Below are 72,089 nucleotides of genomic sequence, written 5' to 3' on the forward strand. Positions count from 1 at the left end.
TTGGGGGAATAACTCAATCTGGGTTGAAAATGCTTACCTTTGTTTTCTTTCTTTTTTTTTTTAAAGATTTTATTTATTCATGAGAGACACAGAGACATAGGCATAGGGATGCAGAGACATAGGCAGAGGGAGAAGCAGTCTCCATGCAGGGAGCTGGATGTGGGCCTCCATCCCAGGACTCCAGTATCACACCCTGAACTGAAGGCAGACACTCAACCGCTGAGCCATCCAGGTGTCCCTTACTTTTGTTTTCAACAGGATCTATAACACACCAATATTATTATGCTCATTTCTCTGTATTGCAATCATTTGGTTCCCTACTCAATTTGTGCACAGCAGAAAATAAACTCACATTGGATTGGAGCTCATGGAATCAAAGTGAATTAAAGCTGCATCAAATAAGTCTTTCCTCTCTAACAAATTATAATTTTTGAGAAATCTTTCAGTCCTAACTATATTCCCGATAGCTAGGTCCCTTCTATTTCCTCCAAAAATTTCTCCTTTCATTATATTGTCTTGACACGTTAAAGGCTTTATCACTTGTCTTAGCTTGGGTTCTCAGAGAAACAAATGCTGAGCCAAGGATTTATGTGCAAGTGTTTTATTGGTAGGAACAAAGAACATGGAACATGGGTGAGAGAGAAGTGATACATGGAAGAAATACATCTGTCAAGTTTATATTAAGTCAGCTACCACAGAGAATGAGCAGAATTTTCATCCTGTGGGGAAATTCTGGAAAATGGTACAAAATACAAATCTAAGAATTATCCTAGTTAATGGATGAAAGACAATGAATCCCATAGCTCTCCATCAAGGGCTGTCTTTGTGTGGGCATAATTCCTTGGAGGTTCTGCCACCACCTATTGGGCAAAGTTGGTTCTGGATGGGGTTGGCAATTAGCCGTCACGCAGTGGATATGGTGAGAGGATCCCAGGGAATGTGGGAGAAATGTGGACAGCATATACTACTCCAATCTTCACTGAACACTCAATTCTATCAACATTATTCTCAAATGAGCTAAGTTCTGAACACATTCCACATGTGTGTAACTACCAGTTCTGATGGCATCTCCAGAGAGTCCCAGAAAAAAAAAATAAACCATGTAAGAAAAACAACTTTTATTCTATTGTATTCATTATTACATGTTTTAGGATCTTAGAGGGTGTATCTTAAAATTGTATATATGGGAATAAAAGTCAAATAAAAGAAGGAAATGAAGAAAGAAAGAAAGATGGAAGGATCACAAAGAATGAAGCTACATCTCAGAGTTTTCTTAAGCAGTATATTAGTATGAATATAATCAGAAAAATATAGATTCCTATTTTGAAGTTTAAAATCACATCACTGTTCTTACAAAAAGTAGGATAGAAACTCCATGTCAGCTAGCCAGGTAACAATCCCAGTCAACCTCATTCTCTTCTTTTGAAAAGTGGGGTGAATGAATGGAAATATCTCCAAGACATGTTTTCAAGATGACGTAAAGTCATACATGTGAAGGAACAGGCACAGTTCTGATATGGTAAACACTGGTATGACCATGTAAGACTTCATTCCATTTCTTGTGGGGAAAACAAGCACACAAACAAATGAAAGTGAAGAACATCAACATTTTATTTATTTATTTTTTTATAATAAATTTATTTTTTATTGGTGTTCAATTTACCAACATACAGAATAACACCCAGTGCTCATCCTGTCCAATCATGAAATGGGCAAAAGACATGAAGAGAAATCTCACAGAGGAAGACATAGACATGGCCAACATGCACATGAGAAAATGCTCTGCATCACTTGCCATCAGGTAAATACAAATCAAAACCACAATGAGATACCACCTCACACCAGTGAGAATGGGGAAAATTAACAAGGCAGGAAACCACAAATGTTGGAGAGGATGCGGAGAACATCAACATTTTAGAGTATAATTTTGGGGGCAGCCACAGCAGCACTTGATATGATGAGTACTTTAAACCTAAAGTTAGAAATCTTAAGAATGGCTACAAGAAAGCTGATAAAACATGGAACTTTTTGGACAGCATATAGGGAAGAAAAGTCAAAAAGGACTACAGAGGGATTGTTGAGGAGAGACTAATACAAAAACAAAAAGGAAGTCATGGGTACTTTGGGAATTAGATAAATCAAAGATGTCTATTAAAGGAGAAAAATATTTAAATTCACATTTGCCTTTGGGGCCTGCAATGTCCACTTGGTTCTGAGGCCAGTGGCCCATCATGGACATGAGGCTGCTCTGTTGAGGAGCCTTCGCAGGGCGCCCTTCACATCCTTGTTCCTCAGGCTGTAGATAAAGGGGTTCAGCATGGGGGTGACCACAGTGTACATCACTGATGCAACTGAGCTTCTCTGGGAAGAATGGGTCACAGCAGAAGTGAGATAGACCCCCAGGCTTGTACCATAGAACAAGGAGACCACAGAAAGGTGAGACCCACAAGTGGAAAATGCTTTATACTTGCCCTCAGTGGAAGACATCCTCATTAAGGAGGAGACGATCTGAGAGTAAGAGAAAAGAATCCCAGTGAGAGGAAAAACACACAGCAGAGCAGTGGCAACATACAAGCAGATGTTATTGATGAGGGTGTCAGAGCAGGCCACCTTGAGAATCTGAGCCAGTTCACAGAAGAAATGTGGAAGTTCAGTGCCTGTACAGAAGGTCAGCTGCCCTACCATTAGAATATGAATCAGGGAGACCCAGAAAATGGTGAGCCAACAAATCAGAACCAGGAGGACACAGAGTCGTGGGTTCATGATGATGGTATAGTGCAGAGGGTGGCAGATGGCCACAAACCGGTCATAGGCCATCACAGTCAAGAGGAAATCATCCATTCCAGCAAAAATCATAAAGAAATATACCTGAGTGATGCATCCTATATAGGAAATGTCTTTGCTGTGTACCTGGATGTTTAGCAGCATCTTCGGGACAGTGGTGGAGATGAAACAGATGTCAACAAAAGACAGGTTGGAGAGGAAGAAGTACATGGGGGTGTGGAGGTGGGAATCAGAAAGGATAGCCAGGATGATGAGCAGATTTCCCAGTACAGTCACCAGGAACATGGACAGGAACAAGCCAAAGAGGAGAGGCTGCAGTTCTGGATCTTCTGAGAAGCCCAGAAGGAGGAATACTGATACTTCTGTCTGGTTTCCTGCTCCCATGTAGCTGGTCTGTTTGCTGGAAAAGGAGACAAAAGCAACCCTCAATGAACAGTCAGCTGTGGGTGAATTCCTAGTATTCACCTTTGATCCCACTTTGCATGGACATCCTTCACCTTCCACTAGTCCTTCCAATGCCAGTGACTCATTCATTGAAGTGGCAACCCATTTCTATTTTATTTTTTAAAAAGCTTTATTTATTTATTCATGAGCGACAGAAAGAGAGGCAGAGACACAGGCAGAGGGAGAAGCGGGGCTCCCTGCAGGGAGCCTGATACAATACTCTATCCCAGGACCCCGGGATCAGGACCCGAGCCAAAGACAGGAGGTTCAACCAAAGACCCACTCAGGTGCCCTACCCATTTCTATTTTAAATGTGTATAATCATTCAGACTATCTTCAACTTAGCAGAAATCTTTCTCTTTTTATCTGCTACTCACTGGTTCTAGTTCTTCTATTCAATCTATGGATATAAACCAATTTCTTCTTTGGTATGATCTTCCAAAATAATTGAAGACATTCAAAGTCTTTTCTTTGATTACTCCCTTTATTCTAATAACCCTATCATAGTGATTAGGATGGGTTTTCAACTCAAACAACATTTACTCTGTTACCTGATGTCACAGTTGACATGCTGGTGTCACAGTTAACTCTCAGGTATCTTTTTTTCCCTAAAAATGTGGTTACTGCTATTACCTTCTTATTTATTTATTTATTTATTTATTTATTTATTTATTTATTTATTTATGATAGTCACAGAGAGAGAGAGAGAGGCAGAGACATAGGCAGAGGGAGAAGCAGGCTCCATGCACCAGGAGCCCGATGTGGGATTCGATCCCGGGTCTCCAGGATCGCGCCCTAGGCCAAAGGCAGGCGCCAAACCGCTGCGCCACCCAGGGATCCCTATTACCTTCTTTATAATGATTCAAAATGCTGTTGTGCACAGTAAGATGTCAATAAATAATAGCTATTTTATTAATCTATTCCTTTTATGATAATTATTTTTTGACATACAACTGCCCCAAAATACAGTGTTATAGAACTGTGATTTAGAAAAAGGGGTCTTGAGGGTGCCTGGGTAGCTCAGTCAGTTAAGCATTTCTTTTGCCTGAGGTCATGGTCTCTAGGTCCTGGGATCGAACCCCATATTGGGCTCTCTGCTCAGCAGGGAGTCTGCTTATCTCTCTGCTTGCCACTCTGCCTACTTGTGCATGTGGCCTCTCTGTCAAATAAATAAATAAAATCTTAAAAACAAAAAAAGAAGGAAAAGGGATCTTGAGTCAGACTTTCTAGAATAAAAATTTGGTCTACTAATTTACCCACCGTGTGGCCCTGACAAAGTTAATTAATCTCTTGTAGCTGCAGATACCTCACCTCTACAATGGGGGTGGTAAATAATCCATACATTGCAAGCCTGGTGAGTGAATTAAATGAGATCATGTATATAATATTTCTTGTATGGTTCTTGTGATATAAAGAGGACATTTGAAAAGGTGAGTTTCTGTTCTTACCATCACAAAAATTTTATCTTCTATGGCTATCATTTATCAATATTCTACTTAAACTGGGGTAGCCATCAAAGAGGGAACTCTTTTTTTTATTTTTTATTTTTATTTATTTATGATAGTCACACAGAGAGAGAGAGAGAGAGGCAGAGACATAGGCAGAGGGAGAAGCAGGCTCCATGCACCGGGAGCCCGACGTGGGATTTGATCCCGGGTCTCCAGGATCGCGCCCTGGGGCAAAGGCAGGCGCTAAACCACTGCGCCACCCAGGGTTCCCCAAAGGGGGAATTCTAATCATTATAAACACAACAGATCTGTAACCTCTTTTGACCACCACGTAGCACTTCTAGTTAATGAAGACCCTATGCCTCCCTCTTTCAGATACCACTTTCTAGGTAGATTCTTCCAAGAAAGAGGAAAAAGAATATGAACTACATAAATTAGAAGAATGGGGAAAAAATGGCAAAATCATTAAAATAAAATACAAAGCCTGTATGGGAGTGTATGTCCAAGTGTACATGTCTGCAAGTGGGGATGTATTATATTAAAAATCAGAGGAGTTAATTACAAAATATATTGGTTGACTTAATAAAAAATATTTAAAGATTCTATAAATAAAATCATCTTAAAAATGTAAAGGCAAATTTAAGATGTGAAAATAAATGTTTATACCTTCTATAATAGAAAAAGTTTCAGTATTATTAATGTCTGTAGAATGCTAATTAATTAAAAGGAAAACAGAACCACTGGGGATCAACTTAACCTAGGGAGGTGGATAGAAAAGACTTCTCTGAAATCTGAATATCTGAGCTGTGAGAGGAAGGAAGAACAATTAATTAACTGTTAATTAAGGGAAATAAGGAAAAGGCACACATTTTGAGCAGAAAGAACAGAACTTATAGTTTTCTCCATGGTTGGGTGAGCTTGGTAATGGAAAGAAATTGAGAGGCCAGTGAAATGGAGAACAGACAGTGAAGGTCAAAGGGAAAGAGTGTGTGAGCAGCACATGTGGAGCATCCTGTACTATTCCTTAGTGTGCTATCATGTTAGTAATTATATATATATTGTGGGTCCGAAACTGAGACTTTCTTAGCTCACCATTGTCTTTCCAGGGCCTTACATAGGGTCTGCACATAGTAGTTTTTCAACACATGCAAATGTTAGATGTATAATAAAGATTGAGACCAAAAGTGTCAACTATAATGCAAAAAACGAATCTTCAAACTCATCATATACCTGAATGTGAACACAAAATAGAATGATAAAGTTAAATGCAAAGCATTCATAATTGTTTAAAAGAATAATATATCACGAACAAGTCATACCTATTTTAGGAATGGAAAGATGGTTTAATGCTAGGATGTTTGCAAAAAAAAAAAAAAAAAGAAAAGAAAAAGAAAAAGGAAAACAATTCAGGGATCTCTGGGTGGCGCAGCGGTTTGGCGCCTGCCTTAAGCCCGGGGAGCGATCCTGGAGACCCGGGATCGAATCCCACGTCGGGCTCCCTGTGCATGGAGCCTGCTTCTCCCTCTGCCTGTGTCCCTGCCTCTCTCTCTCTCTCTCTGTGACTTTCATAAATAAATAAAAATTTTTTTAAAAAGTAAGAAAAATGCTTTAAAAAAACAATTCATCACAAATACAGGGAAATGAAGAGGAATAATAATCATAATCACAACAGAAAATGGATTTGAGAAAATGTAGCAGCTATTCCTGCGGTTAGCTTCCAGGATAGAGCCTCTCACTAAAGAAGGAAACTAAAAACAATTTCTTAACCTAATAAAGAATAGCTGTTGAAAACTGCAGCAACAGGGTTCTCTACATTAAAACACTAAAATATTTGTATTATCATGAAAAGGCCAAGGCAGTCCATTCCAACTTCAGTCATTCAACACTCTCATGAACATTTAAAGAGATTCATAAGAAAAATAAATCAGCCTGAGTACTCAATGCCAGAAGTAACGACATTATTTGTAGATACATTGTGGACACTAAAGGAAAACAAAATAATACAGAACTATCAAGTGCTATCAGCAAGTCAAATCTGCCAACAAAAATGGAATATAATAGAAAAATCCAATCACATGAGGAATGAAATAGTCAATACCTTGTGCTTCATAGATCTTCAGTTAATGAATAAATGATGGGATGGGTAATGGAACAGGAGCCTAGAATTCAAGGAATAGAATAGAGAAGAGGAGGAGACTCATTGGAAAATAGGAAATTTAGCAAGTGCTGGAAAGCCTGGTTTAAGGAGCGAGTAAAGCACCTTCATACTACAGAGACTTCAGCTTTGTACCTAAATATGGGACTGTTCCAGTTTCATTACTCTTAGAGGTAGACCAGTACCCACTTTCTCGCCCCATTCCCTCATACTCCTCCAGCCCTGACTGGGAAGCAGTGATCCTACCCTCTCTGATGGTTATCACTGAAGCTTTCTCTTCTCTGCAGTCTGTTCTGGAGCAGGCCATTTGGGTTTTCCCCCTAGGCTGGCAACAGAGAATTACAGGAAAGGGCCAACAGAGATATGTTATTATCATCCCAAAGGTTGTGTTCTTAGAGCTCTTCATTAAATAAATTGTTCTACTGACGTTCCTCTCTGAACAATTCAGCTCCCTTGGGATAGGAAGATGAAAGAATGGAAACATTTCAGACAATGCTGTGTCTGTGTAGAAAACAGTGGGCCAAGATGAAGGTATTTTCTTCAAGGAGAAATTCTTCTCTCTTTGGTTGACTTAAATGACAAAGTATCCCCTGAGGAACGTTGAACTCCTACAAGAACCAAAACCAGGAATGAGTATTCTGTGATGTTCACTTGTTCACTCCTTGAAGAGTCTTTGGAGATTGCAATGATCACTTAGTCCACAGTGTCATGGAGGCAAAGAGGTCCTTTCTGATGAAAAGCAGAGTGGTTAATAGTTTTGGTTCTATTGAAAGGACTAACCAAATGAGAACTGAAAATATTCCTTGACATTTGCTGGTGACATGGACGCCTTTGTTGATATTAGGGACGGCTCCATTTGTTACCTCTAAAGTGAGGGGTAGGGGCATAAACAATCCAGGTAGAGTGGGTTGATGAGTGACTATTGAAGAAATAGAGGTGCCGATATAAATCACCTATGACGTTTGTTAGGGAAGGTGAGGATAGAGGTAAATCATTGCATAAGAAATCATGGAGTATGGTTAGTTAACAAAATTTTTGTTTAATGGAAAATAAGGGAATGTGTTTGATTTCAAAGGGTATGACCATATTTATTTACTTCAGGCATTTAAATACAGAATACATTCTGGCCACACAATTCACAGGACACATATACAATCTAAGTAAACGACAATCATAATGTGCTGTATCTCCAATGTATGGGATACATGGGTCCAGAAATCAAAGCTGTTAGTAGAAGCAGCCCTGTCTAATGTCATGCCTGGTGAGCAAATTTGGCAGTATTTGCTTCAGGTCTCCTCCACTCTGGCATCAGCAGGTTTAGAGGTCTTGACATCTGGAAGGTAGCATTTCCAGAGACATAGAAAAAGTCCCATTGGGATGCCTGGCTGGCTCAGCGGTTGAGCATCTGCCGTTGGCTCAGGGCATGATCCCAGGTCCGGGGATCGAGTCCCACATCTTGGCTCCCTGTGAGAAGCCTGCTTCTTCCTCTATGTCTCTGCCTCTCTCTATATATATCTCTCATGAATAAACAAAATCTTTAAAAAAGTCAAGAAAAAGTCTCATTGAACTTCAAGCTATGTAGCTTGAGGTCCCTCATGGCAGAAAGACGAGTCATCATCATTACAGAGTTAATTTTTTTTAAAGATTTTATTTATTTATTTATTTGAGAGAGAGAGAGAGAGAGAGAGCGCACAAGTACAGAGGAGGAGGGAGAAGCAGACTACCTACTGAGCAGAGAGCCCAACATGGGGCTCAACTCTAGGACCCTGAGATCATGACCTGAGCTGAAGGCAGATACTGACTGAGCCACCCAGGTGCTCCTTGGCAGAATTAATTGACCCTGGTCATAAATGTCATTGCATGAGCATGGCAGTGGGCATGAACTGGTATCCAGCTGTGATCAGTCAGTGGATGGGAGCAGCCATCAGTATCCTCAGAGGAAATACAGTGGTGGATACACATGGCTGTCAGGCAGTTATACTCCCCCAGCAGGAGACTTGAGTGGGTAAGTCAGTTTCCTTTAGCTGAGGGCAATTCTCTAAGAGAGCTAAAGGCTGAGGAGTGTCAGATGGCTGCACTCCTTGAACCTGGAAAATAAGCCCATAGTTCTGAAGGGAGAAGTGGTTGACCCAACACAGATTTACTGTCCACCCCATCACCATTTGGATAGTGACCTGCAGCAACATGTAGTGTCCACAAGAGTTTATTTGTGATGCAGGAGAGTCAGAAGTTGGGAAGAATTGTCCTTAGAAAGGGGGAGCCACACTGAGAAATTAAGGATCTTGAGTAGGGCTGAACCAAGCATAATGTCTTTCTGACTGGTTCCTCTGTAACCCAATTCTCTCCCAATAAGGCCATAAGACAGAACATGAGATCAACCTGTGCCACTGCCAAGTGGAAACTATTTGTGGGATGTTTCACAGGCACATCAAACTGAATCTTTCTAACAACAAGTTTAGTGTTTTTCCCTCCCTACCTCCCTCTCTTCTTCCTTCCTTAGTGGGGATGAAACAGTCCCCTAGCTCATCTATCCATCCCATATCTTCTTCATCCATTCATCTATTGTTAGATGCTTGGGCTGCTTCCATATCTTGGCTATTGTAAATAAATTTGCAATAAACATGGGGACACACATGTCTTTTCAAATTAGTGTTTTTGTATTCTTTGGGTAAATAGTCATTAGTGGAATTACTGAATCATATGGCAATTCTATTACTCAGCCATAAAAAATAATGAAATATTGCCACTTACAATAACATGGATGGAACTAGAGGGTATAATGTTAAGTGAAGTAAGTCAATCAGAGAAAGACAAATACCATATAATTTCATTCATATATGGAATTTGAATTTGAGAAACAAAACAAAGAAAAGAAGAGACAAACATAAAAAACAGACTTTTAAATATAGACAACAAACTGGTGGTTGCCAGAGGGGAGATGGGTGGGGGGAGGTGAAATAGGTAAAGAGGATTAAGAGTACATTTATGGTGAGCACTGAAAAATATATAGAATTGTTGAATCATTCTATTGTACACTTGAGATTAATATAAAACAGTATGTTAATTATGCTGGAATCAGAAAACATTTAAAATGTTTTAATTGAAAGAAAAAGATTAATGGCACATTTGTTGCCAGAGAGAACTATAGTATTGTTTAAATTCTATAATGTACTTGCAGAATGATTCGTCTATCTTCCATCAAGCAGTCCTTGGCATCAATGGATCCATTACTGGGAATTCAGTCTTGCTCAAGCAAATCCATCCCCTCATTAAAAACAACAACAACAAAAAAAACCAAAAAAAAAAAAAAACTGATGAAGTGAAATGAAGGACACAATGCTCTTTCCTACCTCCCTGAGTCTATGGCTAAAACCTCTTAGTCCACATTTATTTCAAAAAGGTCTTTCAAATTTGGTTTCATTCATTTAACAAATATTTAAGTGTCTACCATGTGGTACAGACTCACTATGTATACTCAGACCAAAGTTAGCTAAATACAGATCATACAAAGACTGTGTTGTGCAGGAGGTGGGAGATGACTACAAACTAGTCATAGGCCATTATTATCTGGAGGAAAATGTCCAAATACCCAAACACTATGAAAAAATACATCTAGGGCAGCCCAGGTGGCTCAGCAGTTTAGTGCCGCCTTTGGTCTAGAGTGTGATCCTGGAGAACCCAGATGGAGTTCCATGTCAGGCTCCCTGCATGGAGCCTGCTTCTCCCTCTGCCTGTGTCTCTGCCTCTCTCTCTCTCTCTCTCTGTATGTGTGTCTCTATGAATAAATAAATAAAATCTTAAAAAAAATACATCTAGGTGATGCAGCCTGCATAGATGATGGCTTTGTTATCTGTATGTATCTTCACCAGTGTTTTTGGAGCCACAGTGGAACTGAAACAAGTATCAAGAAAAGATAGGTGGAAGAGAATAAAGTACATGGGTGTGTAGAGGTCATAGAGCAGATGGCCAGAATGATAAGATTTCCAAGTATGGTACCAGGTACCTGAACAAGAACAGTCTGAAGAGGGGCACCTGGATGGCTCAGTGGTTGAGTGTCTACCTTTGGCTCAGGTCATGATACTGGGGTCCTGGGATTGAGTCCCGCATCAGGCCCCCTGCAGGAAGTCTGCTTTTTTCTCTGCCTATATCTCTGCCTCTCTTTCTGTGTCTCTCATGAATAAATTTTTAAAAAATCTTAAAAAAAAAGCAGTGAAGAGAAAAGTCCCAAGAAGAGAGTTCCGAGACACCTATTTGGTTTCCTGCATCCATGTAGCTGATAATTCTGCGAGGAAAGAGCCAAAGCAATACTAATGAAAACAAAGAAACAGAAAGGGCACTGGGCTGGCTCAGTTGGTAGAGCATAAAACTCTTGATCTCTGGGTCATGAGTTCAAGCCCAACATTGGTTATGGAGCCTACTTTAAAATAACAACGACAGGGGATCTGGGTGGCTCAGTTGGTTAAGTGTCTGCCTTCAGCTCAGATCTTGATTCCAAGGTACTGGGATCAAGCCCTGCATCAAATCCTGCATCGGGCTCCTGCTCAGTGGGGAGTCTGCTTCTCCCTCTGCCCCTTCCCCTGCTTGTTCTCCCTGTCTTGCTCTCTCTCTCTCAAATAAATAAATTAAATCTCTAAAAACTAAAATAACAATAAAAAACAGGAGTCCCCAATATAAAAATATTTTTATGATATTAATGCCCAAAGAAAAAACAAAATCAAACATTTTCACCAGCAAACTAATCATTCACCAAGAAGGATTACAGATGTCATTATCTTGTATAGGTATCATTATGGGTATAATCTATTCCCTCCTTTAGATCTTTATCACAAATAGCCATTGTCTTTCAGATCTATCCCCATGGACCAGCAGCTTCTGGATGTTCAGCTCAGTATCAGTCCATTTGAGGTAAAACACATCAATGGTTTGAACATTCTTCTTTCTTTTGGGCTGAAATTTGTCTCTTGGAATTTCTGTCTCTGCTGTTTCTTTCTTTCTCTTTCTTTCTTTCTTTCTTTCTTTCTTTCTTTCTTTCTTTCTTTCTTTCTTTCTTTCTTTCTTTCTTTCTTTCTCTTTCTTTCTTTCTTCTTTCTTTCTTTCTTTCTTTCTTTTCTTTCTTTATTTCTTTCTTATTCTTTCTTTTTTCTTTTTTCCTTCTTTCTTTTCTTTCTTTCATTTCTTCTTCTTCTTCTTCTTCTTCTTCTTCTTCTTCTTTTCCTTTTTTCTTTCTTTCTTTCTTCTTTCTTTCTTTCTTTCTTTCTTTCTTTCTTTCTTTCTTTCTTTCTTTTCTTTCTTTAAAAGGTTTTATTTATTTATTCATGAGAGACAGAGACATAAGCAGAGGGAGAAGAATGCTCCCTGGGGGGAACCTGATGCAGAACTCAATTGCAGGACCTGGGATCATGATCTGAGCCAAAGCCAGGTGCTCAACCCCTGAGCCACCCGAGTGTCCCCCATATTTCTTTCATATTGTAGCAGATCCATGCATGTTGATGGTGCTCAGGCCCCACTTTGCTCTGTGGTCCTACTCCCTGACAACAGCTAATTGGATCAGAGAGTGTCTGGTCCAACCTGGCTAAACATTTTCTCCCCTGGAAATTTGGAAATGAAACTTAGATTCTAGTTAAGAATCTGAGGGAGTGGAGTTGATGGGATACATTAACCATTAAAGTTATAAATAAGATAAGCATATCTGCTATCATATCATCATTATTTAATTCAATCTAGAGCCTGAAGTCTCCTTCAAAGTCACAAATCTAAAATCTCTAGAGATTTTTTTTAAAGATTTTATTTATTTATTCATGAGAGACACACACACACACAGAGGCAGAGACCAGGCAGAGGGAGAATCAGAATCAGGCTCCACACAGGGAGCCTGACGCGGGACTCGATCCGGGTTTCCAGGATCAGGCCCTGGGCTGAAGGCGGTGCCAAACCACTGAGCCCCCAGGGCTGCCCTGTTACTTTATTTCTAAACATTTTAGCTGGTTGGGAGAGAAAGAGAACCATAATAAAATGGAAACTGTGCTTGACAATTCTATTCCAATGTGGGAAATTTTAAGGTGATCATGTTTTTCTCCACAGTGGGAGCTTTTCTCTCCTTAAGTGTGATTTCAGAGCTCAGGATTCCTTCTTTTTTTTTTTTTTTTTTTTTTTTTTTTTTTTTTTTTTTTTTTTAAAATTTTTTTATTTATTTATGATAGTCACAGAGAGAGAGAGGGGGGGGGGGCAGAGACACAGGCAGAGGGAGAAGCAGGCTCCATGCACCGAGAGCCCGATGTGGGACTCGATCCCGGGTCTCCAGGATCGCGCCCTGGGCCAAAGGCAGGCGCTAACCCGCTGCGCCACCCAGGGATCCCGCTCAGGATTCCTTCTAAAAAATATCTCACTGAAAGGGAACCCTCTTACACTGTTGGTGGGAATGTGAACTGGTGCAGCCACTCTGGAAAACTGTGTGGAGGTTCCTCAAAGAGTTAAAAATAGACCTGCCCTACGACCCAGCAATTGCACTGTTGGGGATTTACCCCAAAGATACAGATGCAATGAAACGCCGGGACACCTGCACCCCGATGTTTCTAGCAGCAATGTCCACAATAGCCAAACTGTGGAAGGAGCCTCGGTGTCCATCGAAAGATGAATGGATAAAGAAGATGTGGTTTATGTATACAATGGAATATTCCTCAGCCATTAGAAATGACAAATACCCACCATTTGCTTCAACGTGGATGGAACTGGAGGGTATTATGCTGAGTGAAGTAAGTCAATCGGAGAAGGACAAACATTATATGTCCTCATTCATTTGGGGAATATAAATAATAGTGAAAGGGAATATAAGGGAAGGGAGAAGAAATGTGTGGGAAATATCAGAAAGGGAGACAGAACATAAAGACTCCTAACTCTGGGAAACGAACTAGGGGTGATGGAAGGGGAGGAGGGCGGGGGGTGGGGGTGACTGGGTGGCGGGCACTGAGGGGGGCACTTGACGGGATGAGCACTGGGTGTTATTCTGTATGTTGGTAAATTGAACACCAATAAAAATAAATTTATTATAAAAATAAAAAATAAAAAAATATCTCACTGGAATCTGAGCTACATGTTCTGTGCCAATCAATATACTTAAATAACAATTGTAAAGGACCTAAGTCCCTGATGGCACCCTAAGTCAAAGACTTGCCCTTTCAGATATGAATATAAAAACATGTAACAGTGTAAATAAAACCTACTAACAAAATCAATAGAAAACACCATAATCTTTATCATTACTAGTTCATTTAATATGAACAGTACCCCCTGACATATGTTATTGTTTTAATTTTAGTAATGAGTAACAGAAGTAGAGAGAAGCTGACCAACTTGCAAATGGCAGAGCTGGAATTGGACCAGATGCCTGACTTCAGAATAGGTAGAAAATGTGCTTTGAGAATTTAAAAATTAAAAGGTGCCTTTCTAAGTCATTGGGAATGGAAGGACTAGTATAAAGTATGAGAATAAATTGTTTTTTACTTGGAAAGAGTAGATCTCACATCCCACTGAACAGAAATACATCATAGGTAGAGTACATTTCAAAAATGAAAATATAAATTTGAACTATAGGAAATAACTTTTGAAAAAATTTGTTACAATACATAGACAAAGATTTTAACAATACGATGCAAAATCACAAACCATATCAAGTCGTATTAGAGATATCACATATACTGGACAGAGATTGTGAATTATGACAATAAAGGAATGGAATTTTATATGTTAAAAACCCTATTCAAATAACCAATTTGGGAACTAGATTAATATTCCTAACAGGTCCACTTAGACAATGTGATATTTCCTACAGTCCTGCAAGTGAATAGTGCCAGTCTGATTTTAAGTTATACAGGACTCCAAGGCTACTATAGAAAGGATGACTACTTCAGAGGCACTTACCTTCCGTTGAAAAAGCATTTCTTGGGGTGCCTGGGTGGCTCATTCAGTTAAATATCTGACTGTTGATTTCAGCTCAGGTCATGATCTTGAGATTGTGAGATTGAGTCCCACATTAGGCTCTTGTGCTGGGTATGTAACCTGCTTGAGGTTGTCTCTTTCCCTCTCCCTTTGCCCCTCCTCCTACACTCTCTCTAAAAAATGAAAGAGAGCATTTCTAGCACAATAATAAATTAATTCTCCTCTTTCAAAGATGTAGGCCACATATAGATTTATATATGAATGTATATGTGTATATATGTATGTGTATAAGTGTTAATGTGAAATTGAATTAAAGTTCTCCAAAAAAGAGTGGGAGGATCACAAAAGAATGAAAAAGGAGATCTCAGACTTACTTTTAGCATGACAGTAAAAGTCATTAGAGTAGATAAATGCTCTAATTTGGATTTCTAGCCTTGGGACATGTAACAGTAGGAGTAGATTAGCCTATGTTGTTGAAAACAGCAACAGTGTGTATAAAAGCACTAAAATGTTACTGGTTTATTTTTTATTTATTTTTTATTTTATTTTTTTAATGTTACTGGTTTAATGAAACAAAATCTTATTTCTTTCTCTTGAAAAGTATCTACTAACTCGGACAACTATCCAGAGGAGTCCTCCACATATTGACCAGCTTTCTAAACTCTTTGGATCTTGTGATGCCTTCATTCCATATCAAGAGAAGAGTGAACATGAAGAATAATGTACCAACTCTTCAACTGTTTTAGTCTAGGAGGGATACATCACTTCCACTCATATTTTATTAGACACATCAAAACATATTATTACAACCTTTAACTTCAAGGGAGAAAGAAAATGCTATTCTTTTGGGTATCCAATAGGAGAGGATATCCAGAAATATTGTTAACCAAGCAAAAAAAAAAATCCACCATTCGGATGTACACATTGAAATCCATGTGAACAGCTGGGCAGCCTGTTATAAGAATATGGGCTCAGGGTCAGATTACTGAATTTGAATCCTGATTTTGCTACTTGGTTGCTCTGTAACTTTGGGGAATATTTTTAAGCTCTTAGATTCTCAGTTTTCTTACTTCTAAAATGGAGACAGTAATCATTCCCATAGAGGAAGACTACATAAGATAGTAGAGAGCAGTTAGCATAGGCTTACCATATAATAAGTACTAAAACACTGTATTTTAATATGTATTTTTAATCATATTTTATCCAGTAAAAAAAACCCAAAACACTGTTGGTAGTACATGCACACGAACAACAAAAATTCACAACAGAACACATAGAAATAAGTGAAAGTGAACAACCAATACTTTAAGTATTCTCTTCTTTTTTTTTTTTTTAATTTTTTTATTTATTTATGATAGTCACAGAGAGAGAGAGAGAGAGAGAGAGAGAGAGAGAGAGGCAGAGACAAAGGCAGAGGGAGAAGCAGGCTCCATGCCCCGGGAGCCCGACGTGGGATTTGATCCCCGGTCTCCAGGATCGCGCCCTGGGCCAAAGGCAGGCGCCAAACCGCTGCGCCACCCAGGGATCCCTAAGTATTCTCTTCTAACATTTGAGATAACAAAGCTAAAAAGTAAGTGCTCCAAATCCAAGTTACAACTTACCATTGAGGAAGTTAGAAAGAAGATTGAGGACATAGCTTTTTAAAAAGATTTTATTATTTATTTATTCATGAGAGACACACTAAAAGAGGCAGAGACATAGACAGAGGGAGGATTGGGCTCCTCACAGGGAGTCCGATGTGGGACTCGATCCCCAGGCCTGGGATCATGCCCTGAGCCGAAGGCAGGTGCTCAACCTCTGAGTCACCCAGGCATCCTGAGGACATACTTTTTTGGACAACAGATAGGGCAGAAAGATCATCAGATAAATTATGCAGAAATTAGTTGTTTAAAAGTGTGTAAAAACTAGGAGAGAGTAATCATAGATCCTTCAAGACTGGGTGAAACAGAGTTTGCAAGATTCAAGAGTAAACTTTAGAATCAAAGTTTTGCCCTTGGGATCCAGAAAACTCCTTAGTCCTAGGGCCAGTATATCCATCACAGACAAGAGGTCACTCTACTGAGAAGGCTTCCCAGTGCCCCCTTCACATCCTTGTTCCTCAGGCTGTAGATGAAGGGGTTCAGCATGGGGGTGACCACAGTGTACATCACTGAAGCCACTGAGACTTTCTGGGGGGAGTGAGTTACTGCAGAAGTGAAGTATACCCCAACACCTGTCCCATAAAATAAAGAAACAACTGAGAGGTGAGACCCACAGGTGGAAAATGCTTTTTGCTTTCCCCCAGATGAAGACATCTTCCTTATAGATGAAGCAATCTGTGAGTAGGAGAAAAGGATACCAACAAGGGGAAAAACACCCAGCACACCAGTCATAAAGTATATCAACGTGCTGTTCAGAAAGGTATCAGAGCAGGCCAACTTGAGAATCTGTGTCAGTTCACAGAAGAAATGTGGAATTTCAAGGTCTCTGCAGAAGCTCAGGTGCCTCATCAGAGAGATATGAAGAAGGGATGTCATGATACCAACAAACCAGGTAGCAAAAACCAACAGGCCACAGAGGCGTGGGCTCATGATGACTGTGTAGTGCAGGGGGTGGCAGATGGCCACAAACCGGTCATAGGCCATTACAGTAAGGAGTAGAGTGTCTAGGATGGGAAAAAACATGGAAAAATATACCTGCGTGAGGCAGTCCATGTAGGAGATGGCTTTGTTCTCTGTGTGGATGTTCACCAGCATCTTGGGCACTATGGTGGTGCTGAAACAGATGTCAACCAACGACAGATTGGAGAGGAAGAAGTACATGGGGGTATGGAGGTGGGGGTCAGAGCAGATGGCCAGGATGATGAGCAGGTTCCCAAGCACAGTGACCAGGAACATACACAGGAATAGCCCAAATATGAAGGGTTGTAGTTCTGGATCCTCAGAGAACCCAAGGAGGATGAACTCTAAAATTCCTGTTAGATTTCCTGCTTCCATGTACCCGATATATCTATAAAGGAAGAGACAAGAGTAACATGAAGTAGCAGCAAAGTGGCACCCTCCATTTAACAAAAATGTTGGCCTTTTGCTCAAGTTATTTATGAGGTCAGTCATTTTGATAAGTGTTGGGTCTTATAAGTGAGATCAGAAAAAAATGGAGTCTTACGCCAACCACCCATCTTAAGAAAATAAGCCAGTCAGAGAAGGACAAATACCATATGATTTCACTCATCTGTGGAATTTAAGAAACAAAACAAATGATGATAGCAGAAAAAGAAAGGAAAACTGGGGTGTCTGGGTGGCTCCATGGGTTAAGCATTCACCTTTAGATCAGGTCATGGTCCCAGAGTCCTAGGATCAAGCAGGACTCTCTGCTCAGTGGGAAATCTGCTTCTCCTTCTTTCTCTGCCCCTCCCCTTAACATGTTCTCTCTCTCTTGAATAAATCAATAAGATTTTTTAAAAAGAGAGAGGAAAACCAAAAAAACTGATTCTTAACTATATGTCAACTAGCTGGAATTTAAATAGAAACAAACAAACAAAAACAGAATCCATTTTATAACAAGTAAAATGCAATCCTACAGAATGGAATCTAGAATTCTAATCGCCTATCTTTAAAAAATTTTTTTAAATTTAATTTAGTTAACATATACTATATTACTCGTTTAGGAGTAGAATCATCACTTGCATGTAACACCCAGTGCTCATCACATCACATGCTCTCCTTAATGCCCATCACTCAATTACCCCACACCCACACCCACCTCCCCTCCAGCAACCCTCAGTTTGTTTCTTAGAGTTAGGAGTCTCTTATGGTTTCTGTCTCTCTCTGTTTTTTCCCTAATCACCTATCCTAAGCATCCATTTTATAACAGTCCTATTGGATGGTCATGGAGCTTCAAAATGGGACACATAAAAATCACGTACCTCCTAATAGGAGGCACTGGAAAGGACCCAAAGTAACTTCTGTGAGACTCCTGCTAAAGATGCAGGACTTCAATTTAGAGACTAGGGAACATCAGACAAACTCAAATTGAGGGACATTATACACAATTTCTGATCCATGTCCTTCAAAACTGCCAATGTCATCAAATACAAAGAGTCTAGGAACTGTTCCAGATTAAAGGAAGCTTAAGAGACATGTCAACAAGGGGATCCCTGGGTGGCTCATCAGTTTAGCACCTGCCTTTGGCCCAGGGCGTGACCCTGGAGTCCCGGGATTGAATCCCACATCAGGCTTCATGCAGGGAGCCTGATTCTCCCTCTGTCTGTGTCTCTGCCTCTCTGTGTGTCTCTCATGAATAACTAAATAAAAATATTTAAAAAAGAGACATGTCAACATGAAATGCCTAATCCTGGATCTTCTTTTGCTATACATAACATTATTAGGATAATTGTCAAAATATAAATGAGTTCTATAAATTTGATAGTAGCATTATATTAATGTTACTATCTTGATTTTGATCATTATACTGTAGTTATGTGAGGAAAATGTCCTTGGTTTTTTTTTTTTAAGATTTTATTTATTTATTCATGAGAGACACACACAGAGGCAGAGATGTAGGCAGAGGGAAAAGCAGGCTCCCTGCAAGAAGCCCAATTTGGGCCTTGATCCTGGACCCCAGTATCACACCTTGAGCTGAAGGCAGATGCTCAACTGCTGAGCCACCCAGGCATCTCAAAATGTCCTTGTTTTTAGGGAATACCAAAGAGTTAGAGGTAAAGAGGTATCATATTTGCAGTGCAACTTACTTGCAAATGGTTCTGAAAACACACACAAAGAAAAGGAAGAGAGAAAAGTGGATGAAGAAAAAAGTAAAGATGGTAAAGTCTAACATCTGGGGGATCTGAGATATACCTAGGAGCTTTTATATTATTCTTTCAACTTTTCTGTAAATCTGAAGTGAAGTCAAAATTAAAAGTTAAAAAGTAGCATTTTCACACAATACCCAGTGGGAAGAAAAAGAAGAAGAAAATCCATCCATGAGATGTTGTCAGGAAAGAGTCAAACTTCTAAGAACACTGCAGGTGTAGTGACCACTCACAGATTTGGAGCCCACATCCACACTCCCCTAGAAACCTCAGCAAGGGAAATTAGTCTAAAGGGGTCCTGGATGAATTGTATTCTTGGATGAATTGTATTCTAGGTCTCAGTCAGAAGCAAACACAAATCTCTGCAAGGAGCTTTCATCTGAGGATCTCTGCCACAGTATCCATAAGGGAGATTGGTCTGATATCTTTCTTTTCACAGCCTTCTGATGCTTGCCTGCATATGCCAGTTCCTTCTGATTCCCAGTCTTACTAAGCACTGCACTAAACTTTCACTCTAGAAGCACCAACATTTTGCTTTCTGAGGAATTCTAAAAATGCTTTAATCTTCCCCCAGCTATGCCTGTGCAAGTACTGCCCTCCCTGCCCTTCCATGCCTTTGTCTTCCTGAGATCATTTCTGTCCTTATTTCTCAGATGAAACATCATTTCCTCAGAGGAGCCTTTCCTGAACCCTCCCTACCCTGCAAGTGTAGACCCTTGACCCATGCCTTCATAGTCTCCTGAATTTTATGATATATAGCATATCATAGCTATATATTCACATTTACTTATGGAAATATTTAATTAACATGTCCCTCTCAGCACTGAATTATCAGCTACACAAGTTCAGATCACATGTTTAAAGTAAAATTTAGTTTTCCTCATATCCCCAGTGCTTTGTACTGGAATAGCATGGAAAGTGGAAAAAAGACTGAAACCAAAAATGAAAAAAACTGATCACATGTATTACAAAATAAATCTACAGGTTAACCTCACATTGACTACAGAAGCAACAAAGTGAAAAAGGAGTAAAATGAAGCACAATCAGTCAATGCAGAAAATAATACAGCTTCAAAGCAAATAAAAATACATTTAATAAAATCTAACAAGTCCTGATGGGAAGGGAACAGAGTAAAATTTTAGTCATATGGAACCAAAGGATACTGCCAAAAGGTGATAAAGAATAGCTATGTTAAAGTAAGTGTTAATCCAAGATCCATTATCCTAAAAAACAAAACAAGGAAACAAAAAGCAGAAAGGGGAAATGATGCCTGCTGTTATAATGATTTATTTAAAAAACTTTTTAAAAGATTTTTATGTATTTATTCATGAGATACACAGAAAGAGAGAGAAAGAGAGGCAGAGACACAGGCAGAGGGAGAAGCAGGCTCCATGCAGGGAACCTGACGCAGGACTTTATCCCAGGACTCCAGGATCACACCCTGGGCTGAAGGCGGCGCTAAACTGCTGAGCCACCCGGGCTGCCCTGTTATAATTATTTAAGACTGTTTCCAATAAATCAAAAGAAATGCCATAAGACAGAAAAGCGAAATGAGATATAATAGTAAGAAATCAAAAGCAAATCTGGTCGCTCTTAGCTGCTGATGTGATTGCCTGCTAGAACACTAAAGAAAGTCAACTTCAACACAATGAGAATGAATCAGTGTCATTAGCTTCTTATGTATCTGTAAACAATCATTAGGAAAGATAAGAGAGAAAGTTCCATTCACAACTGCAATGACGACATAGAGAACACCCGGCACCGAGTGGGCATGCAGTACATATTTCATGAATCACAGGGTGTATACAACCTGGTAGAAACCAAGTCATGATGGTGGTAGGGTGGAGAAACAGATATCCTGCTGGAGCAGAGATTCTCCAATCGTTGCCTGCATTAGAATCACCTGGAGGACTTGCTGAAACAGATTTCTGGGTCTCCTCAGAGTTTCTGTCTAGGGCAGGGCCTGAGAATATTCATTTCTAACAAGCTCCCAGGAGAACTGCTGCAGCTGCTCAGGAACCCCACTGCGAAAACGACTTCACTAGAGAAGCATAAGGAAGGTGTGGGCAGGTGGGTTAGAAACTCCTAAGAGTCCACTTGAGGGAGTGCCAATGCCAGTGACACTGAGAAAGTCACTAGTCACTAGTTTCTAATGAGGGCTCATTAGAGCTGAGGGTGACAGAAAGCAGTAGCAATGGAATCCAAAAAGACATAAATAACCAGGGAAATACATTCCAGAAGTGAAAAAAAGGGAGGGGGCCAGAAGTCATAATTAGCCCTATTACCTCCTTCCTCTACCCCATTTTTAATCCTGCTTTTCATACCCAGTACTCACTAGGACAGTGGGACTTAGTTGGCTGGCATTGCATAAAGAAACGTTGTGCAACCTCCTTCTCTTCTGTTGGATGCTTAGGACAGACTCTACCAGAGAATGGCAGGGAGACAGAACCCGTCACCAAGTCATGTCTGTGAGAGGCACAGGTGTGGTCTCCTCCTGGTCAGATGTCACTGAACTATAGGTGAGGATGGTAGGGAATTATTTATGGTTTCTCAAGTCCCTGGGGACTTGAGATGAGGGGAGATGAGGGGAGATGATTTCTCATTGCTCCTCATTAAATAAATTGTTCTCCTGATGTTCCATTCTTCAAGTCATTCAGCTCCCTTGGCGTAAAGAGAAAATGGCAGAACGGAACCTTGTGTGCTAATTCTGTTTCCACCAAGGCAGCTTTGGATCCAGATGGATTGTTCCGCCCCCATGGGCCTCTTCCTTCATCACTATGGATTTGGCTTTGATGGAAAGAGGCTTCCCCTCAGGAATGTGTTCCTGCTGCAAAGACCCAGCTCCCTGTAGCCACAGTGTTTAGGGTCTCAAAGTAACCCAGAGGAAAGAAAGATGCATTTGTCTCAGTGAATCCCTTGTGACCATATTGTTACTGCATAGGCTACATGGTGTTGAACATGCTGTGTAGATAAACAAAGACCCGTTTCAAGAAAGGGAGGGTCAACCATGTAAAATGATGATTCTAGGTCAAGTCAGAGAGGCTGAACAATTTCCTTGGGATTTATTGACATGAAAAATAATAAAAAGAGAGATTTGGTGGAGTGGTGGGGAGGAGTCTACTTGTACTGGGATTTAGGGGCGAGAAAAGTGACTTCTTCTCCTTTCAAGAGTGCTATCTTTAGAGGGAGGGTAATACCATAAGTGGCTTTTTTTTTCATTTTGGATGTGAAAAAATACTTAAATGACAAAGGAAACACTCCAATTGATTGTAGAAAATTAAATTGATATTCCATGATTTACCATAAAAACTGAAGTTCTATCATGTTTTGATTTTTTTATTTTTTTAAAAGATTTTATTTATTTATCCATGAGACACACACACACACACACACACACACACACACACAGAGAGAGAGAGAGAGAGAGAGAGAGAGAGAGGCAGAGAGAGGCAGAGGGAGAAGCAGGCTCCAAGCAGGGAGCCCGATGTGGAACTTGATCCTGGGACTTCAGGATCATGCCCTGAGCCGAAGGCAACGCTAATGAGGCTAGTGTGGCTCTGAGCCACCCGGGCTGCCCATACCATATGTTTTTAAATGAATAAACCAAGAGCAAAAAAATAAAAAAATAAAAAAATAAATAAACCAAGGGCACCAGGGTGGCTCAGTCACGTAAGCATCTGATTCTTTTTTTTTTTTTTACATTAAATGTATAGCTTTTTTCTTTTAATGTTATCATACTTCATTCAAGTGGTTTTAAAAAAAGAATCATGCCAAAGAAAATCATGATTTTTGGTTTAATCCTGAGTTAAGAATATTAAGGATTTGCCCACAATGCATATGGTCTTCTATATACAACAGATGATTTTATATACAATTTCAAATCCAATACATGGGGCAGCCCCGGCGGCGCAGCGGTTTAGCGCCACTTGCAGCCCAGGGTGTGATCCTGGAGACCCTGGATTGAGTCCCACGTCAGGCTCTCTGCATGGACCCTGCTTCTCCCTCTGCCTGTGTCTCTGCCTCTCTCTCTCTGCATCTCTATGAATAAATAAATAAAATCTAAAAAAAATAAAACTTAAAAAAAATAAAATCCAATCCAATACATTATGAATTTATGATTCAGAAGTACCCTTAAATATTTTTAAGCAGTAGAAACACACATGATAGTTACAAGTGGAAATAATACCCGCAAAGTGTTCTATATTATTATCCCAGAGACACACCATAGAGGTCTCAGGTTATTAAGAAAACACCAAAAAATGTATTTTAAGAGTATGTTTTTGGGAGTGGGAAAGAATAACAGTTTTCCCTTTGGTTTTTTTTTTTTTTTTTTTTTTTTCCCTTTGGTTTAAAATACTCAACAGCCTAGGGGATCCCTGGGTGGCTCAGCGGTTTGGAGCCTGCCTTTGGCCCAGGGCCCGATCCTGGGTTCCCGGCGTGGAGCCTACTTGTCCCTCTGACTGTGTCTCTGCCTCTCTCTCTCTCTCTCTCTCTCTCATGAATAAATAAATAAATAAATCTTGAAAAAATAAAATAAAATACTCAACAGCCTAAAGTCATGAACCTGAGAAGGTAGCAGTCTCTGGAGGAGTTAGAATTACAGAGAAATCCAGCGTGGAAGCACACCTGTGCTTTCTACTCTACCCCCACCCCCCACCCCCACCCCTCTGCCAGCATAGGCTCAGGTTCCCACTTTATTATTTTTTTTAAGCTAAATGTTAATTTAATTTTTTTTGTTGGAGTTCAATTTGCCAACATATAGCATAACACCCAGTGCTCATCCCGCCAAGTGCCCCCCTCAATGCTCATCACCCACTTTAAAAGAAGTTAAGGTCACTTCAATTTCAGAAGGGTAAACGTTTGGTAGTATGAATCACTTTTTCTTCTTATTAAGCAGAATGAATGGTAATTTCTGAAATGCTCTTACAATTTACAACTTAAGAGCCCCTGCATCTCAACCCAGGAAGCCACAGAGCCCGATGGAGGTTGCAGGGTAACACCTGCAATGCACAAGCTTGTGTCCCTGTAAGAAGGAAGCATGGAGGGTGTGAGCAGCCTGCAGTCTGGTCATCAGTGTCACCACAAGCTGATTGTAGTTCTCTTTGTACCATTAATAGTAATCACAGCTGTGTCCTTTTTACTGCTATTGAAAGGTCATTGGAGGCTTTTCATTAACACCTTATTCCTCCGAACACATTTGAGGCACAGCATATTGTCCCCCTGCTGTGGGGTAGAAAGTTACAAGCGGAGAGCAAGAAGAGGGCACCTACTCTCCCCCCTTTTCAGGCACCCAGGCTTGTCCTGCATGAAATTGCAGGTGAACCCAACCTTGGGTGTCTGCAGACATACTTCTCCCATGGACCATGCACCACTTGACACCTTGGGCCTCCTGTGGCCATGCCACTGTCTTCATCTTCCCAGCCCTGGCTGCAATTCTATACCAGGGGGCAAACACCAATGGCATCTGGGGCTGAAGTTGTCACAACAACAGTATTGACCCCCTCCAGGAGAGCATCAGACCGCTCAGGGGGGCAGCTACTTCAGGAGGGTAGGTTCCACCAGAAGGTATCTTTGTTCCAGGACTTTCCAGAGACATTTCCCCCTTGTCCATTATCAATTTTCTTTGTGTCTGTGTGAGAATCTTGGTCTCCTCTGTGGTGACAAGAATGTTCTTCTTTTGACCTGGGTAAGCATATTCGCAGATTCGCTTATATACATCTAATTTCTGGCCTTTGGTGTTCAGCTTGAATTCTTGGCACCAGGTCCGCAGGATGTCTCGGTGAAGCAAGTTGGCTGGTGGTAGTTTAGAAGGTAATGGAGGAATTGGGATTTTCTTCCGAATTCTTACTCTTGTACTCTTGCCTTGGGCCATCTTTCTGAACAGGAAGCCTCATCTTCTTTCATAGATCTTTTCTGTTTGGTCCCACTTGCTGAGGTTCCTGGTAACTTTGGTTCACCAGAAGCCTGCTGTTTCTCTTTAGCTTCTTCTGATAAAGGTTGGGATTGGCCAGCCAGATAGTCTTGCCCTGACTTCATGGATGGAGTTCTTTTTGCCTTTTGCCTTCTCCATATCCAAAGAGAAGTCAAGGCTGACAAAAAGAAAAGTCTTACCTAAGCATCTGGTTCTTGATCTCAGCTCAGGTCTTGATCTCAGGGTCATGAGTGCAAGCCCTGCATTGGGCATGGAACCTACTTAAAATTCTTTTAAATGAATAAATCATTTATTTTATAAACTATTTACTCTTAATTGTAAGTGAAATGTCTAATTTTTTAATTGGTTAAGTAAACTAAAAGTGGAGTGGTGAAGTCAAAGTTGGATGTGTTACTAACACAACTTTAGTAAGTAAAAGCAATTTCCTGTCTATAAGTATAGATAATTTTCTACCACATATAAATCACTTAACAAGCATTTGTAATCTCAGTGGTATAATCTAACAGCCATTGGAACCATAACTACAAGACTTCAAATATTATATAGGGAATTTCTTCATTCCTTTTAGTAAATAGTCTTAGCAAAAACTCTGCTATGGCAAGATTCGAAAAACCTATGACTGTGAATTAATATTTTTAGGCTATGAATGGAACACATTTCTTAATAAGTTTAGAAATTCTTTGAGACAAAATGTATCAAAACATTAATTGGACAGGCTCTCTCATACCACAACTTATTATATTCAGTTACAGAAAAGTATTTGCATTTTTTCAAATTTTGAATCACTTGCTCTCTGATACTCTTTAGACTGTGGACAATTATTCAGTGGCTTAGTTGCAACTTTGATGTTAAAAATATCCTTTTTAGTCTTTTCCTGATAATTTCCTAACAAAATTTTGATAATTGAAAAAATATGCTTTATCATCCATTTAAAAATCTTTCTCTTGTGTGTAAGATTTCGAGCCATACATGTAGCTGACCAAAGTTACAGGATCAGATCTGGGGGGAAAAAAGGCTTTAAAACTTCTGTGGCTATATACCCATTTCATAGCAGTTTATTCACATATTCAAAAGATGGAAGTAATCCAAGTATCCCTGGACAGATGAATGGATAAGCAAAATATGGTGTATACATACAAGGAATAATATTCAGCATAAAAAGGGAAGGAGGGATCCTTGGGTGGCGCAGCGGTTTGGCGCCTGCCTTTGGCCCAGGGCGTGATCCTGGAGACCCGGGATCGAATCCCACAACGGGCTCCCAGTGCATGGAGCCTGCTTCTCCCTCTGCCTGTGTCTCTGCCCCTCTCTCTCTCTCTCTCTCTCTGTGACTATCATAAATAAAAATAAATAAAAAAAATTTAAAAAATTAAAAAAAAAAAAGGGAAGGAAATTCTTTTTTTAAAAAAGATTTTATTTATTTGTTCATGAGAGACACAGAAAGAGAAGCAGAGACTTAGGCAGAGGCGGAAGCAGGATTCCTGTAGGGAGCCCAATGTGGGACTCCAACCCAGGACCCCGGGATCACAACCTGAGTGGAAGGCAAAGGCTCAACCACTGAGCCACCTAGGGAAAGAAATTCTGACATATACTACAACATGAATGAACGTCTAAGATAGTGTGCTAAGTGAAACAGGGTACTCTTGAAAGGACAGATATTGTATCATTCCATTTGCAGGAAGTTCCTAGGGTAGGAAATTCACAGAGACAAAGAGGGGAGGGTTGGAGCCAGCCGTGAGGAAGGGGGTGGGGAGTCTGTGCTTCCTGGGGACAGAGGTTCAGTTTGGGAATTGAGAAAGTTCTGGAGATGGATGATGTGGGTGGATGCACTACAATGTGAATGTACTTAATGCCAGTAAGCTGTGTGCTAAAAATGGTTAAAATGATAACTTTAATGTTATATTATTACATATATATTATATTTTATCACAATACCAACAAAACAAGTTAAAAAAAGAACTTCTGCTAGACATTGGTCACCTGATTTCAGGTGACAAAATTAATAATTTTTTAAAAAGATTTATTTATTTATTTATTTTAGAGAGAGAGAGAGCACACACGAGTGAGAAAAGGGGCAGAGGAATCTTCAGGCAGACTCCCCACTGAGCAGGGAACCCAATGGGGCCTGGATCTCACAACCCTGAGATCATGACCTGAGCCAAAACCAAGAGTCCAATGCTTAACTGAGTTACCCAGGTGCCCCAAGTTAACCAATTTTTGACCACTGACAGGAAAATTATCAGATTCATTAATTATTTGTTAAAAATATCTGTTAATTTTGTCCACTTCATTGTTTCTGAAAAATTTTTACAAAAAAACCTGTTTCATTTTGCTCTGTTGCAGCTCATTGTAATTGCCCTCCACAATGACATATCTTGTGTCTGTTTCTTTACATTGTGGTCACAGTTATTGCTTCCTGCATCGCTGCTCAGTTCTGCATCACTAGTTTGCCTTCATTTGGAATTCAAAAATGTGTCCATACTTATTTAGAAAACAAATTGTTCTGGAATTGAACTAGAAAAAGAACTGTTCTGTAATTGAAACTAGAAAAAAAATTTCTGTAATTGAAATAAATATTTCAATTTAACTGTCAATCCAATGTATATAGTATCACTATAACGTGTGCTTAATTCATATAAAGATATTATGATAATGTTCCACTGGTGCATTAAAAAAATTATTCAAACTGAATGAATCTGTTGTACTAACTAGATGACCTGCAAGGTACACACACTACAATGTACCCAACTATGAAAGTGAAATGTAATTTCAACAACAAAATAATGTTTTGTGTATAAATACTGGATTTTTTAAGTTGTGATAAAAATACCTAAATTTTGCTATTTTAACCTTTTTTTTAAAGATTGTATTTATTTATTCATGAGAGACAGAGAGAGAGAGAGAGAGACAGGTAGGAGACACAAGCAGAGGGAGAAGCAGGCTCCATGCAGGGAGCCCGAGGTGGGACTCTATCCCGGGTCTCCAGGATCATGCCCTGGGCTGAAGGTGGCGATAAACTGCTGAGCCACCTGGGCTGCCCTATTTTAACCATTTTTAAGTGTGCAGTTCTTGGGCATTAAGAACATTCACGACATTCACAATTGTTGTACAACCATCGCCACCATCAACCATGTTAAACCCCAGTCCAATTAAATCTGAGTCCCTAGTGGTGGGATCCAGGTATGAGGATTTTTCAAATATATATATATATATATATATATATTGGAGTTTGATTTGCCAACATATAGCATGTCACCCAGTGCTAATCCTGTCAGTGCCCCCCTCAGTGCCCATCACCCAGTCACCCCAACCCCATCCACTACCCCTTGTTCAGTTCCCAGAGTTAGGAGTCTCTCATGTGCTGTCACCCTCTCTGATATTTCCCACTCATTGTCTCTCCTTTCCCCTTTATTCCCTTTCACTATTTTTTATATTCCTCAAATGAATGAAACCATATAATGTTTGTCCTTCTCCAATTGACTTACTTCACTCAGCATAATACCCTCCAGTTCCATCCATGTCAAAGCAAATGGTGGGTATTCATCGTTTCTAATGGCTGAGGAATATGATTTTTGAAGTTCACCAAAGACTTCCAATATGAAGCCAAGATTGAGAACCAGTAACATATATTCTCTCACATAACCTCTTTCAACAGATTTGATCAATGCCAAAGTTTTTGGATAATAGCATGAACTGTGAAAAGAGTTGAGACTTATATGTATATTTTAAAAAGAGAGTTGTGCATTTCACCAGGATGCCTGGGTCATAAGTAACAAATTCAGAAGATCCCATAGGTTATGGGATTCAAACTCAAAATAGTTTTGATACATGTAGGACTTCAGAATATTCCTCAAACCCCACTAAAGGTGTTCTCAAAGAAGCAATATTCAGATATGAAATATCAAATATGAATCTCAATATTCAGATATGAAATATCAAGAGAAATGAAAACCATGAAGACTATAAAAATTATATGTCCAGAGACGCATGCTTACCAATCACAAATGTTTAGTTTTGCATAATTTCTTTAAAAATTTTTACTTATTTACTTGAGAGAGATCAGGAGAGAGAGAGAGCAGGAGAGTGTGAGGTGGGGGAGGAGAAGAGGGAGGAGAGAGAGAGAATCTCCAGCAGAGTCCCTGTTGAGCATGGAGCTCAACTCGGGACTTGATCCCACAACCCTGAGATCATGATCTGAGCCAAAATCAAGAGTGGGACACTTAACCAACTGAGCCACCCAGGTACCCCTAGTTTTGCAATAGTTTCTAATCCACGGACCACCCCCCCCCCCAAAAAAAAACCAAAAAACAAAACAAAACAAAAAACCTCAGGTATTGCAATTAGGCTGTTCCGGTGAGGAATCTCCACAGCAGATGATCCTGTTCCTTTTGATGATCCTGTTCCTCTAACAGTAGATAAAAGGTTCAGCACAAGGGTGACCATTATGTACACTATTGATGCCACTGCATCTTTTTGGGGGAAGTTGGAATCATAAAGTATGTAGCCTTTTCACACTGGCTTTTTCCACTTAGTAACATGTTTTAAAGTTCCTCCATGTCTTTTTGTGGCTTGATAACTCATTTCTTTTTAGTGTTGAATAATATTCCATTGTCTATATGTCCCACAGTCTATCCATCCTCACCCATTGAAGAACAGCTTCATTGTTTCCAAGTTTTGGCAACTATTAATAAAGATACCATAAACATTTGTGTGTAGGTTTTTCTGTGCAGGTAAGTTTTCCAGTCCTTAGGATAAATACCAAGGAGTGTAATTGCTGGATCAATGTAAGAATATGTTTAGTTTCATAAGAAACCACCAAACTCTCTTCCAAAGTAGCAGTACAATTTTGCATCCCCACCAGCAATGAATAAGAGTTCTTCTGCTCCACATCCTTGTCAGCATTTGATGTTGTCAGGTAGTCTTAGTGTTCTGGATTTTGATCATTCTAATAGGGATGTAGGGATATCACATTGTCGTTTTAATTTGCTTTTCCTTGATCACCTATCACGTGGAGCATCTTTTCATATGCTTGTATCTTTGATGAGATGTCTGTTCAGGTCTTTGGCCTGTTTTTAAATTAGGTTTTTTTCTTATTGCCGAGTTTTAAGAGTTCTTTGGAGGGGTCTCTAGTTGGTTGAATCAGCTGAGCAACCCACTCTTGATTTCAGCTCAGGTCATGTTCTCAGGGTCATGAAATCAAGCCCTGTGTGGAGTCCCACATTGGGCTCCACGCTCAGCTGGGAGTCGGCTTGATTTTCTCTCCTTCTGCCCCTCCCCCTGCTTGTGTGCTCTCTCTCTCTCTAAAATAAATAAATAAATCTTTTAAAAAAAGGAAATGTCAGATGCAGAAGGACACATAAAGACAAATACCATACGACGTCACTTATACCTGAAAATGAACACACAAGCAAACAACAAAAACAAAAAACCCAAGATTATTAAGTACAAAGAACAAACAGGTAGTTGCCAGAGGGGTGGTGGCTGGGAGGGGGGGGATGTGTGAAACAGATGAGGGATTATGAGGCTCAAACTTCCAGTTATAAAATAAGTAAGTCCCAGAGGTGAAAAGTATGGCATAGGGAATATCGTCAATAATATTATAATAATGTTCTAAGGCAATAGATGGTCACTACACTTATCATGGTGAGCACTGAGTAACATGGAATTTTGAATGACTATGTTGTATATTTGAAATGAATAGTAATGTTGTATATTAATACTTCAATTAAAAATAAGAAAGAAAGAAAGAAAGAATAAGAAAGAAAAAGGAAAGAAAGAATAAGAAAGAAAGAAAGAAAGAAAGAAAGAAAGAAAGAAAGAAAAACAAAATACATAGGAGCTTATCATGAAGGAAGGAAAGGGGAAAAGAAAGAAACAAGAGAAGAGAAGAGAAGAGAAGAGAAGAGAAGAGAAGAGAAGAGAAGGAAAGAAAAAAGAAATTGCATAGATCAGGAGCCACTTGCAGGCACTTATTATGATGAGCATAGGGTGTTATATGGAATTGTTGAATCACTATATTGTATATCTGAAACCAATATTGCACTGTATGTTAACTGGAATTTAAAATTTTGAAAAAAAATCAGCAGTCCTCATTCCTAGTTGACCATTATTTTACCTGTGGATATTTTAAAATATACTGCCACTAGCTTCAGTTTAGAATCAGTTTATTTATTTTTTTTAAAGATTTTATTTATTTACTCATGAGAGACACAGAGAAAGAGAGGCAGAGACACAGGGAGAGGGAGAAGTAGGCTCCCTGCAAGGATCTGATGTAGGACTCAATCCTGGATCCCTGGATCACGTTGAGCTGAAGGTAGAGGCTCAACCACTGAGCCACTCAGGCATCCCTAGAACCAGTTTAATCAAAATTTCTATGTACAAAGTTCTTGATGGTCCTAACATCCAGAGTTAAGAAACCCTGCCTTAGAATATTGCTCGGTGCTTTTTTTAAAAAAAGGATTTTATTTATTTACTTCAGAGAGAGAGAGAGAGAGAGAGCGAGCATGAATGAGAAGAGGGGCAGGGGAGAGAATCACAAGCAGATTCCCCACTGAGTGCAAAGCCAGGACGCAAGGTTTGATCTCAGGACTGTGAGATCACAACCTGAGCCAAAATCCAGAGTCGGACGCTTAACTGAGCCACCTAGATGCCCCTCTGCATGTTCATTTTTACTATTAATTGCCTGCATGTATTGCCCCATTACAAAAATCAGTTGCTATCAACTGTATCTTGTTATTATTAAAGAATGCAATCAAAATTATCCTTGAAATCGGGGCAGCCCTGGTTGCTCAGCAGTTTAGCGCCGCCTTCAGCCCAGGGCCTGATCCTGGAGACCTGGGATCGAGTCCCACGTCGGGCTCCCTGCATGGAGCCTGCTTCTCCCTCTGCCTGTGTTTCTGCCTCTCTCTCTCTCTCTCTCATGAATAAATAAATAAAATCCTTTAAAAAAATTATCCTTGAAATATATTTAGGAATAATGATTCTGTTGCTTAAGAGGAGATGTTTGAACTAAGGATTTAATTCAAACCACCTGGAAATTTTTCAAGTGAATGTTTTAATTAAAATATGATAAACAGAGAGGGTAAACAAATCAGATGTATATACAGCTTTATGCAATGTTATGAAGTGGACATACTTGTGTAACTGCCAACCAGAACAGCTATAACATTACCAGCACCCCAGAAATAGCATACAGTACTCCCCAAAGATCATTGCTATTCTGACTTCCAACACCAGAGCTTTGATTTGTCCATTTGGGGCCTTTACATAAATGAGATCATACTGGAAAAAACATTTAAAAGAATGATTCCATAATACTTCCACAGGAAATTTTCCATATCTCAGAATCCAAATTGGGCCATAAAATGCATTTTAAGAGGCATCTCTGGGAATCTTGGAGAACCTTTCTCTGGACACTGAGCAAGAATTAACCAAAAATGTTTCTTGGGATGCCTGGATGGCCCAGCGGTTGGGCATCTGCTTTCAGCCCAGGGCATGATCCTGGAGTCCCAGGATTGAGTCCACATCGGGCTTCTGCATGGAGCCTTCTTCTCCCTCTGCCTGTGTCTCTGCCTCTCTCTCTCTCTCTCTCTCTCTGTCTCTCATGAATAAATAAATAAAATCTTTAAAAAAAGATGTTTCTTGATCCTTAGATTTATTTAAAAAAAAAAACTGGAGATGGAATAAGATGTTCCCTAAGGGAAGCTGTGTACCCTGGAGGCTACACCCAAGAGGAGAGGAATATTTTAGGAAGAAAAAGTCCCAGGGACGCCTGGGTGGCTCAGTGGTTGAGTGTCTGCCTTTGGCTCAGGGCATGATCCCGGGGTCCTGGAATCAAGTCCTGCATTGGGCTCCCTCCCAGGAGCCTGCTTCTCCCTCTGCCTGTGTCTCTGTCTCTCTCTGTGTGTCTCTCATGAATAAATAAATAAAATTGTTTAAAAAAAAAAAGGAAGAAAAAGTCCCAGTGGAGACTGAGAGGTGGGACTGGAGGACGTGCGTATATGTGTATGCGAGGAGGGGGTCACACAGATCCTACATGTGGCTCCATCTTTGCTCCCAGTGGGTAGACAGGGCAGAAAAGATCACCTCCCTGACCCTTGAGAGGGGGTGGGGAATCTCCAGAAGCAGACAATCAAAACAGCAATTTATTTAATGAGAAGTGAGGGAATTCAGCCCTGAATAATCCTCTTGTGCCCTTCAGTTCAGGCTTGCCTCTCCCACGTCTCGGAAGGAAATGCCCTTGGGCTATGCCAGGTGTCATTCGGGCCCTGGGCCCCCATGCTTAGATATCTGTCCCTGCTTCTCCGTCCTTATTTGTCTTCCATTGGGAGAAGCTAATATTATAGAGCTCAAACCTTCAGCAATTCCACTGTGATGCCCTAGCATTGCTCAGAAACTGGTGTGCAGAGAGGTAAGAGGGGGACCAAAGATTTACTTGCATGCTTTCCTGGCACGTAGGTAGGGATGCAAAGGGAGGAAAAGCCCACCCAAATCACAAAGAAGTCCCCGGCTCTGGACAGGGTTCTCCACGCCCCACTGCACCTTCCGTTCTTACCTCATCTCTAGCTCTGCTCTTCTTTCCCTGCCTCTTAGTTCTGGGTCTCCCCCCTCAGAATTCTCTTTTCACTCACTTGAACATTCCTCCCTTTTATTTTCTAGAGGGAACTTTCCACATGAACAGAGCATCTTCCTTATGCTTAATACTGAGCTAGGTACTGCATACAAGGAGGTAACTACAATGTGTTGCTCCCCTGGAAGGAGGAAAGCCTCAGGAGCAAACATGTACATGCACTGTGACAGCTTGCCCCATGTGTGGTCCAGTTTCTACAAGGTTCCGAGGTGCAGAGGGAGAGTGGTCAGCACTGCTTGGGGGGTGTCAGTGACAATTTCAAGACAGAGTGTGGAGGGAGGGATAGAACTTTTCCAAGTGAACAGGGAGAAAGAGGACTCCAGGGGAAGGTAAATGCAAAGATCCAGAGCTACAAAACTGCACGGATGTACCCAGAATTATAAGAAATGTCAAGTATCTGATGTCAAAACATTGTTTTCCAATAGATAAAAATGTGACTCTCATACAAATATGTAGCAAGCATATGTCAAAAACCTCTTTCTTAATGAGGAAGTCAGGAGAGTAAACCTAGTTTGCAGAGCATTTGAGTAACAGGGATTTATACTGACAGGAAAGGAATAATGAAATTAGTTTTCCAAGTTAGATGCAAAAATACAGGAAAATAAAACTGTAGCTTTTAGGGCGCCTGGTGGTTCAGTTGGTTAAGCATCTGCCTTCTGCTCAGGTCATGATCTTGGGGTACTGAGAGCATGCCCTGTGTTGGGTTCCCTACTTAGCAGGGAGTCTGCTTCTTCCTCTCTCTCTACCCTTCCCCCCAACTTGTGTGCAATGTGCTGCTCTCTATTTTTTAAAAATTTAAAACCTGTAGTTTGGGGGGGTTATCTTCTCTAGCAGAGAGAGATTCACTGTCCCACAGGCAATAAACAATAAACTTTGGGATGATCTTCTTAGCTGAACAGAAACAAATTCATCTCTACTGGACAAAAGTCACTTGTAGTTTATTAATCTCCTATGTGTTAGCACTGATGTCACAGAGTCTAGATCTCAGGCAAACCAAAGAACATTCCCCCAGAAAATGGGAGATTGAGTTGGCCTCTTTGGCAATACTTCAATGTAATGTTCCAAAGAAATGCAGCCATTACTTTTGAGTAACTTAAAAATTTTGGGTAACTTCCTCCTTAATACAGAGGATGAATCAGAAGACAGGAGGGATTGGTGGAATGGGTAATGAGGCCAGAGCAAGGAGACAGGGGCCAAATCATGGAGGGCAGTGGAGTTTGGACCTTTTCCCTAGCGGGATACTGAGCCACTAAGTGACTTTTAAAAGATGTGAACAATGATGAGATGGGAGCCATTCTGACTTCCTCTGCATAATGGGCTATGAGGGTGCCACGTAGGTGTAGCCCAGATGAGAAGCTATGAGGACCTGAATTAAAGCCTCATTGGTGAGTTTAGGTGTCCAGTGAAAGTTTATGTTGCCATTTTGCTACCTAAGACAGTCAGATTCTCCCTAAATACCAATCTTCATGTATAAGTCCTGTAGCACTGCCATCCTCACCCATTCCTGAATCCCCATGTCCTACTGCATGGAGGGTCTCAGATGCTCCCACTGGCAAAGTTCCTCTCATTTGTTTTCCTATGATCCATGGAATCCTGAAGCAATCAAATTTGCATTTGTCATCTAGGGGGATTATACTCATTTCATATCTGAAAAATTTGCCCTAAATCAGATCTTTCATTCTGTATCACACACACACACACACACACACACACACACACACACACACACAACCTCACCACCACCACCACCACCACCACCAACAACAACAACAACCCATACTCAGAGACAAAGCAAGGATCTCCAACACTTTGCTGGATTTCTATCTGCCTCCCATCAGAGGCCTGCAGGCAGTGGACATTACTCCCTATTCACAATCAGACTCCTTAATGCTGCAGCCAGGTAGAGAGTTTTTTAGTTCTGTAGGCTGCGGCTACCTTTTAGTTGGAATCACCAGATAGGGGATCCCTGGGTGGCGCAGCGGTTTGGTGCCTGCCTCTGGCCCAGGGTGGGATCGAGTCCCACGTCGGGCTCCCTGCATGGAGCCTGCTTCTCTCTCTGCCTGTGTCTCTGCCTCTCTCTCTCTATGTCTGTCATGAATAAATAAATAAAATCTTTAAAAAAAAAAAAGAAATCACCAGATAAAATCTATACGCTTCTGTGATGGTAAATATTTGGTCAAATCTGATTGTGTGTGTGTGTGTGTGTGTGTGTGTGTGTGTGTGTGTGTGTGTGAGACAGTGTTTCTGGGTGAGATTGCCATTTGGTTCCCTAGATTGAGGGAAGCAGATTGCCCTCTCTGATGTGGGTGGGCCTCATGAGATCCATTGAAGGTCTGAATAGAACAAAAAGGCTGAGTAAGAGATGATTACTCCTGCCTGACTGCTTCCAGGCTGGCTTTCCCCCTGCTTCCAGGCTGGAATGGAAACATCAGCTCTTCCCGGAACTCAAGCCTGCCAGGCTTCAGACCGGAACCACGCCCATCAGCTCTCGTTCTCAGGCCTTCGGACTCCAACTGTATAAACAGGTTGCAGATCTGTTAGTTAGTTCTGTGTTTCTGGGGAATCCTGACTTATTTTACAGCTTCTTCCCCTTGGTTCACCTCTAAACACATAGTTTACTGTTTAACAGACTCCATTTATCATGAAGGCTTTTCAATCTTAAAAAAATCTTTAAAAAAATCTTTGCACAGCATCCTTCTCTGAGCCAAACTTCAGACAGAGAATGTTCTTTTCCCAGATACTGGTAAGGTACCAGACAGACACTGGTAAACAGCATGAGAGAAAAAATATCACTAAATCCTGTAAATCCCAATGATCTCTCTCTTCTCTGTTTCTCTGGACTTGAAGAGACCACAGCCACAAGGCAGAATGGAGATGCTCATGAGGCTGGTGGTCCTCTGAAAGGAACCATGAGTTGGGGGTGATGCAGAGGATACTGCTCCATTGTGTGTGACATGAATTTTCTTTTTTTTTTTTCTAAAGATTTTATTTATTTATTCATGAGAGACACAGAGAGAGAGAGGCAGAGACACAGGCAGAGGGAGAAACAGGCTCCATACAGGGAGCCCGACGCGGGACTCGATCCCGGGTCTCCAGGATCACACCCTGGGCAGAAGGCGGCGCTAAACCGCTGAGCCACCTTGTCTGCCCCTGAATTTTCTTAAGATTTTATTTTTAAGCAATCTCCATGTCCAACGTGGAGCTTGAACTCATAACCCCAGGATCAATAGTCCCATGCTCTACTGACTATGCCAGCTGGGTGCCCTGGGACATTCATTTTAAAGAGGTGATCCTGGTTGTAGTGGTAGAAGCAGGAAAAGGAGGGTGTTACTGAAGAGATTTTGGTCAGCTAAAGAAATCATGACTCTTAGGTAAGACATAAGTCCTCATGATTTTGAAATGTATGGCACACTCTTATTTTGTTATTGTTTTAACATTATTCTTGCCTCTTTCCAGGCAATCTCCATAAGGCCTATGGAAGCAGGGAACCAAACAGCTGTTTTAAAATTCATCCTTCTGGGGCTTTCAGAAGATGTGGACTTGCAGCCCCTCCTCTTTGGGCTGTTCCTCTACATGTACCTAGTCTGTGTTATAGGGAACCTGCTCATCATCCTGGCCATCAGCTTGCACTCCAACCTCCACACCCCTATGTACTTCTTCCTCTCCAATCTGTCCCTCAGTGACATCGGTTTCACCTCCACCACCGTCCTCACGATGTTAGTGAACATCCAGACACGGACCAACACCATCACGTATGAAGGCTGCCTTACCCAGATGTATTTTTTCATGATTTTTGCTGGACTAGATAATTTGCTACTGACAGTGATGGCCTATGATCGGTTTGTGGCCATCTGTCACCCCCTGCACTACACAGTCATTATGAACCCTCGCCTTTGTGTCCTCCTGCTTCTGCTTTCTTGGTTAATCTGCCTTACGTATTCTTTGTTGCAAAGTTTGATGGTTTTGAGGGTGTCCTTCTGCAAAGAGACAGAAATCCCCCACTTCTTCTGTGAACTTACTCAGATCCTCAAGCTTGCCTGCTCTGACACCCTCATCAATGACATCCTGCTGTATTTTGTAAGTGGCCTGCTGGGTGTTATTCCCCTGACTGGGATCCTTTTTTCTTATTCGAAAATTATCTCCTGCATAATGGGCATTTCCTCGGTTGCAGGGAAGTATAAAGCCTTTTCCACCTGTGGGTCTCACCTCTTGGTTGTCTCCTTGTTCTATGGTGTAGGCCTTGGGGTCTACCTCACTTCTGGAACAACCCATCCCTCCAGAAAGGGCTCAATAGCCTCGGTGATGTATACGGTGGTCACCCCCATGCTGAATCCCTTCATCTATAGTCTGAGGAACAGGGACATGAAAGGGGCTCTGAGGAGACTTTTCAGGAGTGGAGCTTACTCTCCGTGAGATAACCAAAGTTAAGGACAGACAATAGAGATCCAAAGTGCTGATAACTGGTGTTCCTGAATATGTAATCTTAAGACAGAACATAAATGTTATTTATGATTTACTGAAAGAAAAACATTACTGAACCAAAGGCAGACTTGAAGCACATCAAAAGTCTCCAACAAAAAGAATGGTCAACCAATAACTAAAATTCTTGTGAAAATACACTATTTCAAGGACACAGACTTTTGTAACCATCAAGGGAAAAGGCAAGTCATTGAGTGCACTGGGGAGAAGAGAGGCAGGAGTGACAAGTGTTTCATGCTACTGACTCATCTTTACCCTTCTTGGTTATGTTCTAGCTTCTAGCGCCATCAATGCTGGACCATGGTTTCCCTGGTCTCAGTGTAGAAACCATTACCTATCTGGATAGTCTCATACTGACCTCCATCACCTCATAAAATTTTACTTATTGAATCTTGCTTTGGTGGTGGCCATTAACCTATACTTAGGATGTTAATAAGAAACTTCTTTAGGAAACTCATTGTAATGTCTATTTTAAGTGACAGAAAATCCTGGTCTTTGTCAATCCATATAAGAAGCAATCTACTTGCTCTCTTCCTCATCTGGCGCACACTTGGCCAAACTTTCACGTGCCTGGCTCCTTCTCACAATCGGGCTTCAAATCAAAACTGTCAGTTCTTCAGAAGCCTACCCTGACCACTAACCTCCTACCTAGTCCAGTTTTCTTTTTTCTTTTTTCTTTTTTCTTTTTTTTTTTTTTTTACCTAGTCCAGTTTTCATAGCATTGGCCATATTTTGAGAAGCAGCATAGCACAGTGGCTGAGAGGGCTCTGAGTTATTAAAATTTTCCATTAATCAAAATGGTGCCATCTTACACAAGTTACTTCTCTGTGCCTCTGCCCTCATCTGTAATAATGATCACAGTACATTTCTTGAAGAGATCTGGTGGGGATTAAATGTTACACATACTATTGCTCAGAACAGTGTCTGACATAGGCACTCAGTAAATGTTAACCATCATGATAAGGGGCCAGGAGGTCTAATTTGGCCATGAAAAGGTACAGAGATTGTGAACAGCCGTCATCCCTTGAGCCCTATTAACTAAAATAGCTTACACTGCCATAGAGCAAAAGGGATAGCACAGGGGAGGGATCCATTACCAGCAGAGAAGAGTTGGAAAAACCGACTAGAGAGGGTTGAACAGGCTATGGGTTCACATGGGGATGAGTGCATCTCCAGAGCAGACTCAGGGCACCAAAGAAGCCACACAGGAGAGGGGCCCTGTTCAAAGCTGAGCCCTCTGAACAGCCTCAGGAGTACCCCATGCTGAAGGACAGATATGCACAGACCAGAAGAGAACTTTCCTGAACCTAGACATTAAGTATTAGGCCAGGAAATGTCCCCAGAAGAGACTGTCCCCAACAGGGAACTCAGAGGGCAAAGCATCCTTTATACTGGTTGAGCGAGATTGGGTAGAATGGTAGATTCGCTTGAACTGAGAACAGAAAATGTCTTAGGTTGATTTGAGGACTGTTGAACCCTCTTGGTGATCACTAGATTTGGACAAAGGCAGATTCCAATGTTTGAATCCTAACTTGGCCATTTATTAGAATATTTATTCTCAAATTCTTTATTTGTAAATAACTGTTGGGGTGATTATAGAAAACTAGTGTTGTCTAATATAGAGATTCTCACAAAGTAGTTGGCACCATATTTATGAACATAGCATTTATTTATTTGTATCCCCATCTTGTGCCAAAAAGGTAGATCTGTTGGCAAGATCCTGTACTCTGGAAAGCTATACCCAACTGCATTCTTCCTCAGCAGGTATCTGACGATGTGACACAAACTGCCTGTCTCTTACATAAAAATCACTTTATTTGGTATAATAAGGTCTTAGCTTCAAACCATTCCATGAAACCCCTTCCCTGATGCCAGGCTGGTTCAACACTTGTAAAACAATCAACGTGATAGATCATATCAGCAAGAGAAAAACCAAGAACCATATGATCCTCTCATTAGATGCATAGAAAGCATTTGACAAAATACAGCATCCATTCCTGATCAAAACTCTTCAGAGTGTAGGGATAGAGAGAACGTTCCTCAACATCTTAAAAGCCATCTATGAAAAGCCCACAGCAAATATCATTCTCAATGGGGAAACACTAGGAGCCTTTCTCCTAAGATCAGGAACACGACAGGGATGTCCACTCTCAACACTGCTATTCAACATAGTACTGGAAGTCCTAGCTTCAGCAATCAGGCAACAAAAAGAAATAAAAGGCATTCAAATTGGCAAAGAAGTCAAACTCTCCCTCCTCGTAGATGACATGATACTGTATAGAGAAAACCCAAAAGACTCCACCCCAAGATTGCTAGAACTCATACAGCAATTTGGCAGTGTGGCAGGATACAAAATCAATGCCCAGAAGTCAGTGGCATTTCTATACACTAACAATGAGACTGAAGAAAGAGAAATTAAGGAGTCAATCCTATTTACAATTGCACCCAAAAGTATAAGATACCTAGGAATAAACCTAACCAAAGAGATAAAGGATCTATATCCTAAAAACTGCAGAACACTTCTGAAAGAAATTGAGGAAGACACAAGAGATGGAAAAATATTCCATGCTCATGGATTGAAAGAATTAATATTGTGAAAATGTCAATGCTACCCAGGGCAATTTACACACTTAATGCAGTCCCAGTCAAAATACCATGGACTTTCTTCAGAGAGTTGGAACAAATCATCTTAATATTTGTGTGGAATCAGAAAAGACCCCGAACACGGGATCCCTGGGTGGCTCAGCGGTTTAGCGCCTGCCTTCGGCCCAGGGCGTGATCCTGGAGTCCCAGGATTGAGTCCCGCATTGGGTTCCCTGCATGGAGCCTGCTTCTCCCTCTGCCTGTGTCTCTGCCTCTCTCTCTCTCTCTCTCTCTCTCTCTGTCTCTCTCTCTTTCTCTCATTGTGTGTCTCTAATGAATAAATAAATTCTTAAAAAAAAAAAAGAAAAGACCCCAAATAGCCAGGGGAATATTGAAAAAGAAAACCAGAGCCAGGGGCATCACAATGCCAGATTTCAGGTTGTACTACAAAGTTGTGATCATCAAGACAGTGTGGTACTGGCACAAAAACAGACACATAGATCAGATTAATGGAACAGAATAGAGAACCCAGAAATGGGCCCTCAACTCTATGGTCAACTAATATTCGACAAAGCAGGAAAGACTATCCACTGGAAAAAGGACAGCCTCTTCAATAAAAGGTGCTGGGAAAATTGGACAGCCACATGCAGAAGAATGAAACTGGACCATTATCTTACATCATACACTAAGATAAACTCAAAATGGATGAAAGATCTAAATGTGAGACAAGAATCCATCAAAGTCCTAGAGGAGAACACAGGCAACACCCTTTTTGAACTTGGCCACAGCAACTTCTTGGAGGATACATCTATGAAGGCAAAAGAAACAAAAGCAAAAATGAACTACTGGGGCTTAATCAAGGTAAAAAGCTTCTGCACAGCAAAGGATACAGTCAACAAAACTCAAAGACAACCTACAGAATGGGAGAAGATATTTGCAAATGACGTATCAGATAAAGGGCTAGTATCCAAGATTTCTAAAGAACTTATTAAACTCAACAGCAAAGAAACAAACAATCCAACCATGAAATGGACAAAAGACATAAACAGAAATTTCACCAAAGACGACATAGACATGGCCAACAAGCACATGGGAAAATGCTCCGCATCACTTGCCATCAGGGAAATACAAATCAAAACCGCAATGAGATACCACCTCACACCAGTGAGAATGAGGAAAATTGACAAGACAGGAAACAACAAATGTTGGAGAGGATGTGGAGAAAGGGCAATGCTCTTGCACTGTTGGTGGGAATGTGAACTGGTACAGCCACTCTGGAAAACTGTGTGGAGGTTCCTCAAAGAGTTAAAAATAGAGCTACCCTACGACCCAGCAACTGCACTGCTGGGGATTTACCCCAAAGATACAGATGCAGTGAAATGCCGGGACACCTGCACCCCAATGTTTATAGCAGCAATGTCCACAGTAGCCAAACTGTGGTGTCCATCGAAAGATGAATGTTCAAAGAAGCTGTGGTCTATGTATAGAATGGAATATTACTCAGCCATTAGAAACGACAAATACCCACCATTTGTTTTGATGTCGATGGAACTGGAGGGTATTATGCTGATTGAAGTAAGTCAATCGGAAAAGGACAAACGTTATATGGTTTCATTCATTTAAGGAATATAAATAATAGTGAAAGGGAATAAAGGGGAAAGGAGAGAAAATGAATGGGAAATATCAGTGAGGGAGACAGAACATGAGAGACTCCTAACTCTGGGAAACAAACAAGGGGGTAGTGGAAAGGGAGGTGGGCAGGGGGACAGGGTGACTGGGTGATGGGCACTGAGTGGGGACTTGATGGGATGAGCACTGGGTGTTATGCTATATGTTGGCAAATTGAACTCCAATAAAAAAATATAGAAAGAAGAAAAGAAAGAAAGAAGAAAGAAAGAAAGAAAGAAAGAAAAGGAAGGAAGGAAGGAAGGAAGGAAGGAAGGAAGGAAGGAAGGAAGGAAGGAAGGAAGGAAGGAAGGAAGGAAGGAAAACCCCCTCTTTGGTGACCTGGGCAGAATTAGATGAAGTCAAGAGGACAGGACCATCCTAATGAGCCTGGAACAGCATCTGATTGCTTTCTTTCTCCTAGTGCCTAGCATAGAAATTACTACTCTACCACAAGGTTTTTCAATCTAGGTACTGTTGACATTTGGGTCCAGATAATTATTTGTGGTGGAGACTGTCCTATATGTTGTAGGATGTTTAGCAGCATCTGTGGCCTCTGTGCACTAGATGCTAGTGGCATTCTCCCCATCCTAGTCATAAAAAAGTCTCCAGACATTGCTAAATGTCCCTGAGGGGCAAAATCACTCCTGGATGAGAACCACCTGGTCTGCTATGACACAAAGTAGTCAAGGAAAGGAAAATGCAGGAGATACAAAGTGAGGGGAAGACTCTAGTTTTCCTAAGGCCCAGAATAGAATGGACCCGAGACACTGGTCTCTAGTCAAGAGTCATTGCATGCAGGAGGCCATACGTTAGGAATGGAAGCACCAATGCACATTTGTTGAGTAAACAGATGAATACTTGGTGAAAAGAACCAGAGGAAAAGAACCTTGTTTGTTCTTATTACCTGCTTTTACCTCCAATGCTAAGTGTGTGGAACATCCTGAGCAGATACTTACTAAATTGACTGTTTTGTGCTCATAGTACATATGCCTGGCCATTAGTCCAGGCACCTACATGTGTTAACTCAGTTCATCTTCACAACCACCTTAAGGAAGCAGAAACTACCAATTATCTCTACTTTGCAAAAAGGGGAACAGCAGCACAGAATGCTGATTCACAGAAATCACTGCAGCTGTATAATCTAAAAATGTCCTCTGCTGATCTCTGAGGTGAGACATTCCTATGAATTCTGTCTCCAAGTGGATTGCTTTGGGGAAAGATGTATCTGTCTTCCTACTGGCCTCCCTTCTCAGAGGACCTCTGTCCTCCCTACGTCTGAGGCAGAAGGAAGTCCCAACAGCCTATAAGGTCCACTTTCTCCCACCAGATAAAGGACTAAGAGGTTCTTTTATACAAAGTTAGCTGAGTCTCTATGGCCTTGTCTCAGGGATGTGGATCCCTACACTCTTGTCCCATCTAATGGCCAAACCAACTCCATCAAGGACCATTGCCTGACTTCATCATAAATCCCCTTGCAAACCACTGGAGGCACACCCAAGCAAAGAAAATACATAGGATCAAAGGCACTATCACCCAACTGAATCATACTTCTCTTCTAAAAGGAATTTCTATCAACCAATCAGATAGGATGCCATCCACAGACAACATCTATCATTTCCAATGCCCAGAAAAGATATACAAGAAAGGCTCTAATTTCTCTAAAACACAATTGAATGGTGAGTCTTGGGCAGAACCTAGCTAGAAAGTGCTGCTTTCACCTGCCATCAAGACCTCAAGCTACAGAAACATGGAGCCAGTGATTAGAGCTTGCAGAGTTTACTTCGCCCCATAAGTACATGGGAACCAAGGAAATTAGCCAGATGTATGGTTTTTGAGACCCGTCAGGCAGGAGCTGCTTATTACCATGGTCTTAGCAGCTGTACAAAGAATTTCATTCTCATAAAAATGTGCTTTGGTCTCCTGGGGGTGATCAGCTTCTCAATGGTAAGCCAAATTTTCTTCCATTCCTGCGCACTTTGTTTCCATGCCTATATACTACGTACTGTTTCCACGTGTAATTCTAAGGCAAACATACACCTGCTCAGATCTCTACAACTTCCACCAGAGGGTATGGGAACCTCCACCATGAGCTGTGTACATATAGGCCAAAACTTATCCAAATATTTAAGCACGTACAATTTATTATATGTGTTATCCCTATAAAACTCTTCTCTCATTTAGACTTTTACAAAACATTGGCCCTGTGGGGTCTCCAAAAATGGCCATCATTTCTTCTCTTTCCTGTACCCACATCCCTTCTATATAACTGATTACCTACCCCTCCCCTCTGGGCCCAGCCATGTGATTGCACTGTCAGTGGGGTGCAGGGAAAGATGACACAAACCAGGACTTGAAGAAAATTTGCACAGGGGACTTGAAGAAAACCTGGCAGGGCAGGTTCAGCCCCCATCTCGACTGTTGGAGGATGACACCTTGAGTGAATGCGCTGGCAAGCCAAACTGGCAGCCCATGGCAGACATGAGGGAGCCTGCCCAAGCACAGCCCAAACTGTTAACAATAAACCATGTGATGGTGGTTTTAAACCAGTTTTGGGTAGTTCACTATGCAGCAAATATAGAGTCCACTAAAGGGCCCAGGTTACCTTTCTAAACTGCAAATCTCATCAAACATCTGTGGATTTCCATCAACTTCAGTTAACATTTGAGACTGATACATAAAATGTTGATGCAATGTTGCGTATTATATGGTCTATATCCCACTTCTCCAGTTTTATCTACCATTTCAGAGAATCCTTTTACCTGAGAGAGAATGAGTTTTTTCTGTGCCTTTGTACCTAGGATTGGCACGTTTATTCAATTCTGATCCTGAGCACTATACACAAACTGCCTACACTTAGCTTGCATTATCTCTATGTGGCTTTGGTTGATTGTCAGTAACCCCTCCCTGGGACTTCCTGAATGGACTAACTGCCCATACTAGCAATCTTATTGTTTACATGTCTCTCCCCCTAGACCTTTATTCCCTTGAAGATACTACCCTGTCTTACTCTCTTCTCAAAGTTGAATTCAGTGCAAGGCACTTAACTGACACTCGTTGGCTCCCTAGAGAGTAACCTGAGTGGATTGGAGTTACTCAAACATTAGAGAGGACAGAGCTAGTTCCTGCTGGAAAGCCCCAAAGCACAGAAAGCTAGTGAGACATGAAGACTGGGTAAGAGTGTAATTAGAAGGTCCTTCCAGAAAGATCAAGTACGAGAGGATGTTTGTCCTGACAATGGCAGGGAAGTGCAATGAGGTCCAAGAGTTCCAGGTCACTTAGGTGTAGCTGGGAATTGTTTCCTTCTGCTCTTGTAATTAATGGGATGGAGGGACTGCACAGAGTGTAGCTGTGCTGGATTCCCAAGGCTCTTAATTAAAGACACAGTTCCATTTTCATCTCTCCTCCTCCTGGGCCTGGCCTCTGGGGTACACATTTTTTTTTCTTCCCCCAGACCTAGGCAAATGCCAAGCAATGATTGCTCTTCACTAATGAGCTCAGAAAACTTTCACTGAGGCCTGTGGGACATTGATGTGCAAGTGCCACCACCACCACCACACACACAATTACTGCATGGAAACACTGCTGGGATTTCAGGAGAGCAAATGGAAGACAGAAACCCACAACCACACACCCCTCTTCCTTGCACTCTCAGGCAAACTGATCCACTAGTGTCAGCACCTGACAAACGGTCTTTCCAGCAGGTAAGCACTCTTCTCATCTGTGTCTTCTGTAGGCCAATGACAACCTTACAGTGGTGTGTGGAGGACAGCAGGTTAATCAGTGTAAAATATTCAAATCTGCCATGATCTTGGATAAGGCAGAGAAACTAATTTTTTTTTAAATTATGACACTTATTAAGTCAAAACAATTGTCAAAGGTCTAAGGCTGGAACTTGTCTTAAGGAAGCATTATTTATTTATTTTTTCTCAAGGAGAAATTGGCAAGCTTTTAAAAAAAAAAAAATCCACTTTTATCCTGAATTCAGAAAAGCAGCAGGAGACTAAAAAACATAAAGGAACTCTTGTTGCTTAACTGAAGAATGAAAAAGACCTTCTTGGGCTCCAATATGAAGGAGACCACAGTTAAAAGAATTGCTAGCCTTAGCCCAGATTGAAGGAGTCTCTAGAAGAATCCAGAGAAATAGGGTCACCAGAGGAAACTCTGGCCTCTCACGCAGTAGCTACAGCACCAAGTAAACACAGGCTAACCTCTAGCCAGAAAAACTAAAACACACTGAGGGCCTATTACTGCTGATCCTTTTACCCTAACATATCATGTCAAACTTACCCCACCCCCCAAAAAAAATTGCGAGGCATGTTAAAAGGCAAGTAAGAGGGATGCCTGGGTGGCTCAGTCACTGAAGTGTCTGCCTTCAACTCAGGTCATGATCTTAAGGTCCTGGGATCCATCCCCACATTGGGCTCCCTGCTCAGTGGGGAATCTACTTATTACTTTCCCTCTGCCTGCCACTCCCACTGCCTGTGTGTGTGCTCTGTCAAATAAATAAATAAAATCTTGGGGAAAAAAAAAAAAAAAAAAAGTAAGAACAGTCTTTAACACAAGAGAACCAAGCATTGGAACCAGACTCTGTTCTGGCGGAGATTTTGGAATTGTCAGACCAGGAAACTAGCTAGCTATGGTTAATATGCTACATTTTCTAATAGAAAAAGCAAAGATGTAAGAACAAATGAGTAATGCAAGCTGAGAAATAAAAACTCTAAGAATCAAAAGGAAATGCCAGAAATCCAAAAACACTGCAACAGAAATAAAGACTGTCCTTGATGGGTGTCGCAGACTGGACCTGCCTGAGACGACTTGGTGAAATGGAAGATGCCTAAATAGAAACCTCTGAAACAGAAATGCAAAGGGGGGTGGGAGAAGCACCAGACTCAGATCGTTTCACAGGAAATTCTACTAAATCTTCCAAAACCACACAGTCCTAACACCATATAAATTATCCCAGAGCACTGAGAATGAAAAATTCCCAACCCCTTTTAGGAAACAAGTATAATACTAATACTTAACCAGACAGACAGTACATACTACAGGCCAGTGATCACACATGAACATACCAATGAGAAAATTCTAAATAAAATACTAGCAAAAAGGATCCAACACCATGTTAAGAAAAGAATACACCATAAACAAGTGAAATTCACTCCACGAATGCAAGATTTGTTGAATATTGAGATATTTATTAATATCATATACTTTATTAATGAATCAGAAGAATCATGATCCTCTTCATAAATGTTCAAAAAAACCCACAAAATTCAACACTCATTCATGACAAAACATTCAAGAATATAGGATATCTTCTCAATATGATAAAATAAATATAATACCTTAGTTCTAGAAGACATTATCTTAATTAATGGGAAACAGGGGCATCTCCTCTAGAACAAAGCAAGGATGCCCACTATCTGTTACTATTTGCCACTGTACTAGAGGTTATTAGCTAATGCAATCAGACAAGCAAAAACAATTAGAAGCGTAAGAACTGGTAAACAAGATATCTCAATTTGCAGGTGATATGGCAATATACCAGGAAAACCCCAGGAAACCAGGAACAGAGCTAGCTCAAAAAACAATTCAGTGAAGTAGCAAGTTACAAAATTAGTAGCTTTCATGTACAAAACTGTGAACAGAAGACATTATGGTAAAGAAAAACCTCATTTATAATAAATGGCTAAATACTTAGGGAAAACTCAACAAGAATGTGTAAAACCTGTATATGGAAAACTTTTGAACATTCCAGACAAACACTAAAATAGACCTGAACAAATAAATGGAAAGACATCCTCTGTTCTTTGATGACTTTATATTATAGAATTGTTAGTTCTCAAGTTAACTTACAAATTCAAGGCAATGACGATAAAAATACCAATAAGCTAATTTTAGAGTTGGACAAGATAATAGGAAAGTGCATATAAAACACAAACGGGGGGCAGCCTAGGTGGCTCAGCGGTTTAGTGCCCCCATCAGCCCAGGGCCTGATCCTGGAGACCCGGGATCAAGTCTCACGTCAGGATTCCTGCAGGAAGCCTGGTTCTTCCTCTGCCTGTGTCTCTCATGAATAAATAAAATCTTAAAAAAAAAAAAAACACACACACACACACACAAACAGGGGCACCTGGCTGGCTCAGTCAGTAGAGCATGTGACTCTTGATCTCGGGGTTGTAAGTTTGAGCCCCACGTTGGATACAGAAATTACTTAAAATAAAAATATCAAAAAATAAAAAGAAAGAAAAGAAAAAGAAAAAAAGAAAAAGAAAAACCAAGCAAGAATATCTCGGAAGACACTAAAAAAAGAAAAACCACGAGAGGGAACTAGACATCCCAGAGATTGAAACTTATTATAAAGCTTCTTATAATTTAAACAGTGGCATGGCACATGAACAAATAAATCAGTAGAATAAAAGCCCAGAATTAGACCAGATACATATGGAAGTCAATATATGACAAAGGTGACATCTCAAATTCCTAGGGCCACGATGTACTTCTCGTATAAATAATGCTGGGTCAATATGGAAAAAATAAAGCTAAGATTAATAGCTTACACAATACACAGAAAAATCAATTTCACAGGGATTGTAAATCTAAATATATATCTACAGGTATATACTAAAATAAAAATACCAAAACCAAAACAACTTGTAGAAGAAATTAAAGAATGTCTTCTTGTCTTCTGAGTGGCAAATATTCCTTACACCGGAAAAGAAGAGTGCTGTCCATAAAATTAAAATTAGGAAATCATTTCAACCAAATACACCAATTAAATCATTGGAGACAAGCCACGGAATGGAAAACATGCAAAACATGCATCCAGAGGGCTCATAATGGAATGTGTAAATCATGGTAAGAAAAAGGCAGGCAACTTTAGTATCTTATCCAACTCTATAAAATAGCTTCTTGGGAAACAAATTTGCACATTCACTTTGGAAAATTGGCATCATCTATAAAAATGAACATATGTACCCCATATGACCCAGCAATTTCAGTCCAGGGTATACACCCAAGAGAAATACATGCACTTTTGCACTATCAGAAATGTTAAAGCATGTCCATAGCAGCATTATTCACAATAGCCCCCATAATGAAAAGTGAAATGTCAATTTATACAAACTGCTTAAATAATTGCAGAATATTTGAAGAGAACACACACAAAAAACATACTAGCTAGAGATACTCTAATAAAGATTAATTTCACAGAAATAATGGGCAAATTCAGACAGACACAAAAGAATACGTACTGTATGGTTCTGTAGAGTTCAAAGACAAAAAAAACAAAAACAAAACAAACCCTCAAGCCATGCCGTCAGTCAAAATCCTGGTTATTTGTGCAGAGTAGGGAAGGGTTTCTCACAGGCATGAGGCAAAGAAGGGATTTAGCTATGCTGGTATTTCTTCTTGCCAGTTGATTACATGGATTTGTTCACATAATAATTAAGCTGCACATGTGTGAATTAAGCATTTTTGTGTTTCAGTAAAACCTGTTTTAAATGTTAACACACACAACCACTGCAGAAATGATTTTGGCCTCAATACTGTCAAGTACGTTGAAAGTGCACAGACCTTACACCAGCAATTCACGCTCCTGGAATAACTCACCAGTACTCCACAAAGTATGTACACCATTCTTAAAGCAGCTCTGTTCATCAACTGGGAAAAATGTCAACAACTAATTGTCCATCAGCAACAGAAAAGGTATGCTGCAGGGTGACAAAAAAGATTGCTATGTGGAAGCGAAAATTAATAGCTACATTCATCCATGTGCTTCTTATCCTCCCCCACTACTACTAATCTGGCTACCACTCTAATTCTGCAAAGGCTTTCTAACAGGCTTGTCCGCACTTTGTCCTTCCTTAGCCTGTCAACCTGGAAACCAGCGATTCAAACAGAAATTAGACAGTCACCACCCCTCTGATCAAAACCCTCCACTGACTTCCTACCACATGGAGGATAAAAGGAAAATCCTTCCAGTAAACCCACAAGATCAGGATCCTGACCCAGCTCTGTACTCATCCTCCTGTGACTCCCAAGCTTGCTCCACTCCAGCCACACTGCCCCTTTGCTAATGCATGGTGGTCCCAAGCAGTTTTCTTTTCCATTGCCTTTGAACTGCCTAGGGTGCTCTTCCCGAATACAATATTACATCACTGCTCAAATGCTCCCTTAAAGGCAGGCCTTCCTTGCCCACTCAACAGCTCTGCTAAACCCCTGCATTTCCTCTCACCATTACTATGCCTAACTTTTCCTCCACTGCATTTACCACCATTTGATATAAAATATATTTACTCGTTTATCAGATGCCTTACTCTAAGCAGAAGGTAAGTGCCATGAAGGCAAAAATCCCAATTCGCTGCTATAGATGTGGGGCAGACACAACAAGGCCTGACGTAAGTGTGGACTCAAATACAAGCACTACTACTTGTGGGTTGACCTCAGACAAGCAACCTAAACTTTCTTGCCTCTGACTCTCCATATGCAAAAGGGAAAGAGTGACGGTATTGCTTCTTAGGGCTTTGTAAAAACTAATATACTACTTCAAGTCAAGAAAATAAATACTTAAGTCAAAGACTTGAAATACAATTTTAAAACATGGCTTAAAGATGTAAAAAACACCCATATTCAACAATCAAAAGATTATATCCACATACAGCAGTTGTAAAACCTAATGACTAAGTGTATGTATTCCAGATGGCATCCACCTAGGAGTATCGGAACCCTCCCTCAACCAAAAAATTATTAAATTGATAAACAATGAAATATCAAAGCCACTTACGCCAATAATGTTTTATTTTTTTCTCATGTAATAGGAAGTCTGAAAATAACAAATTCATGGCTACTGTAGACAAAGAAGCTACTGGGGAGGCCAGGATCCTTATGCCTTTTCTGCAGGATCCTCTTTAGCCTGTGGCTTGCATCCTTATAGTCACAGATGGATCTTTTAACACTAGGTACTTATCTCCTTGCAAGATGTGAAGTAGGGCAAAGAGCAAAAACAAAACACGTAGAAGAATCTAGGTTATAATCCCTTTTCAAGTACTTTCTTCTCATAGCTCACACAGTGACATCTGCTTATCTGTCAACAGCCAGGCTACACATAAGACAAAGACTGTACTAGCTGCAGAAAACTCTGAAGAGACTTTTAAAAACAGCATACTTTAGTAATCTGAAAAAACTTGGGATTTTCTTGACATGAAAGAGATAGTGGGAGAGCAATGAGAGGTTTACATCACTCTTGGCTGGACAGGAGACCGAGAACGTCCCAGAGGATCCATCTGATGGAAGACATCATGCGCTGATCCAAAGCACTTAAATTAGACACTTGTAACAAACAGATATTAAAAATATCCACGTTACATAGTATGTAACATAATTCTAAACAGTCCACTGGTCAAGTAAGTTATCCAAAAGGAAATTAATACACATATCAGGAATGAAATTATAATAAAAATACTATATACAAGCCTTCTGTGATGAAGCCTAAGCATTATTTAGGGGAGCATAATCTTAAAAATAGAGACTATAATGTAATGAGCTAGGGTCTGTTTTCATGATTAAAGACTGACAAATGCAATTTCATGTTTACTAGAAAATTCCATCAGGGTATGAATTCTCATAAGCCTAAGAAAGCGGGCTGTGGCTAAAATCATCCCCATATGGGAACTGTGTACAGTGTGGGTTCTCACGTTTCCTGAAAGAATCATACTGATTATACTTCCAAAGTTTGAAACAGAAACCTCTCCTAGTGTGAGTGAGGTCTCACAAAAACTGATGGATTGTCCTAGGCTAAGGTTCTCAACCTCAGCAATATTGACATTTTGGGCCACATCATTCTTTGCTGCAGGGGCTCCTGTGCATTATTATGTGTCAGTAGCATCTCCCCCCCAGTTTTAACAACCAAAAATGTCTCCAGAGAAGCTAAATCATCCCTGGTTAGCAACTGCTGCTGCAGACCAGGGGTTGGCCAAATTTTTCTGTAAAGGGCCAAAAAGTTAATTATTTTAGACATTGTGAGTTGCATGTGGGGTGTCACACGTTCTTCTTCCTTAAAAATTTAACAACTATTCTTAACTTGCAAGCCATACAAAAATAGACAGTTGGCTTGTTTGCTGACCTCTGTTACAAACTTTCCTACTTTATAAGTTTTTCTCTTTTGTATGATCTCTTTCATGGAGAATACAGGGTGAGACCAGTAAAGGTTTGCCCAAAGGGTGAATTTACAGATTCTCTCTAGTGTGCTTACTCATATGCCCAGAAGGTGCCAGGTGGCGCTAAAGTCATCTTGACATTAAACACCAAGCTATGGTTTCTTTCCCTAAAGTTGTCCTTTTAAAGAGTTGAATGTACACTGATGGTTTCTGCATACCACAAGTGTGTTTTTGCCCCTAGCCATTTCTCACAAATCCCCACTTGTGAAAAACAAGTCCTTCCCAGCCATTACACAAACTGGATTTCTCCAGTTACATGTACTGGTTTGTGTACAGTTGAGTTCATCTAAGTGCTCCTGCCTTCCATACACCAAGAAGGCTTCCTCCCAGTCTGAGATCTCGTTTCTCTTAAAGATGCATTACTGGAGCCTCTTCCACACAGATGACACAAAGAGCTTCTCTCCTCGATGAGTCTTCACATGACTCCGAAGGGATGAATGGTCACTGAAGGCTTTCCCACAGGCCAGGCATTCGTAGGGTTTCTCCCCAGTGTGTATCCTCCTATGCACATTAAGGTTTGAGCCTATGCTGAAGGCTTTCCCACAATGATCACACTCATACGGCTTCTCTCCTGTATGACTTCTCATGTGTGTCTTGAGGGTCGACTGGTTTCTGAAGGCTTTCCCACACTGCCTACATTCAACACGTTTCTTTACAAGATGAATGCTCATGTGCCTCCTCCGGGATAAATAATCCCCAAACACTTTCCCACAGGCAGCACATTCGTAGCGTCTCTCTTGAGTGTGTATTTTCCTGTGTGTGGTCAGGTTTGAGCTTGCGCTGAAGGCTTTCCCACATAGATCACACCCATAGGGCTTCTCTCCAGTGTGAGAATTCATGTGTGTCTTAAGGATGGACTGGTTTCGGAATGCTTTCCCACACTGTCTACATTCAATGGGTTTCTTTACAATATGAATTCTCATGTGTTTTCTCCGTGATAAGAGATCACCAAAGGATTTCCCACATTCTTTACATTCATATGTTTTCTCTACCATGTGGTTCTTCTTGTGCAAATTGAAGTTAGACTTCCATCGGAAGGCTTTTCCACACTGTGTGCATTCATATGGTTTCTCTCCAGTGTGATTCCGGACATGCTCTTTGAGATGTGAGGGATGCTGGAAAGCTTTCCCACAGTCGTGGCATTCGTATGGTCTCTCTCCTGTGTGCGTTCGTTTGTGTGCAATGAGGTGGCAGCTCCTGCCATACGCCTTCCCACACTCATCACACTTGTAAGGTCTCTCCCCAGTGTGAACTCTCATGTGTATCTTCAGGGAGGAGAGGGTTCGGAAGGCATTTCCACACTGACTGCAGTCAAAGGGCTTCTCTGTGAGGTGAGTTCTCGCGTGACTCCTGAGGGCAGAGGGATCATTGAAGGCTTTCCCACAGGCGCTGCATTCATAGGGTTTCTCCCCAGTGTGTATTCTCCTGTGCCGTGTGAGGGACGCACTCGTGGTGAAGGCTTTTTGGCACTGATGACATTCATGCATTTTCCTGCCATTGTAAATGCTCACATGTTGGGCTAGATGTGACCTGTTCTTGAAAGCTGCCCCACAGTCCCGGCGGTGATAGGGCCTCTTGCCAGCGTGCCTTCCCATCTGCTGAGTAAGATGAGTGCCCATGCTAAAGACTTCAAACAGGTGAGTGTACTCAGTGGGTTTATCTCCAAGATGTGTTCTTTCCTGTTGATTAAGAGAGGAGTGCTGACTAAGGCGTTTCCCACAACTCACCACATTCCTAGGAGTCCTCTAGTCATCCCCACAAAAACTGATGTATAAGCACGTCATTATGACAAATGAGGTCATGATTTGCAGTGCCAAAGTCCTGTTTCTGCCCCATTTGGGCTCCATCAAATAACAGGGTGGATGCTACCCCCTAAGGCTCCACGGGTGTAACTTTCACAAAGCTTTTGCATATATACTTTGTTAACTGTTTAAATCTGAATTGAGCCCTAACACTCACTATCTGGGGCACAGTTCTAGAAAAATTTGGTTGTTGCAACTCTAAGTCAAGAAATTTGAGGCTGGGTTTTTAGGGTTTTCCCCCGAAGCTGACATTCAACGTCTGAAACAGCTGTCTCTTGGGGAAGGCCACTCATGCCTGGTTCTTGAGCTGCTTTTCTGAGGCTGCCCCTGTTTCCTCCCAACATGGGAGATTATCCCAAGGAAGTCTTACCACTGTCACACCACTGGATGTTTCCTTCCCAAAAATATCTTCCATGAGAATGGACCATTTGCTTTTAGATGGAGTCTCCCAATCTGAAACAAATTGGTAAAACATTAACCCGAGGAGAGAAATATTAGCTGGAGAAAGATGGTGAGATGGTAGTGACAAAAACAGGGGAGATTTCTTTGCAATATTAACCCTAAAGAAAGAAAAGGCGTTATCAAAGGGGAGAAACATATGTGAGTAAAAATGTCTGTATTTAACTTGATTCACCAAAGGATAAATTCTTCAAAGACTGACAGTGATAACAAAAGAAAGAGTATGACCAGGAATGTTGAATATGAAAGAATGGGACAGAGCTCGTGTAGACATGTCAAGTTTGATGACACCCAGCAACTCTGCTTCTGGCTATTTATCCCAAGAAAATGAAAACACTACCTTAAAAACATATCCACACTCCCATGTTTACAGCAGCATTATTTACAATAGTCAAGGCAATGGAAGCAATCTAAGTGTTCCTCAATAGATGAATAAAGAAAACATGGCATGTAATATATAACAGAGTATTATTCAGCCATAAAAAAGGGAATATTCCCATTTTTGGCAACAGGAATAGAGAGCATATTGCTAAGTAAGATAAGACAAAGAAAGACGTATCATATCTTACTTCAGTGTGGAATCCGAAATACAAAAACCAAACCTCCCCCCAGCCCCGCCAAAAAAACTCAAAACAACTGAGCTCATGGATACCCAGAACAGATTGGTGGTGGTTGTCAGAGGCGGTGGGTGGATGTGGGTGTGAAGGGGGTCAAAAGGTAACTCCCAGTTATGAAAGAGATAAGCCCTGGGGATGTAACACACAGCATGGTGACTATAGTTAATAATTTTGTAATGCACTGAAGGTTGCTAAGACGGTAAATCTTAAATGTTCTAATCACAAGGAAAAAATATTTTTCTAACTCTGTGGTGATGGATCTTAATCCACATTAAAGATCCACATTAAACATGGTGATCCACATTAAACATGGTGATCACATAATGGTTCAAACATTGAACCATTATGTCGTATACTTTTTTTTTCCATTATGTCGTATACTTAAAACTAACATGGTATCATGTCAGTTACATCTCAAAACTAAGTAAGTTGGCAAATGAATACGTAGACAGATGAAAAAGATGAAGGAAGAAACATATACAACACAGGAGAGGACAGTGAGAGCAAAGGACTTGTGAGAGAATGGAGAAGGAGCATTCTCAAATTTCCCTGGGTGACATTTCCTAATGGATCTCCCTCCATCCCCTCAGTGAATAAAGCAGGTACCCAGAAGCACTCGTGTTTTCCTGGTAGTGTCTGCCTGGTGCTCACCGGGAGATGTGGCTTGGTGCAGTTCCCTCTCCTCTGTCCTCAGCTCCTCTTCTTGCTCCAAGTGGGAGATGAGGCTGGGTTTGCCCACCTGATACCCTACTCACGGGGAAAGACACATGTTGAGGGAGGATCGTGCAGAGGACAACCCCCTCCGTTAGGCCGGGGTCAAGGTTTTGGTCTTCAGTGTTCTGAAGATGGACAAGTCTGACTTAGGAGCAGCAAAATGATGGTGCCAAATTTCTAAGGAACACAGTGAAAGGCTTTCATAAAACACAAAACACAAAGACCCACACGCTTTGCCCTTCAAAAGAATGAGGATTTCTTAACTCAGAAACCTATGCCCCAACTCAGACACATGGGACAACCTCCAAGGTCAATGCAATGAACAGTCTCAACAATCACTGGGAAACACCATGGGGGCGGGGGGGGGGGGGGCAGGTCACCTTTGTTCACAATTAAGTTCCAAATCCCCATAGTCCCTGGGTCACAGCAAGTACTTAGAACAAAAACATCTGACACACAGAGAAATAATTTCCAGTCTTACCCACTGAGGCAAGGTTGCTATAGTTCTCCAACATCACATCTTTGTACAGTTTTCTCTGAGAAGAATCCAGCAAGGGCCATTCCTTCTCAGTGAAGTCCACAGCAACATCCTGGAAAGTCACTGACTCCTGAATCACCACACACATTTGGGGTCAGTAAGAAACCAGCCTATCCGTGTTCACAGAAAGATGGCTGAGGCTGAAGCCTGGGCACAAGAGACTCCAAACACAGGATTGTCAGATGGACTTCTGGTGTCTCAAACCAGAAGCCAGTCCTCAAGACTCTTCACTATGAGGTGATCTCATCTCTTTAAATTCAACTCTGCTGACAGAGGACCAAATCTCTCTCCACTTCTAACCTGGCCTGAGCATTTTGAGCTCTACTATGAGAGAAATACCTACTACATAAGTTCATTTCCCTAACTAGGTCCCTGCTACCAGGACAGCCTTGTAAACAGAATCTGGCTTTTTGTCCTGTGCCCTGGGTGAGGCTCTAAAAGATTTATAACGAGTGGTACTAGAACTCTGACAAGGAGGCATTCTAGGGAAGTGCCTCTCCCACCCCCAGGGGCCCAGAGATCCTGTACCTGAGAACCAACACTGGCTGGCATAGAAGGTTCCAGGCCATTGCAAACAAACAAGTCCATGTCCTGAGAAGAGGAATGGTCTTCTGACGAAGGAGGAATTTCTGACTCATGGATATAGGCAGGGTCCCGGGTGGACACAGCTGGGGAAGAGCAGATCCATGAGGATTAAAGCCTGCCCAACACTCACAGATCAGGAAACTGCCCCACACCTGCTTTGAGTATGCAGCACCTATCCCCACCTCTCTTCCATGCACAATGTCTTGTAAAAAGCCAGAGCAGCCCTGCTCCACTCAAGGGCATAAAAAAGATGGTGGGCTTACATATCTACCAAGAAAGTAGTATGTTTCTAAATTAATGTTTGAAAAAAATTAAAGCTCTACGAGGTAGAGCTGTTACTTTGCTCAGATTTATAATAATTCTAAGTGAATAAAAAAATAATAGGCATGCCTGGCTGGCTCAGTCAGTGGAGCAATGAACTCTTCATCTCAGGGTTGTCAGTTCGAGCCCCACGCTGGGCACAGAGATTTCTTGAAAATGGAATCTTTAATAATAATAAAATAACATAACCTTCATTACCTGTCCTTCCTTATATACCAACTACACACAATCTCTACCTTCACCCAAACTCACAAAGACCCCAAATCTGACAGTCACTGGGAGGCTACCAAGACTATACTTTATTCCCACCCCTTTTCAGTTCCTCCAACTCTGGCAGCCTACCTTGTGGCCATGTACAGCCCTGACCCAGTGAAGTCCAGAGGCCACTTGAACTGGACTTTTGAGTGCATCCGTTCATCAACCCAAGAACTTACCACATGTGGGAGACAGACCAAGAGCTGCCATTCTGTGAGAATGACAGTCAATCTGCCTAAACAACAGGGGACTGGCAGCAGGAAGCTTCCCTCTTGCTGTCACGGAATTCTTCCAGCAAGCATCTGTAGCAAATAAAAAGACTAGGAGTAGTCAAAGGTTTTCTGCCTCTTGGGTTCACAGGACAAATTTAACTTTTGCTTTCTAGCACCTCCTCTTTGGAGCAGCAAGTATGTCCGATCATGGGCCTTTGTCTTACTCAGGAAATTCTCCAGGCAATGTGGAGAAGGTCCCTGATGTGCCTCAAAGAAGATTCAGATCCAGTGTCCCAAGTAATCTGTCCCCAAGCACAACTTGGTCAGACTCCCTTACTTGTTAAACACTTGGGCTACCCCCTTCCCCCCAAAAAACAACACTTGGGCTCCCGACTTAAAGATTTATTTATTCATGAGAGAGAGAAACAGAGAGAGAGAGAGAGAGAGAGACAGGCAGAGACACAGGCAGAAGGAGAAGCAGGTTCCATGCAGGGAGCCCAATTCAGGACTCGATCCCAGGACTCCAGGATCACACCCTGCACCAAAGGCAGACGCTAAACCACTGAGCCACCCAAGGATCCATCCTCAAGGCTCACCATGGTTTAGAATGGTTCTAGCAGCCACAAGGATGGTCTACCTAGAACCACGTGTTCTAATCTCCAGTGCCTTCTGGCCAAACACTCTACACCACTTGGGTCATGAGTTTAAGCCCCACAATGAAAAAAAAAAAAAAAAGATAAAATAAATAAAGTGTATAACATAATGCAAAAGATCTAGCAGAGCTGGAACAATGTTAAGAAAGAAAACCAAACTTGAAGGATTTATGCTACTAAGTTCACTAGAGTAATGAAGAGTCATTGGAATATGTAACAAATAGACCAATGGAATAGATGAGAATTAGAAACAAACCTACACGTGTACAAATTATTTTCAATAAAAGAACAAGGCAATTCAGTAGGGAAAGCAATCTTCTTAATTAATAGTACTGAAAGAACTCAATAAGTAAAAAGAAACTGCATTTTTTATTATCACCATGTAAGCAAAAATGTGAATTAAAAACTTTTGAAGTGGGATCCCTGGGTGGCGCAGCGGTTTGGCGCCTGCCTTTGGCCCAGGGCGCGATCCTGGAGACCCGGGATCGAATCCCACATCAGGCTCCCGGTGCATGGAGCCTGCTTCTCCCTCTGCCTGTGTCTCTGCCCCCCTCTCTCTCTCTGTGACTATCATAAATAAATAAAAATTTAAAAAAAAAAAAAAAAAACTTTTGAAGTGAATCACAGGGAAAAAAAATCCACAGAAAATATTGTATTTTATTTTATTTTTTTAAGTTTTTTTTAAATTTTTATTTATTTATGATAGTCACAGAGAGAGAGAGAGAGAGAGGCAGAGACATAGGCAGAGGGAGAAGCAGGCTCCATGCACCAGGAGCCTGACGTGGGATTCGATCCTGGGTCTCCAGGATCGCGCCCTGGGCCAAAGGCAGGTACTAAACCGCTGCGCCACCCAGGGATCCCCACAGAAAATATTTTAACAACTGAGTTACACAACAGTATTTTAGACTAGACACAAATAGAATATATTTTTAAAAAATCAATAAATTGGACTCCCCCCAAATTAATATTTTATCACATATCATTAAGAAAATGAACAGTCTAGCATAAAACACACATAGATCGGGATCCCTGGGTGGCGCAGCGGTTTGGCGCCTGCCTTTGGCCCAGGGCGCGATCCTGGAGACCCGGGATCGAATCCCACGTCGGGCTGCCGGTGCATGGAGCCTGCTTCTCCCTCTGCCTGTGTCTCTGCCTCTCTCTCTCTCTCTCTGTGACTATCATAAATAAATAAATAAAAAATTAAAAAAAAAAAAAACACACACATAGATCAATGGAACAGAAATGAGAGATTAGAAATAAAGTCACACACATATAGTCAATTCACATACAGTCAATTGCTTTATGACAAAAAAATCCAAGAATGAGGAAAGGACAGTGGCTTCAATAAATAATGCTGGCACAAGTGGATGGCCACATGCTATCTTACAACACACAAAACTCAAAATGGATTAAATATGTGAATGTAAGACCTGAAGCCACAAAACTCTTATAAGGAAACCTAGGCAATAAGCTTGATTCTGGTCTTAGCAATTATTTTCTGAGTCGACACCAAAAGCAAAGGAAGCAAAAGCAAAAATAAGTGGAACTATACCAAACTAAAAAGCTTCTGTACAGGAAAGGAAACCAACAAAATGAAAAGGCAACTACCTAACAGGACAAAAAAAACCTTTGCAAATCATAACTGATAAGGAGTTCATGTCCAAAATATGTAAGACTCAGACAATGCAAGAGCAAAAATACCAATCCAATAAAAAAATGAACAGAGGATCTGAAGAGACATTTTCCCAAAGAAATACAGATGGCCAACAGACACCTGAGAAGATGCTCAACATCATTCATCATCAGGGAAATGCACATCAAAACCACAATGAGATATCACCTCATAACTGTCAGAATGACTTACCAAAAGACAAGAAAACAGGGTGCCTACCTGGTTCAGTTGATAGAGCATGCAACTCTTGATCCTGGGGTTGTGAGTTTAAGCCCTATGGTGAGTGTAGAGCTTATTTAAAAAAAAAAAAAAAAAAAAAAGACAAGAGGGTGCCTGGGTAGCTCAGTCAGTTAAGTGTCTATTGATTTCGGCTCACATCCTGATTTCAGGATGGTGAGACTGAGCTTGCTTGGGATTTTCTCTTTCCTGCTCCTCACTAAAGCAGAGAGTGTGCTTGCTTTCTCTCTAAAATAAGTAGTAACTTTAAAAAAAAAAAAAAAAAAAAAAAAAAGGGAGAGAGAGATGGGGATCCCTGGGTGGCTCAGCGGTTTAGCGCCTGCTTTCGGCCAGGGTGTGGTTCTGGAGTCCCGGGATCGAGTCCCACGTCGGGTTCCCTCCATGGAGCCTGCTTTTCCCTCTGCCTGTGTCTCTGCCTCTCTCTCTCTCTCTGTGTGTATCTCTCATGAATAAATAAATAAAATCTTAAGAGAGAGAGAGAGACAGAGAGAAAGAGAAAGAGAGACAAGAAATAACAAGTGTAAGGGAGGATATGGAAGCAGGGAACCTTTATACACTGTTGGTGGGAATGTAAATTGGCACAGCCACTATGGAAAATAGTATGGAGGTTCCTCAAAAAATTAAAACAGAACTACCATACAATCCAGCAATTCTACTGGGTATATAACCAGAATACCTGAATGAAAACATTAATTTGAAGATACATCTGTAACCCTATGTTCACTGCACAATTATTTACAATAGCTAAGATACGGAAACAACCAAAGTGTCCACCAACGGATGAAGAGAGAAGGAAAATGTGGTGTGTGTGCATGCACATGCACCTCAGTATTACTCAGTCATTACAAAAATGAAATCTAGCCATTTGCCACCATGAATACATCTTGAGGGCATTGTGCAAAGTCAAATAAGTCAGACAGAAAGAGGTAACTATTGTATTTTTTAATTTCTTTTTTTTTTTTAAAGATTTTATTTATTTATTCATGAGAGACACAGATTGAGACCTAGAGGCAGAGACACAGGCAGAGGGAGAAACAGGCTCCACGCAGGGAGCCCGATGTGGGACTCAATCCTGGGTCCCGGGATCACATCCTGGGCCAAAGGCAGAGACACTCAACAGCTGAGCCATCCAGGCATCCCTATTGTTTCATTTCTGTGTGGAATCTTAACAAAAAACAAACAAACCAGGGAAACAAGGTCCTGGATATAGAGAACAGATAGGTGACTGCCTGAGGCAGAGGGTGTGTTAAATGGCTGAAAGAGGTTAAAAGATACAAATTTCCAGTTATAAAATGAGTAAGTCATGGGGGTACAATATACAGCATGGTGACTACAGTTAATAATATTATAGTGCATATAAAAGTAGGTAGGGAAGGGTACAACATAGGGAATATGGTCCAAAGTATTGTAGTAACATTGTGCTATGACAAATGATAGCTACACTTGCTGGTGAGCACAGCATATGGTTTTTACATCTGAAACTATTGTAACATGGTGTGTTGACTATATTTCAACTAAGAAAATTGAGGGGAAATCCACTAGGAGAATGGATCTTGAAAGTTCGCATCACAAGGTAAAAAAAAAATGTGTAACTATGTATGGTGATATTAGCTACAGACTTAATGTGGTGATCATTTTGCAATATATACAAATACTGAATAATTACACTGTATACCTGAAACTAATGTAATGCTATGTCAATTATACCTCAATTAAAAAAAAAATGAACAGGCAAGCCACAGATTGGGAAAAAATATTTATAGTACATATACTTAAAGAGCTCATATCAAGTACATAAAGAACTCCTACAAAATCTTTAAAAATAATAAAAAAAAATCTTTAAAAATCCAACTCAACAAAAAGGCTAAAGACACTTCACAAAATTTAATGAATAACCGATATAAAAGCTTGTCAAAAGGTACTTAACATCATTCGTCATCAGATGAATATAAAACAAAAATGAAGATAAAGGATTTTAACCCCCTACGGTGGCCAAAATAAAAGACTACCAACATCAAATGTTGGCAAGGATGGATGGCTGGGGTTGAAACAGTCCAACTACTCTGTACAAAAGTTTGCCAATTTCTTGAAGTACATTTACCATTTGATTCAACCATTCTACTCATTGATATTTACCTGAGAAATTTTTAAAAACATGTTACAAAGACTCCTACAAAAATGATCACAGCAGGGCAGCCCGGGTGGCTCAGTGGTTTAGCGCTGCCTTCAGTCCAGGGCGTGATTCTGGAGACCCGGGATGAGTCCCACAGCCCATATCTGGCTCCCTGCATGGAGCCTGCTTCTCCCTCTGTCTATGTCTCTGCCTCTCTCTGTGTCTCTCATAAATAAACAAGTAAAATCTTAAAAAAAAAAAAAAAAAAAAAAATCATAGCAATCTGATTTCCTAACAGCTCCAAGCTGTAAATAATCTAAATATCCAACAACAGAATGGATAAACAAATTGTGGTGTGTACATTAGAATACTACTGAGAAATAAAAAGTACTGAGACACACAACATGGTTAAATGTTTACCGTGCTGACCAATAGGAACTAAACACAAAAAATGCCGATTCCAGTTATATGACATCCATAAATGGGCAAACTTATTTAGGTTGTTAGCAAAACTTGTTTATTTCGGTCACTAGAAGTAAAAAAAGTGGCTGTCTCAATGGAAATGTATGAGCAGGAGAGATTAAGAGAAGAGGAACTTTCTGGAGCAAGTAAAAGTCTTCATATTTTTATTTACTTTTAGTTAGCAGTTATACAAAGCACACAATTGTCAAAAAACTCATCAAACTGGATCTAAGATCTGTAATTGTCTTCAACTCAAATTATAGTTTACTTTAAAAAGTTAAAAGGAATATTTCCAACTTTCTGGTCTCTAGTTCTACCAAAATTCTTCCCCAAAACTGACATCTGATATACTCCTCCTCTCCTATAAAAAGCAAGGACGAAGATGTCTGCCCTCCCTTCTAAGGTCAACCTTTTCTGGGTAAATAAGTTCAAAATACAAGGAGAGGGGGTCCATGGATGGCTCAGTGATTGAGCATCTGCCTTCCAGTCAGGGCATGATCCTGGGATCGAGTACCACATCGGCTGCTCTCCCTCTAAGTCTCTGTCTCTCTCACGAATAAATAAATAAATCTTAAAAAACAAAACAAAACAACAACAACAACAAAAAAAACGGGGCACCAGGGTCGCTCAGTTCGTTAAGCATCCGACTCTAGATTTCAGCTCAGGTCATGATCTGAGGGTCTTGGGATGGAGCCCCATGGAGGGTCCACACTCAGCATGGAGTCAGCTTGTCTTCCCTCCCCTTGCTTGCACCCTCTAAAAATAAATAAATCTCTTAAAAAAATGTACGGAGGGGGGTGCCTGGGTGGCCCAGTTGGTTAAGCATTTGCCTTCAGTCTCAGGGTTCTGGGATTGAGCCCTTCATTGGCCACCTGCTCAGCAGGGGGCCTGTTTCTCCATCTTCTGCTCCCCCTGCTTGTGCTCTACTGTCAAATAAACAAATGAAATCTTTAAGAATTTTTTTAAAATTTTTAAATATCTTATTTATTTATTTGAGAGAGTGAGTATGGGTGTCAGGGGGAGAACAGACTCACCACTGAGCAGGGAGCTCGATGTGGGGGCTGGATCCTAGGACTCCAGGATCATGACCCGAGCCAAAGGCAGATGCCTAACTGACTGAGCCACCCAGGCACCCCTTAAAAAAAAATTTTTTTTTTTAAAAACCCACCTTTTTGGGGCAGCCCCGGTGGCCCAGCGGTTTAGCACTGCCTTCAGCCCCGGGTATGATCCTGGAGACCCAAGATCGAGTCCCACATCAGGCTCCCTGCATGCAGCCTGCTTCTAACCTCTGCCTGTGTCTCTGCCTCTCTCTCTGTCTGTCGTGAATAAATAAATAAAGAAAATCTTTTAAAAAAATAAAAAATAAAAACCCACCTTTTTGGAACATCTCAGAGTTCTTTCTTGCCTGTCAGCTTTGAACTCTAAGATCTTTCTTAGATCACTATGACCCTTAAAGGAACTGAAACAGTAGCTCAAAAAATTTCCACAAAGAAAATTCCATACCCAAATGGCTTGTCCAGTGCGGCTACCTTTTAAGGAAAAAGTAGTTCCAGAGTTTAGAAAACAGAGGAAATATTCCCATGCATTTTATGAGATTGGCATAAAGTGGAAACTGAAAACTGCAAGCCAATCTTACTCAAACAATGATCCAAATAACCAATACACTAGCAGATAGAAACCAAAAAAACGATACAATACTGCCTATCCTTTTCAAGTGAGTTATTTACCAAGCAAGTGTAATCATTAGAAAATCAACTGGTTTAATTTACCAAATTACCAGATAATAACAAAAGTACATTATTCACTCATTCATTCGATGCACAATGGCAGTGGCACCTACCACAAGCCAGACATTTTTTATGGAGCTTGAGATACACAAGATAAAAATATCAAAGTAGATGCTGAAAGAAAAATCACTTGTTAAAGCCTAAACCATTCAAAAGGAATAACTAGGAAAAGAAGGGAGCTTTCTTTACTATCTCAAAAAAAGAGCCTCCAGCAAACAGAAGGTCAATTTCCCTCAAGGTCAGGAAAAAACAGGACTGCCTAGAGTTTGCTATCTGAACTCCACTCAATGCTACCAGGAGTCCCCAGCCTGTCCAGCAAAGTGAGTAAATAAAACACAAGCAATATACAAGCAAACAACACAATGCAAACAGAAAATAAAAATATTTATCTATTTATTCTATACAGATGATAACATTTGTCTTTGAAGAACATTCAAAACACTACACAAAAACTAACCCAAATTCAATATACCAAGCTGCTGGGGGAGGGGGGAAAATCCTAAGTGTTAAAAATAAAAGGTTCCTATGAATAAATTTAACAAATCGCACCCCCCCCCCCTTGGGGCAGCTGGGTGACTCTTGGTTAACTGTCTGCCTTCATCTCAGGTCAAGATCCCAAAGTCTTGGGATGAAACCCTGCTGGCGGCTCCTTGCTCAATAAGGAGTCGACTTCTCCATCACTCTCTGCCCTTCTCATCAACTTGTGCACTCTCCGGCTCGTTGAAATAAATACATAAAAATTTTTTAAAAGATTTTATTTATTTACTCATGAGAGACACAGAGAGAGAAGTAGACACACAGGCAGAGGGAGAAACAGGATCCTCATAGGGAGCCCTACGTGGAACTCAATTCCTGGACTCAGGATCACACCCTGAGCCAAAGACAGACGCTCAACCACTGAGCTACCCAGGCGTCCCAATAAAAAAATTCTAGTAACAAAAACCCAACAAACCCATTCTAAGTCCTTTAAAATTTTACTGAAAGGTATTACAGAATATATGCAAATAGATATGGTAATTGTTAAAATACAACAAAATTATAAGGTCAATATTATCCAAATTCATATACAGATTCAACACAACCTCAAAATAAAACTCCAGTATGTGAAGCTTTGTAAACTGACTCTAAAATTTAAAGTTATGAGGTGTCTGAAAAAGAATGGATAGGGCACCTGGGCTCAGTGGTTGAGCATCTGCCTTTGGCTGGGGTTGTGATCTGGGGGTCCTGGGATGGAGTCTCGCATCAGGCTCCCCGCAGGGAACCTGCTTCTCCCTCTGCCGATGTTCTCGATGTCTCTGCCTCTCTGTGTCCCTCATGAATAAATACATAAAATCTTTAAAAAAAAAAAAAGAGGGACACCTGGATGGCTCAGCAGTTGAGCGGCTGCCTTCGGCCCAGGGCGTGGTCCTGGAGACCTGGGATCGAGTCCCACATTGGGCTCCCTGTAAGGAGCCTGCTTCTCCCTCTGCCTATGTCTCTGCCTCTCTGTGTCATAAATAGACAAAATCTTTAAAAATGAGTAAATAAATTTAAAAATATACTTGCATTGATAGGAAAAAAAGAATGTCCCTGAAAGTATTTAAGAGCGTTAAGTCCATTTACAAATAATTACCGAAATTAGGAAATGAATTTTTGGAAAAACATTAAGTAGTAGTAAAATCCAAAGGAAATCATTAAGAGGAGGATGCAGGAAAGAGCACACAGGTTCCAGAGATTTCATAATCTCTTTCTGTTTATAGATTTACTTTACTGCTGTCTTTTAAGAGTGTGTTTGCTTTTTTTTTGCAGAGAATGTGCGTGTTTTTATACCTTTTTTTGCACATGTTTTATATTCCAATTAAAAGATACTTGAACGAATAAAAAAACTAAAAAAAAAAAGTACTTGAAAGTTAAAGGATAATTAGCAAGCGAAATAAGGTGGTGAAAAACCAAATGCAAAATATTAGCGATCACACTAAATATTAATGGGCTAACTCTCAAGGTTAAATGAACAGAATGTTGAAGTGAACGTTTTTTTTTGTTTTGAAGTGAACTTTTAAATTTGGTTGTAGGCTGTTTACACGAGTCAACTCAACCAACAGATCAGCGCGGCCAGAAGTTTACATGTAGAATGTTAACACTCAATGCAAATAAATGTCAACGGAAAGCCCAGTGTGCCTCTACCCGTGGTGGAGAAAATGGACCGCAGAGCCAAAGGAAGGTATCATTCCTCCCGGTTTCCCGTTCCAGACTCCACCAAAAAGTCCTGAATGCGCTGCGGCTGGGCTTTTCCCTCCCACCCCAAGGAGTCCTTTTTTTTTTTTTTTTTATTAAATAATAAATCAGCTCACCAGTGCCTTTACCTCGTCCTGAACACATCAGTCCTAAATTTCAGTCCTCGCGTACCCACGTCTCATACCGCCACCCTCCCCTGGCTGCCCGGCTTTCCGGTCCCAGGTCCCCGGTCCCCGGCCCCGTTCACTCCTCCCGGTCGATGGGCCTTTCGAGTCCTGGGGAAGACCGAGGGTAAAGGGTTAAGTGAGGAAAGCGGAGCTTACAAGGCTGAGGGTAGAATCAGGTGCAGTGGAGGTCACGGAAGCTGCCGCCGAGGGGACGCCGAGTTCATACAGCAGGTCCGGTCTGTGGCGGGGAAGCGGAGGATCCCCAACAGCCCTGAGGAAGCCGTGGCGGACCCCTCCCCTGCCCATGTGTAGAGCCGCACTCGCCTCCCGAGAGCAATGGCTTCCGCTTCACTTCCGCCTTCTAAATCTCGCGGGACTTCTTAGGCGGCCTCTAACTCGGAAGCGTGGGGAGGAAGGGATTCTGGGAAATGTAGTTCTCGAGTTTACACCGTCCTGGCCGCCGTTCCCAGGTGGAGCCTGACGATCCACGTTTCCCCACTTTCAGTTGATCCAGTATCCCAGGTCTCAGTTCTCCGATTTCGTCTTGTAATCATTCTCTCCGTGGTATCAGCGAATCTCACCGTTTTAAGTACTGTCTATGCACTCAAGGTTCAAATTTACACCCACAGTCCCACATCTCTACCCTGGATTCTAGATGGTATGAGACTTGCTCTCTCCACTTGGCTGTCTTTAGACACTTTAAGATGCCACAAATCGGACAGCCTGAGTGGCTCAGCGGTTTAGCGCTGCCTTCAGCCCAGGGCGTGATCCTGGGGAACCGGGATCCAGTCCCGCGTCCGCTCCCTGCATGGAGCCTGCTTCTCCCTCTACCTGTGTCTCTGCCTCTCTCTATGTCTCTCATGAATAAATAAATAAAATCTTTAAAAAAAAATGTTTTAAGAAAAATAAAATGTTACAAATCCGGGCACCTGGGTGGCTCAGTGGTGGAGCATCTGCCTTGACTCAGCTTGTGATCCCAGGGCCCTGGGATGGAGTCCCACATTGGGCTCCCCATGGGGAGCCTGCTTCTCCCTCTGCCTGTGCCTCTATCTCTCTGTGTGTCTCTCATGAATAAGTAAAATCTTAAAAATAAATAAAATGTCACAAAGTCCTGACTTCACCCTCTCAACCTCAAGTAACTGCAACCCCATCTTTCCATCTGTCCGTTATAAACCTCGACAACATCCTCAATCTTTTGGTTTGTCTCATCTGTCTACCAGGGAATGTTCAGTTTTTTCTTGACCAACCACCTAGAGCCTGATCACTTTGCCAAAAAAAGAGAGGTCGTGGCAGGGCTTGGGAAAGTGGTCCTCTTTTACAATACCTGAGCCAGAAGGTTAGGAAGCCCAGCTTCAAAACAACCCCCCCCCCCCCCCCCCCCCCCCCAAAAAAAAGGCAGCCCCGGTGGCGCAGCGGTTTGGCCGCCTACTGCCTGGGGTGTGATCCTGGAGACCCGGGATCAAGTCCCATATCGGGCTTCCTGCATGGAGCCTGCTTCTCCCTCTGCCTGTGTCTTTGCCTCTCTCTCTGTGTGTCTATGAATAAATAAATAAAATATTTAAAATAAATAAATAAAACTCAAAAAAAAAAAAAAAAAAAGGAAGCCCAGCTTCGAAGTGAGAGCAAAAAATAAAATATCTGAGTAGGGGAGCACAGAGGAGTGCAAAGGGCAGTCCACACCCTCTTAGCACAAATTCTTTTTTTTTTTATAATAAATTTCTTTTTTATTGGTGTTCAATTTGCGAACATATAGAATAACACCCAGTGCTCATCCCGTTAAGTGCCCACCTCAGTGCCCACCACCCAGTCACTCCCACACCCCGCCCTCCTCCCCTTCCACTACCCCTAGTTCGTTTCCCAGAGTTAGGAGTCTTTATGTTCTGTCTCCCTTTCTGATATTTCCTACCCATTTCTTCTCCCTTCCCCTCTATTCCCTTTCACTATTATTTATATTCCCCAAATGAATGAAACCATATAATGTTTGTCCTTCTCTGATTGACTTATTTCACTCAGCATAATACCCTCCAGACAAATACCCACCATTTGCTTCAACGTGGATGGAACTGGAGGGTATTAGCACAAATTCTAATTCCAACTCCAAGCCAGACAACTTCAGTATATTGCCTATAGCATGTCCCTTTTATATACATGAGCTGCCTCCTAAATTGCTGTGAGACTCAAAAGAGTAAAGTAAGTAATTAAGTAATTCTGATTACTCTTTACAGGAACAAGATGGGGACAGAACCACCCCACTGCAGAGAGGTGAGCAGAAAATAGAAAGACCTGGAGCAGTGGGTGCTTGGGATCAAGACTGGGGAAACTCTAGAGAGGGGTGGGTCATATCTTAAAGATCTGGAATCAGCAAAGAGGAGGAAAATAGGAAAAAGATTCAGTTAGGACGCAGATAGGATCTAGGGACATAAAAACAGAAATTGGATATTTAAAATTCATAAACAAACCTGGGTCAGGATCAGAGTTTGTCTAATCAAGGCTGAATCCCAGTAATCACACAAGGATTAATTGGTGGAATGAGTGAAGTGGAAAAATACCACTCACTTATCTCTTCAAAATTAAGAGTAGGACAATTCTACAAAACTCCTCAGTGGGAAGTATTGTTAAGGAAAATAGCACCCTGAAAGTTGGAAAAATTTTATGCACGTTGTGTTTCTACATAAAGATATGATTATCATAGAGAGATAAAATGTTAACCTTAAAAATGAAACTGCTAGTTATTTTGCCAGCAAATAAAAGGGGGTGGGGGTGGGATATATGTAGGAAAACCGGAGAATTGCAACCCAGGACAAGCAAACTAAGGAGTCCACAGAACAAAGGAGAGGAATGCTCTTTCATAAAGGATAGCAGGAAATTGGGAAGGCTGTCATAAAAACTCCTTTGGAATAAACTTGTAGTTTGAAATATATTGGCTTTTCATTGGCTGAGTGGTGACAGTCTCTCATTGGCTGAGCTGTTGCCAGGAAAGAAGAAAATCTCTCATCCTCTTGCTGTGGTAGTAAAGTGGTATCAACTTGCAAGGTGCCACTCTTTCTGTTTGGTTGCAATTGCCAACCAGTAGTAGAGTTGAAAGGACCCCGCTCCTGTCTCCCCACCTTCCAGACTCCATTATAATGAGATTCTTTTATTAATTTTCACAGTTGATGAATTTATACTGGTAAACATCCCCCTACTTGTGTAAATGGCCTTTAATCAATCATTCACACTGCCTAGAGAAGTTGGAAAGGGATAAAGTGGACTTTTAATTTATTTTATTATTTTATTTATTTATTTTAAATTATTTGTTGAGGGGCACCTGGGTGGCTCAGTGGTTGAGTATCTGCCTTCGGCTCAGGTCGTGGTCCCGGGGTCCTGGGATTGAGTCCCACATTGGGCTCCCTGCAGGAGCCTGCTTCTCTCTCTGCCTGTGTCACTGCCTTTCTCTATCTCTGTCTCTCATGAATAAATAAATAAACTTAAAAAAATAAATTATTTGTTGAAGTATAAGAAACATTCAGATAGTCTGTGGATAAAACTTAAAAGTGAACATTTATATACAAATCATAAAAATGTCCTCAAAGGGTACATGTCCAATTCAATTGCTACTCAGGTTTTTTAAATCTTATTTTTATTTAGTTTTTACTTTTTTTTTTTAGATTTATTTATTTATTCATGAGAGACAGAGAGAGAGGGAGAGAGAGAGAGAAAGAGAGGCACAGGCACAGGCACAGGCAGAGGGAGAAGCAGGCTCCACACAGGGAGCCCGTTTAAAGAAAACAGCACCCTGAAAGTTGGAAAGAGGGATCCTGGGACTTCAGGATCAGGCCCTGAACTGAAGGCAGACACTCAACCACTGAGACACCCAGGTATCCCACTACCCAGGTTTTTTAAAAAGAAAATCACCAGAAACCCAGAAGCCTCTTCCATGGTTCTGTTGGTCACTACAATCCCCCATCCTCCAAGAAACACCCTAATATGAAATCTTTTAACAAATCCGACAGGGTTCAGTATACAATTGCCATAAAATATGACACCTTAGCATATCGAATATGTTAAGTTGAAGGTATTTGAGAAATGGCTGTTTTAGAAAGGACTCTCTGACCTTCCCCTGAAGTAGGTCATAAGATGCTCATGGGATAGATGTCCTTTCTATACTCAGAGAAAGGGGGCATTCTTACCTCTGAAGATGGAGGGATGCAGAGAGGAATCCAAATGAACGGGATTGCTAAA

General features: G+C 41.1%; 4 protein-coding genes and 1 pseudogene across 5 annotated transcripts; 1 reads left to right on the plus strand and 4 right to left on the minus strand.

Annotated features, from left to right (window-relative positions):
* Positions 1-1,214: 1,214 nt before the first annotated feature.
* On the minus strand, positions 1,215-3,173 carry LOC112666466 (olfactory receptor 7D4-like). The gene has a single exon (XM_025457448.3). It carries the CDS (start codon positions 3,166-3,168, stop codon positions 2,230-2,232), a length of 939 nt encoding a protein of 312 aa, XP_025313233.1. The 5' UTR covers positions 3,169-3,173; the 3' UTR covers positions 1,215-2,229.
* A 13,128-nt stretch (positions 3,174-16,301) lies between these two features.
* On the minus strand, positions 16,302-17,872 carry LOC112666462 (olfactory receptor 7D2). Its single transcript, XM_025457444.3, has one exon. It carries the CDS (start codon positions 17,856-17,858, stop codon positions 16,803-16,805), a length of 1,056 nt encoding a protein of 351 aa, XP_025313229.1. The 5' UTR covers positions 17,859-17,872; the 3' UTR covers positions 16,302-16,802.
* Positions 17,873-24,709: 6,837 nt separating this feature from the next.
* LOC112666988 (developmental pluripotency-associated protein 4-like) lies at positions 24,710-25,591 on the minus strand (annotated as a pseudogene).
* Positions 25,592-37,587: 11,996 nt separating this feature from the next.
* On the plus strand, positions 37,588-38,526 carry LOC112666987 (olfactory receptor 7D4-like). The gene has a single exon (XM_025458450.1). It carries the CDS (start codon positions 37,588-37,590, stop codon positions 38,524-38,526), a length of 939 nt encoding a protein of 312 aa, XP_025314235.1.
* A 13,098-nt stretch (positions 38,527-51,624) lies between these two features.
* Positions 51,625-68,234, minus strand: ZNF317 (zinc finger protein 317). 2 transcript variants are annotated; one of them, XM_049098166.1, is made up of 8 exons: positions 68,025-68,234; positions 61,108-61,589; positions 58,531-58,653; positions 57,719-57,858; positions 57,134-57,260; positions 56,590-56,685; positions 55,233-55,315; positions 51,625-54,739 (listed from the first exon to the last, which is right to left on the minus strand). In XM_049098166.1, exons 3-8 carry the CDS (start codon positions 58,559-58,561, stop codon positions 53,420-53,422), a joined length of 1,797 nt encoding a protein of 598 aa, XP_048954123.1. In that variant the 5' UTR covers positions 58,562-58,653; positions 61,108-61,589; positions 68,025-68,234; the 3' UTR covers positions 51,625-53,419. The 2 variants fall into 2 exon arrangements, with proteins under 2 accessions (XP_048954123.1, XP_025313207.1); XM_025457422.3 differs by lacking the exon at positions 61,108-61,589.
* Between the last annotated feature and the right edge of the window lie 3,855 nt (positions 68,235-72,089).

The sequence above is a fragment of the Canis lupus genome, chromosome 20 (assembly GCF_003254725.2).
Source record: "Canis lupus dingo isolate Sandy chromosome 20, ASM325472v2, whole genome shotgun sequence".
Classification (NCBI taxonomy): domain Eukaryota; kingdom Metazoa; phylum Chordata; class Mammalia; order Carnivora; family Canidae; genus Canis; species Canis lupus.

Excerpts from the sequence above, each read along its gene's own strand:
- LOC112666987 (XM_025458450.1), top strand. The coding sequence starts at position 37,588 with ATGGAAGCAGGGAACCAAACAGCTGTTTTAAAATTCATCCTTCTGGGG.
- LOC112666462 (XM_025457444.3), bottom strand. The coding sequence starts at position 17,858 with ATGACTGACCTCATAAATAACTTGAGCAAAAGGCCAACATTTTTGTTA.
- ZNF317 (XM_025457422.3), bottom strand. The coding sequence starts at position 58,561 with ATGGCAGCTCTTGGTCTGTCTCCCACATGTG. Across the intron at positions 56,686-57,133 it reads TAGCAACCTTGCCTCAGTGG|GGTATCAGGTGGGCAAACCC; the intron begins GTAAGACTGGAA and ends CCCCGTGAGTAG. Across the intron at positions 54,740-55,232 it reads CATCCAGTGGTGTGACAGTG|GAAAGAACACATCTTGGAGA; the intron begins GTAAGACTTCCT and ends CTTAATCAACAG.
- LOC112666466 (XM_025457448.3), bottom strand. The coding sequence starts at position 3,168 with ATGGGAGCAGGAAACCAGACAGAAGTATCAGTATTCCTCCTTCTGGGC.